Here is a 72089-nt window from a genome sequence, read left to right as displayed (position 1 = left end):
CACATAGCGATCATATGCCATTGTTGCCAGCAGAAAACATTCTGTGGTTGCACCAGTTGTAAAGAAAAAAAACTGTATCATGCATTCAGAGAGAGAAATCGTCCAGCTCTTGGCAAAGAAGTTGACCAGCATCTTGGGGGTCACTGTGGATGATATCCAGGCATCCACAAATGCCAGACTGCCAAGGAATAAGTACATGGGGATGTAAAGCTGAGGGTCATTGCAGATGAGAGCAATCAGACCAAGGTTCCCCACAATGGTGATGAGATAGATAACCAAGAACACCAAGAACAGAGGAATTTGCCACTTGGGTTGATATGTGAGTCCTGTGAGAACAAACGCTTCCAGTTCTGTTGCATTTTTAATTTCCATATTTTAATAGATGGCCCCTGAAATTAAAGAACATAAATAAATAAAAGAAATAAAAGAAAATTCAGTGAGGGGAACTGAAATAAAATCACTCACTAGCTTGAAGAACCTTTAATTTTATTTACTCCAACATGGAAACTATTGGGGAAAATCGGTATATTGGGAAAATGCAATTATTTCAATTCAAAATATGTACAACATAAACCGATTTAGAAGACAAGAAAAACATTCTGAACATAAGCAAGTTTATGGGGTAACTATTGAATGAGGTAGGGAAATTCTGTGTGCAGGACATTGATGCAGCATCAAAAGTAAATATGTTAGAAGGGCCTGGATTATATGACTTGAATGCCATGTGAAACATCTTCAGTTTTATTCTTCAAACAACAATCAAGGACTGAAAACTTTTAATAAAGAGACTGGCATCATCAGATTTTTATTAAATTAAATGTTTGGTTGTAGAGTAAAGGACACTAAACAGGAAGCTGTTGCTATTGTCTGGTGATTCCCAAACCAAATTATACATCACAATCGTGTAGGAGAGTTTTTGTACAAAATATAGATTGTGAGATATTACTATAGAAGTTGATTCAGTAGGTCATGATTTGGTTGGAATAATATTGCATTTTACAAATGCTCCCCAGTTGTTTAAACAGTGTGTGAAGTTCTTAGTCTAAGTGTGATACGACATTGGGAGTAATGAGAACAAAGAGGTAGATCAAAGTAAACCAGAATGTACAGTCACTAGGACTCAGTGGCATATTAGATGTGAAGGGAAGTGGTCAGTAAAAGAAAGAGAAGACATTTGGTGCCTGGGTAGATGGTCATCAGCAGTGAGATTGAGAGTTCAGATGTAATAGCCAGTTTTTGCAAGGAGCATTCTGGCAACACCCAGGTGAGATGTACTCAGCAGTATGGTTCTATAAGAGCTTAACAGAAATGATGACTTGGGAGTCATTGTGGTGACTAAAGGCATAGTATGTATGACCCATCCATTGAAGAATGTGCGTAAGGTAAAAGAAGGAGGACATAGAAAGAAACTCGAAGAAGTTTTATTAGAGGGTACAAAATGGATATACATCATATATTAGTTGGATAACATTTGATCCTCTATTGTAGCACATGAGTCTTGGAGGCAGACAAAAGCTGTCATCCAGTCTAGGCACCAAAATTTCTAGAAGCTGACTTTCCCATGCCCTTGCACCTAGAATAAGGGGACTTGATATAGATTTGGCCAAACTCACCTGTGCTGGATTTGGAATATGGATAAAAGGAGACAAAGAGTCAGGAATACAATTTTGGTTGCAAAGTTAGCCAAGGCAGCAATATCAAGACCTTTGAAAATGTATCCTACACCCACAATGCTATTAGCATTATCAGTGTGATCTGTCGCATTCTGTGTATAGCAGCGAGGACAACAGCCCTTACTGAGCTGCATAGACTAGGGACAGGGTTTTGGTGTTAACAGGCTATCTTTCCTGCTTTGGATTCCTGCCATTTCTCCAGTAGATTTCTCCAACTCCCCTAGCATTTCAATGTTAAAACTCATTTCCATTCCATTCATTCTTTTTCTCTTACAAACCAAGAGCCCTGGTTACAAGAAAGAAAGAAAGAAAGAAAGAAAGAAAGAAAGAAAGAAAGAAAGAAAGAAAGAAAGAAAGAAAGACCAGAAAAGAATACTGGACAGAGTGATAAGAGAAGTCTGAAGGAATTGGAAAGCTGGGTGCTATGAAATTAAAAACACTCAAGGACAAAGAACAGGACAGTGCCAAAAGTGAAATAAGTGCTCTGGTAGGATAAGGAATGATCAGCGATCATTAAGTGTGGGAATCAAGAGATTCCTAGTGGTTTTAGGGAGAGCAGTTCTCATTTTGTGATAGAGCTGAGGTCAGAGTGTAAAGAGAAGTGAATTGGAAACAAGGCATATGCACAACAGTGAGGAGAATGAAATGGTGTGCTCCAAGGAGCGTGGGGGAGCAGATGGAGATCGTCTGCTGCCCACCGACTACCCATGGGAATACTTTCTTTTTCTTTTATTCAAACTTCCAGCTTTATTTTCCTATGGAAAATGTGTGTGAAATAGAGACTATCATTTTAATTTGAGGCCAGGACCCTTGTACTCTTCACAAATAACCAGCACTGCTGAAAGTTCTTTTCATATTTAAAAGTCGCTCTTTCTTTCTCCAATAATAAGAACTGACTTTCTCTAGCTATTCCCATTTTACTTGGGAGTCCTTTCTTCTCCACCTGCTTTTTTTTAACAGAATAAAATGAGGCAAAGACTGGAACCTAATACAGGCAATATAAATAATCTATGCCAATAATTGCTATTTTGAAATGTATATTTATTTGAAATGAGTTTCCTTCCATGCAATCCCAAACTACTGAATAATTGAAAATTCTCAAATTCAATCTGTGGGCCTATGTTGAGTCAGAAAGTGGAAAGAACACTGGAGGGATATTTTGCACTTCCCCTCATATATATATGGAATAAAAATTTATTATATAAATATATATAAATTATATAAAAATATAAATAAAAATAAACTTATATATATAAAATACTCAATGAAATTATTTTCAGAGTGAGTGGAAGGATGCAGAGGTAATATTTAAGTTAATTAACATTTTAATCAGAGAATGTGGTTAATTAAATGAAATAAACATTTTGAACAGAGTCATCAGAAAGACTTGTTACATGGGGATCATTATGACCTAAGTCCTTAAACCCATTTTTAAATTATCTAACATTCTAGCTCACCAAAACTTACCCCATAGAGTTGTTATAATATTTCTAGCCAGATAATTAAATATGATTACAAAGTGCAGTTTAGTCTTAGAGCTATTTGGCTTAACCAAATTTTACTCACAAGAGTAAAATATTTTTAGAAACTTTCTATATAACAAAATACAAAAAAAAAAAAAAAACAAAATACATTTCAAAACTCGATCTCTTACCAATATGTGTTAAGACACTCTGGAGAACTTTTCAGGGTTAGGCTTTCTCAAGTGGAAAAAAAATAGTTGCACCAGTAGCATAGGCAGCAATTCTTTACATACTGATTCATTTTGGAGGCTTTGTTTACCAAACTCAGGAAAATGTTGTTTATATAAATTCACTTTGAACACAAGAGTCGTTCAGTAGTACAACTTGTGCTTTTTCCAGAAGAGGAAGGGTGAATAACTAAAACTCCCCTAATAGCACCCAAGGGTTCCCTATAGGACAAAACTAAGCTGTTCTTCTGGGCATTGCAGACTTGAATGTGTATGTGAAGTCCAGGTGTCCCATCGGGCATTACAGCCTGTGAGATCGTAAACGTCAAGTCACATTATGGTTCTAGTTTTAACAGTTGAAATTGGACTTTATGCCACTACTTTCCACCACAAGGGACACCTCTGGCATGTTTATGCAAGCATGCATTTGCATAAAAGATGCATTGCTCTGAGTGCTTTGACTAATATATTCTTATCTGAGCTGATCCTACATGATTTTAATGAGGCCAAAGTTCTAGATTCCCTTCAGGAACCCACCCCAAAGAAAACTGTCCTCCTCATGCAAACGTCAGGTCACATTCCAGACCTAGACCTGACTCCAAACTTCAAGCTGAAATCTGATGAAAAATCTTACTAGGCAAAGATAAAGGGAGGTGCAAAGGGAAACAAAGATAAAGCATCACAGCGAGAAGTGCCATAGCTCAGTGCTCTGCAAATATTAATGCCTGTGAGTCTCCTAGAGAGAGATCTTGTTAAAAATGCAGGTTCTGGGAGACCCTGGGTGGCTCAGCAGTTTAGCACCTGCCTTTGGCCCAGGGTGTGATCCTGGAGTCGCAGGATCGAGCTCCAGACCGGGCTCCCTGCATGAAGTCTGCTTCTCCCTCTGCCTGTGTCTCTGCCTCTCTCTGTGTGTCTTTCATGAATGAATGAATGAGTGAATGAATGAATGACTAAATAAATAATTTTTTTAAAAAAATGCAGGTTCTGTGTCAGTAGGTCTGGGTGTGGCTTGAGGGTCTTTGTTTCTACATGGTGATTGCTGCCCGTGGACATGTGTCATGCCCATGACCTTGGCCATTGGAGGACCTAGATTATTGGAAAGCCTGGATCATGGGAAAAGCACTACACTGTAAATGTAACTGGCATGTTAAGAGAGAAGCAGGCAGGAGTCAGGTGGGATCAAGGAGGCCAGTATATGTGGATCATAAGGGACCTTGGAGGCTGGGTCAGGGACTTTACTCTTTACCCTACCATAACTGAAAATATTGAAGGATTTAACACCTGGTTTAGATTTATTTCTTGTGCATTCAAGGAGAAAGTTTCCAAGGAACATTCTTTCAGAAAAAGACAACTTAATATACTTATTTGTGACAATTCAATTTGATATCTTACCAAAAAAATTAACCTCCAGTTGCATCATGGTTAGCAACATAGGCAGGGAAAGAGATGTATTTTTTGATAGATTTATTGATCCATTTTCCTGGATTTCCAACATTCTATAGAATGTTGATAGTGAAAGACAGTGTGAAGAAAAATAACAAACGTAAAAGAAGATTCACGTGAAAATTCTGCAAAGGGTTCAGTAAGCAGCATGATGTGTAGAGGTGATAATTTTTTTTAAGATTTTATTTATTTATTTGGGGTGGTAGGGAACATGTGTATGAGCTGGGGGAGGGGCAGAGGGAGAGGGCAGGAGAATCTCAAGCAGACCCTCGCTGGCTGAGGCTTCATCCCATGACCCTGAGATCATGACCTGAGCCAAAATCAAGATTTGGATGCTTACTTGACTGAGCCATCCAGGAGCCCCAGAGGTGGTTTTTAACATAACCAAAACTTGGCTGACATTTCTTGCTCCCTTAAATTTTGTGTCATTATCTCCTAACTCCATTTGTTGCCTGTCTATGAGTACAAAAGGTCCAGTATTGCTGCTTCTGGTATGGATTGTCTTTCAATTTCAGTTATTTTAATAGGTAGGTTGTGGTGTTCCATGGTGGTTTTAATTTTCATTTTCCTGATAATTAATGATGGTTACCATCATTTTGTGCCATTTTTTGACTTCTGTATACTATCTTCAGTGAAGAGTCTAGTCAAATATTTTGTTAGTTTTTTTTAAGGATTTTATTTATTTATTCATGAGAGACAGAGAAAGGCAGAGACACAGGCAGAGGGAGAAGCAGGCTCCATGCAGGGAGCCTGACATGGGACTGGATCCTGGGACTCTAGGATCATGCACTGAGCCCAAGGCAGACACTTAACTGCTGAGCCACTCAGGCATCCCAATTTTGCTAGTTTTTAATTGGATTGTTTGTTTTCTGTTTTTGAGTTTTGATAGTACTCCATATATCCGAATATGACTCTTTTATCAGCTATATGATTTTTATATATATTTTCTGAAATTCTATGGTTTGTCATTTTATTTTAGAAACATTTATGAAGAGCAAGTCTTTCAATGAAGTTAATTATCTGGGTTTTTTATTCTTTTATGAACAGTGTTTTTGTTATTATATTTCTTTGATTATGTCTATTATCCTTTTCATGTATTATCTAGATCAAAGTTCCTTTTCAGATGTCCAATTGTTTCTGCATAATTTGTTGAAAAAACTATCTTTTCTCTGCTGAATTACTTTTTTACATTTATAAAATCAACTGTCCGTATATTTATGGTTTTATTTCTGCATTTTATTCTGTTTCACTCTTCTATTTGTCTGTTTACAATAGTACAACACTGTCTTGATACCAAAACTCTATACGAAATCTTAGAATCCTAAATTGTTAGACCTCTAATTTTGTTCTTTTTTAAAGTTGTCTTGACTATTATTGTACATCCTTTGCATTTCCATGTGAATAGAATAGAATCAGCTTTATCAGTTTCTATAAGAAATCTTGCTGTGATTTTTACTGGGCTTTTTATTAAATCTGTAGATGCATTTAGGGAGAATTGACTTTTTTTTCCAATATTGAATCTTCCAACCCATCTTTCCATTTATTTAGATATTCTTTAATTTCTTTCAGAAAAGCTTTTCCCCTCCTTTTTCTGGGTATATATCTCATACATTATCTGTCAGATTTACCTCTGCTTTCATATGCTTTTAACTATTGTGCGTAGTGTCCACACATACATACATCTGCATGTTTGCAGATAGGGAAATTATGCAGTATACATATTTTGTAAACTGCTATTCATGCTTAATATGAGATAGTGAAAGCTCTAGAGAAAGGAGTTTAAGTCTCTACTCTACTCTGATATCTTCTGCACTTTCTTTTTTCCTTGTCTTAGGCAATTCATTTATTAAAATAAAAGAAGATATTATGATATAGCAAATGACTAGATTCTGCAGGACCACATGGGTGTGTTTAGGAGGCATCCAGGAGTCTGCCTGTGGCTTTGACTTACCATTGCTTTCTCCCCTTTTTAGCAGAAATGCCAACTAGTCTCCCCAGGCATACTCCCCTAAAACAGGCCCAGTCATCTCTCTCTCTCCATCCTGACTGGAGAAATAAACTTTTCCCACCAAACATGGCCAGCTTCATTTCACTTCTTCTTCAAACTGGCCACCAGGGTTTGGTCTGGCTAACCCATGCCAGCCTTGTGCACAGGGGGTAACATCCATTTTCTATCCATTGCTTTTACACTAGAAATCAAGATTCAAATTGGACCTACAGGAGAAAAGCCCATTGGATTTCTAGGCTAGGCCATAATTTCCTGTGGCTTCTTTTTTCCAGTACAAAAAGGAGCTTTTATTATAGCACAGGGACAGGACCTGTGGGCAGAAGGAGCTGCCCTGTGATTGTGAAAAGCAATTGATTATATACTTTTAGGTTGGGGGAGCTAGAGAAAAAGAAGTCTCCAAAGAGATTTTCATATGTTAAAGAAGATTTACATGATGTGTTATTTTGACCAAACTTCAATGTATTTTTGCTTATTTTTCTCTGCACTTATATCTTTTTCTAGAATATCTAAAAGATTTACGTAATTCTCCCCAAAACTCCTGGAAGTTAAGTTAGCTATTGCTGCTTATCTGTTTTATATAAAATACGTGGACTTGGGCTTTTCTTTGTTTGAAGATTTTTAACTAAAAATTCAAATTAAAAAAAACCCACACAACTATTCAGGTGATCCATTTATTCTTAAATAAGCTTTGATAGTTTGTATATTTTCAGGAAATTTGTTCATTTCATCTAGTTGACATAATTTTTGTACATACAGTTATTCAAGATATGTCTTTAGCATCTATAATGATGTATCTTCTTTCTCTTCAGATATTTGCATTTTTGGTCATTAGTAACTCAAGTCTTTTCTTGGCCAGTTTGGCTAAAAGTTTATCAATTTTATCAATCTTTTCAAAGAACAAGGCTCTTCTTTATTCATTTCTCAGTTGATAGACATTTGGGCTCTTTCCATAATATGGCTATTGTTGATAATGCTGCTATGAATATTAGGGTGCATGTATCCCTTTGAATCCGTATTTTTGAATCCTTTGGGTGAATACCTAGCAGTGCAATTGCCAGATCATTTCTTACACTACACACAAAAAAATAAATTAAAAATGGATGAAAGACCTAAAAGTCAGATACGAGGTCATCAAAATCCTAGAGAAGAACACAGGCAGCAACCTCTTTGACCTCAGCCATAGCAACTTCTTACTAGATATACCTCCTGAGGCAAAGGAAACAAAAGCAAAAATAATCTATTGGGACTTCATTAAGATAAAAATCTTCTAAGCAGTGAAGGAAACAATCAACAAAACTGAAAGGCAACCTTTGGAATGGGAAGAGATATTTGGAAAAGACATATCTTGTAAAAGGTTATTCTCCAAAATATATAAAGAACTTATACAATTCAACATGCAAAAACCAAATAACCCGAGTGCACCTGGGTGGCTCAGTCAGTTGGAGACTCTGACTCTCCATCTCAGCTCATGTCTTGATCTATGATCTATGATCTAAGCCCCATTTAAAAAATGGGCAGAAGACATGAATAGACATTTTTCCAAAGAAGCCATACAGATGGCCAACAGACACAAGAAAAGATGCTCAACAGCACTCATCATCAGGGAAATATAAGTCAAAACTATAATGAGAGATCATCTCACACCAGACAGAATGGCTAAAATTAACTAACACAGGGAAAAACAGGTGTTGGCGAGGATGTGGAGAAAACAGAACCCTCTTATATTGTTGATGGGAATGCAAACTGGAAAAGTAGTAAGGCTTTTGATATGCAGACTCTGGACAATTATCTTGGCTAGTCACACCAGTTTCAAATAAAGAAACATGCAAATGTCTCCCACGATAAAATTACAAACTATTATATCTAATTTAGAGGAAATTTACAAAGAGTAAAAAACATAAATTCTAAATACTTAGTTCTATTTTTCATTAAGAATTCAGTTCTGTGTGATATTAGATATCCTTCCATTGAAACAAATCTCCTTTGAAGCTGACTTTCATCACATGGCACTCAGAAACTGCCCTAGACACTGTCTTCTACTAAAACTATAAAGCCAAAGCTAATTTGCATAACTTCACATCCCTTGTATTTTGCAAAGTTTGAAAAGAGCAAGTTTAAATTTTGCCCTAAGAACTATTTATGTATATTATTCTCCTCAAGGCACCTATCACCTCTTTGTTTCTCAGACTGTAAATAAAAGGATTTAGTAGGGGAATTATTATTGTGTAAAATACAGAATACATTTTATCTTGATTTTCAGCTGGCCCAGACCCAGGACGCACATACATGAAGAATAGGGTGCCATAGAACAAGGAGACAGAGAGCAGGTGGGCGCTACATGTGGAGAAGGCTTTGCTCCTGCCCTTTTCAGACTTCTTTTTCAGGATGGCAAAGAGGACATAGGAATAAGAGATGATAATAGTCATGAAAGTGAAAAACTGTATAAAGACTGAAAATATAAAAATCAGGAGCATATTAACTCTAGGGTCAGTACAGGAAATCTTAAACAATTGTAAAATTTCACAGTAGAAATAATGTATTACATTAGACTTGCAGAAAGTTAATCTACATAACAAACTGACATGCATCATAGGGTGCAGAAACCCAATAATATATGAAACACTTAATAACTGAATGCAGAAGATATTGGACATAACCACTGGATAAAGCAAAGGGTTGCATATGGCTACATAGCGGTCATAGGCCATCACTACCAGGAGGAAACACTCTGTGTTTGCACTGGAAGCAAAAATATAAAATTGGGTGATGCACTCAACCAGTGATATCATATGATTCCTAGATAAAAAATCCATTAGCATCCTGGGAGTCACAGAAGATGAGGAACAAGCATCTGCAAAGGCCAAACTGCCAAGGAGTAAGTACATGGGGGTGTGAAGATGGGGGTCCTTCCAGATGAGAAAAATCAGTGCCAGGTTGCCCACCATGGTGGTGAGGTAGATGATCAAGAACACCAGGAACAGGGGGACCTGCAGTCCTGGATGATCTGTAAGCCCTGTGAGAACAAACTCAGTCACCTGTGTTCTGTTTCCATCAGATTCACTGAAGCTGATCACTGAAATGAAAGAATAAGTGAAGAACACAGTCATAAACTACCATGAAAATAATCACATTTTATTTGAAAATAAATGTATCTTCGTTCTTTATATATCCCTTTTAATCAGAACGTTTACCTTTATACTTGAGTATTCTTTACACACAATATGTGTTTGGGCAACTGTTCCTAAAAAATAGGGGGAATATATCTATATGGAATTCATTACTTGTTATAAGAGAAATGGGCTTACATTTTGATTTGGAAAATAATTGATTATAATTTAATAATCATCCTCTAATTTTAAAATCTTTAATAAAAATTAAAAAATAGAATTAAGCTTTTTAAATATGTTAGGAGTACCAGGGTGGCCCAGGCAGTTAAGTGTCTGACTCTTGATTTCAGCTCAGGTCATGCTCTCAGGGTTGTGAGATTGAGCCCTGCATGGGGCTCTGCGCTGGTTGTGCGGTCTGCTTGGGATCCTCTCTCTCCCTCCTCTGCCTCTACCCTGCCCCACTGCTCATGTGCATGTGCATGTGCATGAGCTCTTTATCTCTCTAAAATACATAAATATATATATATATATAAATAAATAAATAAATAAATAAATAAATAAATAAACTAAAGATTAGTTATTAAAACCAATAGCATACATTCTATGTAATACAGTATGTCTTTTAAATTAAGAGTAGATTGAAATGCTTACTCTGACCATTATTGTACAGTATTTTTTAGAAACTGCAATATATCAGGTCACCTGGGTGACTCAGTGTCTGAGCGTCTGCCTTTGGCTCAGGGCATGATCCCAGGGTCCTGGAATCAAGTCCTACATCAGGCTCCTCACAAGGAGCCTGCTTCTCCTTCTGCCTGTGTCTCTGCCTCTCTGTCTGTGTCTCTCATGAATAAATAAATAAAATCTGAAAAAAAGAAACCTTCAATACACCTAAGATATAAAAAAGATACAATGAAATGTCATAAAATTGTGGGAGATAAATTCATATTTTTGCTAATGTTATATCATTATAACCAAATAACATTATGACTTTACTAGATAAAAAATGAATATATAAGTGATAACTTTTTTCTATACAAACAAGGAAGAGGAAAAAAGGGAAATATATAATAACCATACACTTTAAAATACATTGAAATAGTTTTAAAGTATGTAATACCTATGTTAATAAAATTGTACAAAATTAGCAAAGGCAATTTCTAAAGAAACAGACAAAATATATTCTCAGATAAGAAGACTTAGTATTATAAAAATGTCAGTAGAATTCAATTTAATTTCAGTTAGAATCATAATTGCTTTTTAAAAAGATTTTGGTTATTTATTTGACAGAGAGATGACAGAGATTTATTTGACAGAGAGATAGCACAGCAGGGGGAGCAGAGGGAGAAGGAAAAGCAGGCCCCTCTGAGCAGGGAGCCTGATGTGGGGCTTGGTATTATGACCTGAGCCAAAGACAGACACTTAACCCACTGAGCCACCCAGGTGCCCCCGGATTGCTTTTTAATGTGATAGCATAAGCATCAAGTTCTTATAAAATAAGAGTATTTTGAAGAGACAAGGAAAATATCTACAGTATGCAAGTCAAGTGTGCAGTGGCAAATGTTAAAACAAAGTCATTTTATAGAATATAATAGGACATGGATAGGAAATAAAAATTCCAAAGATTGATTCAAGAATATGTATTAGAATTTAATATAGTATGTGATGATTTTTCAATTGAGACTGATGCTTTATTCAATAAATATTGTGGTTATATTCGCCTATCTGAAAAAAAAAGTAAGAATAGCTTCCTTTTCTATGTTTGTTTTAAAATTGCTGCTGGAATGGGGGTGCCTGAAGGATCATTCAGTTAGGCGTCTAAATCTTGATTTCAGCTCAGGTTACCATCTCAGGGTCATGAGATCGGGCTCCACATCAGGCTCCACACTCAGCGTGGAGTCTACTTGAGATTCTCTCTCTGCCTCTTCCCCTTCCTCTGATCTCTCTCTCTCTCTCTTAAAACAAACAAAATCTAAAATCACTCCTGGATCAAGGACTAAAAAGTACAAACTAAAAAAACAAATATTTTAAACATTCTAAGAACATTCATAAAATAAATATAATTTAAATATATTACAAAAATCTTTGACTAATATAAGAAACCCATAATAAATATATAATGTGTCTAATCTAATGTTTAAATTCATAAAAATAGAGTATGTATCAAATCTTTCACAAAGTAAAAGATGAATAAAACTGGAAATCATGTGCAATTAATAGCTAAAATATTTGTACCTATCACATGCAAAGAAATATTACTAATTGGTAAGAAAAGTCAAATAACTCAATGGAAAAATAAAAATGGAATTGAAAGGAAAAGTCACAGAAGACTATGTCAATACATTCAATAAATGTGGGAAAAGATTCTCACCTTCACCAATATGCAAGATGTGCAAATAAAACAAGACATTATTTTTCATTCCTCAGATTAGCAAAATCTACTAGTTGTCAAAACCTGGAAAAGGACACTTTCCCACTTCTGGTAAAAATGTAAATTATTAAGACTTTGAAGAAACAATTTGGCAATATTTTTTAAAAATAAAAATACACATACTTTTCAACCCAGTGATCCATGCCTTCAATCCATTCTATAGCAATAACATATCATTTCATAGGGAGAGAAGTCTACTGCATCCTTGTTCATCATGGTGGCAAAAGACTGGAAATAATAAGTAAACCAAAAGGATGAAGCAATAGTTGAACAAATCCTAATACTAATCAATATTGTAGCAGTCATTTAAAATGAGTTATTGCTCTACCACTTGTTTCAAAGAAATTTCCACAATTGTTAGGAATGTGAAAAAAAATAAAATGCAGAGAAATGTTTTTAATATTATCCCACTAAACAAACAGGCAATATCTTAAAATTCCCACTCTGTACATCTATGAACACATGCACTCATATACATTTGCAAATAACCATAAGAACATAAAGACTGTGTGAAATGATAGACACTAGCTTGTTAATATTTATTGTCTGGTGTAGGTGAGAGGAGAGTAATAAAGCAAAGGGAAACAGAAATAAACGATACCTCCAAACAGTTTTTTTTTTTTTTAAGATTGTATTTATTTATTCATGAGAAACAGAGAGACAGAGAGGTAGAGACACAGGCAGAAGGAGAAGCAGGCTCCATTCAGGGAGCCAGACGTGGGACTCGATCCCAGGTCTCTAGGATCATGCCCTGGGCCGAAGGCGGCGCTAAACCGCTGAGCCACCCAGGCTGCCCCCCGAACAGTTTTTGTGATAAAGATACAACATATATTGTCATCCTATTTATACAATTATAGATATTTATATGTGGTCAAAGACATGTATTTAAGAATAGTCATAAGAGTTTTGATAGTGAAGAAGAGAAAAGGAGAGAAATAGGAATACTTTTATTGCATTAGTAGGTGGCAATAAATATTTTAATGAAAAATGGGAATTAATCATAAGTAAATTTTATTTACATATTTTCTGTATTGTAAAAAATAGAAAAATGTTGGATTCTGTAGCAAATGCTTGTGAATATTTTCGATCATATTTGAAATCATCCATTGAGAGTGATTTCTCTTTCTCACTCAGTCAGATTTTTTGTAAATGAATAAAGTTAGGTATACAAGCACAGATTTTTTTTAATTAAATTAAACTATTTAAATTAAAATTAAACTTTTAAATAGTTTTCTTCATGTTCAGGTACATTTCTTTCTTGATATGTTGGTTAATATCTTATAATTTTTACCCACATTATAGATGGAATATTTGATGTGGCCTTTAAATACTTTGATTTTGTTCTATGACCTAAAAATTTTGTCTAAAAGTAAGTCCAAAAGAAGAGATCCCAAGAGATTTAGAAGTGAACACACAGACTCAGATCACCTAGAAGGAGAAAATCTGCCTGTAATTTGATGAATATACTCATTGTCTCTCAAAGTAAAATGAATAACATAATTTTATACACATACTTCTTACTGATTAAAATGCATAAAAATTTCACCTATTTACCAAAATTGTATTGTTTAACTTTAAAACAGGTCCAGAGGCAATATTTGTCTTAATGGTTCTACATTAGGGAGAATTGTGGGTTATTTTCCATCTTCTCTGAGACTAGAACAAGAAAAAATCAGCGTTAAAAATTTATCTTTTAAAATATATGCCATTGAGAAGCCCTGAAACAAATGAGAAGCAAGGAGACTGACTGAAATGTCTCCTCTAAAAATTGGCCTAATGGGGCACCTGGGTGGCTCAGTGGTTGAGCATCTGCCTTCTGCTCAGGTCATGATCCCAGGGGTCCTGGGATCGAGTCCCACATTGGGCTCTCCACAGGGAGCCTGCTTCCCCCTCTGCCTGTGTCTCTGCTTCTCTCTCCGTGTCTCTCATAAATAAAATTTTTAAAAATCTTTTTTAAAAATTGGCCTAATGGACACTGATGGCAAGTCATTTAATTTCCAAGGTAGAGGTTTTGACCAAGTGAGACTACTTAGCTTCCTTGACAATGTTAAACCCATAATTGACACACCCTATTTTCATAATTAGGCTAAGAACTATTAAGTGCTTAGATCTTTTCCATATCTATCTATCTATCTATCTATCTATCTATCTATCATGTATCTATCTCATCTATTCTATATCTATCCATCTATCTATATCTATATTATGTATAGATATGTGTTTATATATAAGAATATATATAGATATAGGTATACACTGTATGTGTGTATGTGTGTAGGGATAAATATATACTATTTATAAGGGCTAAAGTGGTGAATTTAGTCTTTTCATGATTCCATGAACAAATTATGGAAGTTTTAGCAGCATAATTTAGTTGTCATTACCCTGACAAAGAAAATTTTCTAATAGTATGAAATAATACCTGAAACGCTTGAGTCATTATCATTATTTTTTCCATTTGTCTCATTTTTCTATTATCTCATGTTTACTATTAAAAAGAAATATTATTATATGTCTCTTCAACAGTCAAACACTTAGTATTTGTGACAAGCATCCAGAATTGTCTAACCTGAAGAGAAACAGAAAATCTCATAGGGTTATCAGGATTTTCATTTCTTACCTGGATATCTCATTTTCAAATAAGCCAATTGAAAAACTACAAATAGTGAAAATTAGACAGATCCTAGTGTCCTTACCTAGTTTATTTAAGTCTTTTGGAGACAGAAATGATAAGGTTTGTTGAAGGAAAGATGTGGGTTCTCAAAGGAAAAAAAAGAAAAAATGTAAATTTCCCTCTACCACACTTTACATCAGGGCCAAGTCATCTTTATGAGTTGCCAAATTGACGAAGCTGCTGGCTGTTTCCACATCCCGGTATTTCCTCTTAAAACCTTTAAGTGAAGAAAAGTGGCAGGTGCAGAATGAAGCAGTGATTCCTTGTGCAAAGATTTTCCTTGGAAATCTCAACTGCAGGGAGATATTTATTTGTTCTCTTTCAAATCTATTCATAAAAAAGAAGAAGAAAATCTTTGGAATTCCCTCAGTGGAAGTTACCAATGGATTCCCTGTGTGATGGAGGCAAAGCTGTTCTACTGGGCATTGTGAGCTAATCAGGGAATAGCCCAGACATATCAGGTGTAACAATTAGAAGCACACTTTGTGTCATTGAGTTCCTTGTGAGGGCGACATGACAAACTGCCCCTGAGGAGTTTTTAGATCATATTCATTTCCTTTCTTTTATTGCTCTTGGTGTTGCCTCATCCCAACCATCTGATAGTTTCTTCAAACATCTCATGAAACTCAGAATGTCCAGATCCAAATTCAATCTTTTCCAACACTATCACCAAATGTGGCCCTCAGCCTGTTTTCCCATTCTCAGTTAATGGCATCATTGTTACCCTATTTTTAAAGAAACCAACCTGAAACCCATTCTTTGACACTGAATTTCCCCTTGAATTCTGTCAAAGTCATTATCCAACCCATAGCTTTTATCTCTTTAATATCTGGTGAAACCATTCACTTCTCTCAAAATCCAAGAAAACCCTATTGCCCACCTTGAGTACGGACATAACCTTTTAATAATCTATGTGTGTTTTCTAATATTTGCTCCTACCATTCTCTGCATTTGAGCCAATGTCATCTTTATAAAATGCCAAACCATTAAAATCAGCACCATTCCTACACCCATGGATGCAACTCCATTTAAACCCTTAAATACAACTTATGATGACTCTTAGAAGAAAGATCAAAGTCTTTTTTTTTATGGATTTTTTTTCTTCTATCATGTGTAGTTTTTTTTTAATTTATTTTTTATTGGTGTTCAATTTACTAACATACAGAATAACCCCCAGTGCCCGTCACCCATTCACTCCCACCCCCCGCCCTCCTCCCCTTCTACCACCCCTAGTTCGTTTCCCAGAGTTAGCAGTCTTTACGTTCTGTCTCCCTTTCTGAAGATCAAAGTCTTTAAGCCTGTATTTCCCTTCCTTCATCCTAAAACGTATCCAATCATCCTTTATACAAAGTTTTTGTCTAATGTAGTTAATGGACTCCTTAGGTGAATGAGTCTGAAATTTCTTTGACAACGCAATTGATTCAAGAGCTAAAGTTAAAAATCAAAATTACAGTAAATTAAAAAGTTAAAAACCATGGCTTCTGTATATGCAGCATTGATGAGAAAAAAAAATTTAGTTTGTCCTTTTGTTTTTCTAATCTTATTGTAAGAATGTAAGGAGTTGGGGCACTATGTGGCTCAGTCCATTAAGTGTCTGACTCTTGATTTTGGCTCAGGTCATGATTTCAGGGCCCTGAGATGGAGCCCTGTGTTGGGCTTGTGCTGGGCATGGAGGCTGCTTAAGATTTTCTCTCTCCCCTGCCCCCCCACCAGCTCTTTCTCTTTCTCTCTCCCTCTTAAAAAAAAATGTAAGGAGTTCTCTTTAAACAGTGGCTAAGCTGCCAGCCTCTCTCCAAACCCATTAGAATTCTGCCTTTGTGTGAGGAATACGCTCTTTTGTGATGAGGCGGACAGAGGCTGACAGAGCCCAAGAAGCCAGGTAGAAGTCCTAACAGTGCCCACTGACTGGCACTACATTTTCTGCAGTGATATGAAAGGTCATAAGATATTCCAACAGGTCATAAGAAAATGGCAAACAATAATTATGAATTTTTCCTTTCACTGTCTTGGACATAGTGAACCATACAACAAAAATCTGATCTAGGTAGGAGATAGTAGAACCCTGAATTTCTGACAGATAATAGGATTGATGGCTCAGTATTCTTGAGCTGCAAAGGCTTCCTCTGAGAAGTAATTACTTGTGGTGTCGTAACTGTGAGATTCACTCAGTGAAACGGGAAATTATCCTGTCTGTGGGTAGCTTTGTGGATTGTGCAAATTTCATACCAGACGACTAATAATTCCTCATCAGAGCAGTAACTTTTAAACATGGCAGGATATTTGACTCTCAGCCACAAAGGCTTTCGTATCCAGTTCAGTTGGAAGCTTCTTTCTTTTTTTGTGTGTATTTTTTATTGGAGTTCAACTTGCCAACATATAGTATAACACCCAGTGCTCATCCCGTCAAGTGCCCCCCTCAGTACCCATCACCCAGTCACCCCATCCCCCCGCCCACCTCCCTTTCCACTACCCCTTGTTCATTTCCCAGAGTTAGGAGTCTCTCATGTTCTGTCTCCCTCTCTGATATTTCCCGCTCATTTTCTCTCCTTTCCCTTATAACCCCTTTCACTATTTCTTATATTCCCCATATGAATGAAACCACATAATGTTTGTCCTTCTCCGACTAACTTACTTCACTCAGCATAATACCCTCATTCCATCCCTGTTGAAGCAAATGGTGGGTGTTTGCTTCAACGTCATGTCGTTTCTAATGGCTGAGTAATATTACTTTGTATATGTAGACCACATCTTTATCCATCATCTGTCGATGGACAACGAGGCTCCTTCCACAGTTCGGCCATTGTGGACATACCTAGGAATAAACCTAACCAAAGAGATAAATGATCCTTTATCTCTTTGGCCCATTTCTAAATGGGCCATTTCTGCTCCATATTAAGATTGTATTATACCCTAATAACTACAGAACACTTCTGAAAGAAATTGAGGAAGACACAAAGAGATGGAAAAATATTCCATGCTCATGGATTGGAAGAATATTGTGAAAATGTCTACACTACCCAGGGCAATGCACACGTTCAGCTGGAAGCTTCATTCCCCCCACCCTCCTGAAGAACAGGTCTAGCTCTCTCTCACTCAATCAGTGCCAGGGCCTTCATTCCGACTTCTGACTTTGGCTGTGGTTGACTTGCTTCACCATTTCACACAACGTGAATCCTGGGCCTGATGACTGCAACAGACTCCTGACCTCAGTGAATTGATGATGTCTCTTCTTCCCAGGTAGTAGCTTGTTGAATATACAGAGAGGATGCCTGGTGTGTTGAGGTGAGAATTTAAGTGAGAAGGAGCGGCCTCTGTTAATTCTGTGTGTTATACCACTAACACTCCTGACTTGTAAAAAATGAGGATTTTTGACTAGAGGATCCTAACTGCTTTACAAGACTACTCTCCATTGTGTCTGGAATCCCAAGGATTTTTTGCTTATTGAGCACTTAGGAAGTAGAAAAGCAGGGAGAGGAAGAAAATAATCATTCTTTCTTGTTTTGGCTGTAGTTTAGCCCCCCTGCCCACCCCCTTTTTTTTTTTTAGTGTATCACTGAGAGTAGAAAGGTGGAAATTTATGGGATGGATTTCCCTGTGTAAAAAGCAACCTTATTCCCAAGTATTAGAAGAAAGAAATTATCTTTTTGAATGGCCCATTTCTGCTCCATATTAAGAGTTTTTAATGCTTTTCCTCAGACCTTGGATCAGTGAGAAAGTGACAGAACAGCAACTTAGAGAGTTTTATTCTTCTCCCTATAGCCTAGAATGCTAATTAATATTTAATATATTGGCATAAATTTGCCCCACAATGTTTCCATTGAACTGCTATGATTTTAACTCAGTACAATGAAATGTTCCAGTGAATCAGACAAGCAGTGTGCTATTTATAGAACAGTTTCTTAACAGTGGCATTCATAGAAACAAGGCTCCATTAGTTTGGGTGATAGGATGGGATGTTAGATTTACATTTAATTTATCAGCCAATTTGCCTTTTTGTCAGATTTTATAGGGCACCACCTTTTTGAGTTCATTGATAATGTTGTCCAGCAGTCTATGGGCATGCCCACATATTAGATCATGTATTCAAATATAGTTCGGCTCTTATCAGGTTACTTCACTCAAAAACCATCTGAGTCATTGCAATTTGAATAAAACTACAAATCATCAGCCATTCAAAACTTCTCCAAGCTGTTTCCAACCTACCTTTTCAAGTCCATCTCCAAAACTTACACGTGCCAAAGGTACAAAAAACACTCAGATATCTTAGGATATTGTTCAATGTTCCTATTGTATTCATGTCAAGTGTCCATTATCTATTTTTCTCTCAGTTTTATTACAAATGGGTAACATTTCCTCTGCTATCTCTTCCCCTGATTTATATCATAAGATGACTACTCATCTGGCCCATACAGAAATTTCAGTACAGTTTTGAGTACCTAGCCTAATTAATATTATAGTCTCATATATTCTCAACTGAAAATGACATGCATAGTGATGACATAAACCATATTCACATGGCCTGACCCCATGTATCTTTAGGCATAGAATGGATATACAGAGAGATGAAAAAAAAAACAGAAACAATAGAAAAATGATGAGGTGCCTGTAGATTGAAAGGTCTTGAATTATGTGACTTTTCTAATCTGCTGTTGCCAAGGTGGTACCCACACATAACACCAACTGTAAACTCTGGGCATGGAAGCTACTTAAAAAAATAATTGTGTATAAATAGTACTTCTAATAATGATTTTTCCATTGATGTTATCTGTCAGAATAAAAATAGCAATTAATACTTATCAGAAATTTTAACTCTACTTATTGCTAGGTATTTGTGTATATGCTTAGACAAATATTTTAATGTCGGCAGGAAGGGTACTTAATTAAAAGTACTTAAGTGACTGCAATTACCTTAAAATGCTGTAAAAACTTTTGTATTTAAAACTCATGAACTTGATACTATTTAATCACAAATAATATTTTGTATGTAAAAGTCTTACAAAGCAAGAATAATGCAGCTGGAAATGCTTGGGTTATATGGAAGGCTTTTAAAAGACTTTACATGCACTTCAAACAGTTTCCAAAAAGGGCTATCCTTGGAGGTAGAGCTCTCATGCATTTACTCATCTGATAATTATCTACTGAGATATGATATAACAGTAAATGCAACTGGAATATTGCTTCATTCTTGACTATAGATGAAAAGCATATCATACATTCTGACTACTAACTGGGTGTTTAAAAGACTATAAATTGCTTAAAGTCATCAATCATATTTTTATAGCATAGTCATGTAAAGTTTACACATTTTCCATTTTTTCTTTTTTTTAAAGATTTTATTTATTTATTCACAAGAGGTAGAGTCATAGACAGGGAGAACTAGGCTCCCTGCGAGGAACCTGATGCAAGACTCAATCCCAGGACCTGGGGATCACGACCTGAGCCAAAGGCAGACGCTCAACCACTGAGCCACCCGGGTGCCCCTATTATTTCTTATGCTTGTTTTGGATTTACCTTGTCTTTCTTGTTCTGGTTTCTTAAGGCGGAAGGTTAGGCTGTTTATTTCAAAACTTTTTCTGCTTTTACAGCTATAAATTTCCCTTTAAGTACTAGTTTAGCTACATCCTGTAGTTTTGATGTGTTTTTATTTCCATTCATCACAAAATAGTTTCTAATTTACATTTTGTCTTGGAGTCTCTTTTTGTCTAATATTAGTGTAGCCAACTCTAGCTTTCTTATGGCTGTTTGCATGTTATAACTTTCTTTGCTTAGAAAAATGAAAGCCATTTGGGTCTTTGAATCTAAAGTACATCTGTGGATAGAATGTGGTTGTATCTTGTATTTATGATGATGACAATGTGATGATGTCCAATAATCTTTGCCTTTTGGTGGACTGTTTATCACATTTAAAGTTATACTGATATAGTTGGATTTACTTATGCCATTTACTTTTTGTTTTTGATATATCTTATGTTATTTTTCTCTCTTTTCTCCTTTGTTGCCTTTTTTGACACCAAACAGATATTTTCTAGTGTATCATTATAATACCTTTAATGAGTTTTAAATATAATTTGAATTACTTTCTTAGTAGGTGGTTTAGGGCTTATAATAGTGTATCTTCTCTTATAATCTTCTTCAAACTCACATTAACTTAAAACCAGTAAGATAAGTAAGTCTTATACTGTTATATCCATATGTTACAGACCCCTTGTTCAATGATTGCTGAATATAATGTTTTGACTCTTAAATTAGCTGGCACACAAAAGGAAAGAAAATATATAGAGAAAATTTGTTATATTAATCTTCTTAACTATCATTTCTGGTTATCTTTAGTTACTGTATGGTGTAATTTCCTTATTCTAGAATATCTTTGTTCCCACATGCTTCCTTTGTCTTCTGATTTACTATTACTTTTTTATTTTCTGTGTGGATTTAAGTTACTGTCTAATGTTACTTATTTTCAGCCTAAAAGATATCCTAAATTAGGGTAGGTTTACTAGCCATGCATTCTCTCATTTTTTGTTTATTCTAGAATATTTTTATCTTGCCTTAATTTTTACAAGATAGTGTTGCTGGGTAGAAGATACTTAGTTGAGAGTTATTTTTTTCTCTTAGTGCTTTGAATATATCATCCTACTGCATTCTAGTCTTTATTGTTTCTGATGAGAGTCAGCTGTTAATCTTTGTGATTCTCTCAAATGTGTTGAGGTATTTTTCTCTTTCTACTTTCAATGTTTTCTCTTAATCTATGGCTTTCGACATTCTAACTATGCCATGTCCAGTTTTTGAATCTCTGCATTTATCCTACTTGAAGTTTGTTGAGCTTCCTTGTTGTGCATGTTTATAATAACACACTTTGATCATGTTTTTCATTATAATTGAAAAATTGTTCCAGTCTTTCAGACTTTCTCCCATCTTCTGTAGGCAGAATCTCTTTCCCATGGAACTAGAGTAGGGTAGGATAGAAAAGTCACTCTTCACCAGCTTTCACTCATATCCTTCCTACAGAGAAGAAACTGTAAAGGTTAGAGGTGTAGTAGCAAAAACTGGTCCTGCCACTTGGCGAACACCACTGTCTCATATATTTTTCTGAAGCATGGAGCTGAAGGAAATGGAGTCTTTCAATATTCTTTGGCAGTCAGATACACTCAGAATAGCTCTTCTACTCTAGCAATTTAGAGGAAATACCACTTAGCTGCTAAGCTTGCTAGAATAGCTCTTTGACAACACAGACTTGAGTAGAAGGATGAGTGCAGTACTTAGCTCAAATGTCATGGCCTTTCACAGTTCTTACTGAGTTTCAACATACTTTGTTAAATAAATTCTTAATTTATTATAAATGCTTTGCTTATCTCCAGAGACTTTAAACTGCTAATTGGGCCAAGTTCCTCACATCATTCTAGCAGTCTCACTCTAAGAAAGATGTTTTTCTCTTTATCATTCACAATTATCATATTTGTCATTCACATCCTATCATACTGATAGATAAATTAAGCATTTGGCCAATTAGAGTGACATCAAATACTGCCTTTATTACTTATATCTATGTGTGTAAAGATATAGCTAAAACCAATGTGATCTACAAAAAGTCTGTGGAATTTTATCCCTATAATCATCTAAGAGTTAGGAAAAAGAACAGATTTTATAATTTAAATCTGTTGTTCTTTCTACTACAACATGCTGCTTATCTAAAAATAAGACTTTCTGAAATAAACAGAAGTAAAACTTTCACTATGTGCAGATGACATAACACTATATATAGAAAACCTTAAATGCTCTATCAAAAAACTACTAGACTGATAAATGAATTCAGTAAGGTTGCAGGATAAAAAATCAGTATACAGAAATTGTTGCATTTCTATGCACAAATAATGAAGTAGCAGAAAGAGAAATTAAGAAAACATGTCACTTAAAATTATACCAAAAATAATAAAACACCTAGAAATAAACTTAACCAAGGACGTGAAAAATCTGTACCCTGAAAAATATAAAACATTGATGAAAGAGTTGAGGATGACAAATAGAAAGGTATTCCATGCTCATGAACTGGAAGAACAAATATTGTTAAAATGTCCATACTACTCAAGCAATCTTTAGATTTAATGCAATCCCTTCAAAATACCAACAGAACTAGAATACATAAATTTTTTTCACAGAACTAGAACAAATAATCCTAAAATTTGTATGGAACCACAAAAGACACGAAATAGTCAAGCAGTCTTAAAAAGAAAAAAACTGGAAGTTTCACAATCCCATATTTCAAGATATATGACAAAGCTGTAGTGTGGTACTGGCACAAAAATAGACACATAGATCAACAGAACAGAACAGAAAGCCCGGAGATAAACCTGATTATATGGTCAATTAATCTCCAACAAAAGGGACAAGAATTATGGAAAAAGATAGTCTCTTTAACAAATGATTTTGAAAAAAGCTGGACAGTTACATGCAAAAGAATTAAATTGGACCATTTTCTTACACCATACACAAAAATAAACTCAAAATGGATTAAGCACTTAAATGTGGGCCCTGAAACCATAAAAATCCTAGAAGAGAACACAGGCAATAATTTTTCTGGCATCAGCCATGGCAATATTTTTCTAGATATGCCTCCTAAGGCAAGAGAAGTAAAAGCAAAATAAAATATTGGGTCTTCATCAAAATAAAAAGCTTCAAAGGAACAGTCAACAAAACTAAAAGACAGCCTGCCTAATGGGAGAAGATATTTGAAAATAACACATCTAATAAAGGGCTATTATCCAAAATATATAAAGGACTTATACAACTCAACATCCAAAAACCAAATAATCCAATTAAAAAATAGGCAGAAAACACGCACAGACATTTTTCCAAGGAACACATACAGATGGCCAATGGATACATGAAAAGATGTTCAACATCACTCATCATCAGGGAAGTATAAATCAAAATGACAATGAGATATCACCTCATACCCATAGAATGGCTCAAATCAAAAGCCCAAGAAACAATTATTGGTGGGCACCTGGGTGGCTCAGTGGTTGAGCATCTGCCTTTGGCTCGGGGCATGATCCTGGGGTCCTGGGGATCGAGTCCTGCATCAGGGTCCCTGCAGGGAGCCTGCTCCTCCTCTTTAAAAAAAAGAAAGAAACAACTATTGACAGATATGGAGAAAAAGGAACTCTCTTGCACTGTTGGTGGGAACGCAAACTGGTGTGGAAAACAGTGTAGAGGTTCCCTAAAAAATTAAAGGTAGAACTACCCTCTGCTTTTTTTCTTTGCCCATTTTCTTCTTTCCCATACCATAAGCTTCTCGGACACTTCTTATCATATAGTATAATGGTTAAGGGCAGGGGCCCTGGAACCAAATTGCCTGTGTTTAGTCATTTTCAGGCACTTCATGAGATTACTTACTTAATCTCTTTGTACTCCAGTTTCCTCATATGTAAAACAAGGACAAGATAGTTCTACTTTATAAGGTTCTATGAAGATTAAATAAGATAATACTTATACTAGGAACACTGCCTTACACGGGTGTCATATAAATGTTTGCTAACTGGATGGATCTTTATTATATCCCATATGAATGTAAATTTTATGTTTATATTTTAAAATCACATAAGAACATATGTATATTCTTTAAAAAATATGTATTCTTCCACAAATATATATGTATGAGTCTTCTCTATTCTGAGACTTATGTTAAGCTCTGTCACTTGAGAATATTCAATTCAATCCCATTGGTGATTACTGAAAGAAGAAAAAGCTCAGGAAATTCTTATAAGGTAATTCCCTAGAAACCCACTTTAGCACCATGTTCCTTTCAATCAAACGTTTTATTTAGCCAATGGAAGGAGAGAAAGGAATATAAAAAGAGCTTATAAATAGTTTTCCAGATTTCACTGCATACTTTTATGTCCTTTTATTCACAGTACTGATAATCTGGCCAGTACAATTCTAATAAGTAAATTAGAGTAATGAAGTGCATAGGTGGTTGGGAAAATGTACCTTATGCCATAAGTAATTTAGAATTAATCTTTAAGTCTCCTTTTCACTGTCCTGGTATATACACCCTCAGGGAGGGAGAGAGAGCTTAAAATGCTGGAGTATTAGTAGAACCTAAAAAAATATTTACTGAGGATTTCTGTACTTACGAATGGTTCAGGAAGCCATTGCCATTAGGGAATGTTATTTGGAGAAATTTTTTTTTTTGGAGAAATTTAATATTAATGTGAAGGACAAAGAAAAGTAACTTGAATAGAATGATGCTCATTTGAATTGAAAAAAAATGTAAATTGCTCAAAATTAAAATTTTCCACAACAAAAAAAGAACATTATGGAAAGCAAGAAATATAGATTGGAGAATTAAAGAATGAAGACAGTAAAATTTATATGAAATGGTAGAAAGCTACTAGGAAGACAATAAGGGGAATTTCATGACATAATAAATTAGCCAAACATCTTTAGAGGTAGGAGGGTAGATACAGAATACTTTGTAAGGGAAGCTAAATAACTTACCTAAGCAGGAGTTGAGAAAGTTTTGGGCAAGATTTTGCTTTTTTCTTAAGTATATCTGGGAGAAGATAAGTAAACTAAAAATGTTACAGAGCAAACAATATAGAGAGAGCAAGCAAGATCAAATAAAGCAACATCACAGGGATTTTTGTTAATGTACACTAGTCTAGAATGACTATGATATAATATATATTTCATTAATTTTTCTTCTCTTTGTTCTCTGTTGAAAGTTGCAGAAATAAAGAAAAACAGTTACAATAGTTCCTCCCTGAACTTGACAAACCAAATTACAGCTATATCCATTTTAAACATTGTTCTGCTTTATTTTCTTCCCAGAAGTATCTTCTGAAGAATTTCATTTTTGAAACTTTAGAGGATATCATACTGGTGAGTCAAAGGATTGAGAAAGTTTCTATCAGTAATAAGAATCTGATGACATGGACATGTTAAAGATTGAGAACTGGTCATTTCCAAATATACTGTAGAAGCCAGTTGACTATAGCTATCAATTTATTCCATAGTTGAGTTGTAAAGAGCCAGGGATGCTGATATTGATGGAGCTCAAGAAAGAATAAGCAAGTAAGAATCTGTAAATGACAAGGACCTGATTCAAATCAGGATTAATAAGAGTTGAAATTAATAAGGATTGAATTAATCAGTACCCGATGTAATTTGAATCTCAATTTAAAGTATCTCATTATCAGCCCAGCACTCATTTAGAGGAGATGTTTGGGGACTGATGGAAATGTCTGCTAATAATGCCCATTGCTCCTCACATAAGAACTGGAAAGTTATTTAGTGAAACTGTTACCTAATTTCCTGTCAGCAAACTTTTGCAAATTTCCCTTGGGTATTTTCTCATTATTTCAAATAATTACCATCCTCATGGCACACTGTTAAGGGTTTTTTCCCCATAGAAGCAAAGATGATCACTCTCAAGGCGGTACAACAGATGGTTTGAACATAAGATGTATTTCAATCATTATAGTTGGCTTCCTCCTTACTCTCCAAAAGTCCTAAATAAATTTACATGGAAAGAAGAGCTCCCTTGTGCCAGTATCTCCTCAGGTCAAGATCAAGTGACTTTTCCCTTGGCTAGTCTCTTCTCACTTAATTACTCACCTTGGACATTGACCTAAGGTTACCTCATTAGAGGATGGTTAACCATGCCAAAAAGACTTGCTCCAACATTTTCTGAGCCATTTAAAAATAGGCTTAAAAATTTAGCTTTATAGCCCACTAAAGTAGGAGATATGCATTTTTTTAATCTTCATCCCCAATTTACCTTCATTCCCCTTACATGATAATTTATAATCTTCAGTGCTCCAAGAATTCATTAATAAAACTTACATATATATTGACAACTAAATAAGTAACTGTGAAATATGATCATAGTAAATTTGTCCTGAAGTATATACATTCGCAAATTTTCAAGTATTCCGTGTGCCCTCCCTATCTTTGTTTAACACCCTAAATAGCAGCAATGGTTCCCTGTTCTTTTATGGTAACTAATCCTCTGTGGTTGCAAAGTGATATTCGACAGAAACATATTGTCTGGCTAGTGATAGCCTTTGTGTTGTTTAGTGGGAATAAATAGCAATGGAACTTATAGATGACATGGATCAGTCTTGCTGCAGAATCCAGGTATTACATTTTTTGAAGGTTCAATTTTTATGGTCATATAAAAGATCTCTATCATCAATAGAGAAGATTAGTATGTTTGACTTCTTTGTCCTTCGCTTGAACTTTAATATCATATTGGTTCCAATATCTATTAATTACCATTATCCATTCCAATAATAGCAGGATCACCACATTGATTTAGTTTTCTGTGTTTTTGTTAACAGTGCCTCATGTACTTGATATTACACTAAGTTTAATATCTGTGCAATTTAAAACTAGATTGACAAATACTAGTCAAGTAATCTCTCAAGCCAGCAACAGAATTTCAACATCTTTATAATCCAGTTTCCATGGATAAAGAGAAAAGTCCCATAAAGGATAAAGCATTCGTACTATAGCCTGGAACATCGTGGTTGACACAGATGGGAGAAATTATAAATCCAGGATTTGACACAATTTCTGTTCAAATAGTAAAGAATGCATGGAGATCCTTATTTTGCTATAAAGGATATAGTAGAATATAGAGATTTGTGAAGATCAAAATGTCCCAAACATCATTATCTTTCAGAAAAATAGTGGTTTCTATCCCAAGCCCTTAAAATGGATTTGACTTGCCTACATACCAAAGAATTTTTTTAAAGATATACAAGAGATTTAGTTGATTTATTTATACCCTGTGTCATCTAAAAGTAATGTTGGCTACTAAGAATTAATTTAATCCTTCTTATCCATATGGTTTCCATAAGATAATGGAAACTAGAAGAATCTAAGTCTCACCCACACACCTTCAAATTAAAAAAAATACTGATGAACAACAATAACAAATCTATAAAGAAGCACCTAGGTGGCTTAGGCAGTTAAGCGAATGACTCTTGGTTTTCACCCAGGTCATGATTTCATGTGTTGGGAGTTGGAGCCCCTTGTGGAGCCCTGCCTGGGGCTTCATGCTCAGCAGAAAGTCTGTTTGACAGTTCTATCTGTCTGCCCCTCCCCCAACTCAGGTGCACATACCTGTGTGCGCTCTCATTAAATAAATAAATCTTTTAAAAATATATACAGAAAAAACATATCAGTATACCCAGGAAACAGAAAATACTATGAACTTTAATTTACAGGTAAGCAATAAATTATACCTAAAACCCACTCTGGGACCTGAACCTGACTACAGAAAAGATGGAGACTCTACAGGGGGGAAAAAAAAAAAAAAAAGCAGAACTGAGGCCTCAAAGTAGCAGAACATGGATAAAATCAATCCCAGAAATATGAAGTTCCATCTTGAGTGAAGAAAATACCAAGAACCAGCCAGAAACTTGATAGCTAAGAGTAAAGACTATGAGTTATCAATAGGAAAGTACCTAGAAGTGGACAAGAGTACAATAAGCAGTCTCAGTAAGAGCATCACCTCTAGGAGGTAGGATATGGAAGATGGAGGAAACCCTCTCAATGGTAGTAAAGAGACAGAAGGGAATTAGGCTCCTAAAGAGACAAAAGGGAATCACAAAATCCGAAGATACTTCAAATTCTCCTCCAAGGAAGGTCCTAGAAATTTGAAACTTACATTTTACTATAGGCCAACAGAAGAAGGGCATGGTGAACTACAAAAATCTGGTAAATAATCCAAACCCCTTCTACATGTCTATCAATACCTATAAGTGATGGTCCTGGAAAATAACATTTCAAAAGACCAGAAAGCAATTGAGAATATCCATAGTAAGCTATGATAAGATGAAAACTAATGCATTCCTGTATTTTCCCCCCTAAAAACACCCATACAGGAGAATATGATTGTAACATAGAATCACAGGATAACAACTCAAATTAAGTATCCTTAAACATGCAGATACATAAGAAAACTAATTCAAATTAAAAATTCTGAAACTAAGAACAGATATTAAGATGTGAAATAAGTTGACCAGATTCAGGAAAGAATTAAAGAAGAAAAAAAATATCCTTAGATACAGACTTACCTAAAAGGTGTTGAGAAAAGTATATATTTTTGAAAACATACTGTAAAATATTGAATGTGACAGCTGGTTTTTAACGATGGCCTCTGATGATCTAAATGTCATAGTATTCATGCTCTTGTGTAGTCCCACCTACACTGAATCTGGGCTGGCCCAATGTCAATGTCTCTCTAAACAATAGACGCAGCAAAAGTGATGCTGTGCTTATTGAAGCCTAAGAAGTTGCTTTCCCTTTGGATCCTGAGAAATAATATGGAGAGAGAGAGGCCCAAAGACTCCAATATGTCAGTTGAGCCCAGTGTTCCAGTCATTTTCATCAATGGACCAGATTTATGAATGAGCCATGGTGGAAAATCCAGAACAATTATGCTTACAGATTACTACAGATCAGCTGACATTATGTGGAGCAAAATACCTGCCCATTTGAGCCTGGCCAATCCACAGAATTGTGAGAGATAGTAATTAGATTGCTGGTAGGTCACGAAATTTTGGTCATTTTTTTTACACATAAATAAGAGAAACATTCAAAACCCTTATGAAAAAAGCCAAGATGAAAAAAAAAAAAAAGAATAAAAAGAAAAAAGCCAAGGGATAAAAACAAAAGTAAAAAGAGGTAAAAATGATCAGAGAAAAAATTATTCATATAGCTGATATACAAATAAAATCCAACTTATGTAATGAGTCACTGAAGAAGAAAAATAAATCAATTAAATAGTTATGACAATTATAATATAAGAAAACTTTACAGAAATAAATATTTATATATTATTAATAAGTTCATTACATGCCTTGGAAAATTAGGTAATCCATTTGAGACAAAGCATATTAAAACTACTAAATTTTAAAGTAAAAGGAATAAATACTCTCTGGGCTTCCAGACAAAAGAAAGAAAATCAGGTTGGCATCAGACCTTCTTAATGGCAACATATAAATCCAGACATATGCAGTGGAGCAATATTTCTAGATATCTGGGAAAAGAAATTTTTAATGATTTGTTATTATAGCCTTATTTTTCTCCTTGTATTTAATCTTGCCCTGTTTTCGATCTGTTTTTTATGGACTCACCAGAAATGAACTTTCAAAATGTAACTTTTTATCTTGCTCATCACCTATCATTTGTACCTCCTTCACCTATTATAAATCCAGCTCATTAGCATAACAAGTGGTTTTCCATTGTCTAATCCCTGGTTAAATCTCCAGTATTATCTATGATACCACCATCCCCCATCACCTATGTTCCAGCTAAATTTAAACACGTTTCATACTTGGAGCATTATTTTTATATATTATGCTCCCTTGTTTTGACACAAGTGCCTTGTAGACTCTTGCTAACTCTTGTGCTTCTACTCCTACATCAATGCCATCTCTTCTAGGAATTTATTTCTAATTCTTCCTCATTATTACCATAAAATAGACTTGAGATGAATCTCCTTTACTCCAGCTCTATTCCTTGTGCTTCTTTTTTTTACAATTTTATTTTTAAGTAATCTCTATGCCCAACATGGGGATTGAATTCACAACCCTGAGATCAAGAGTCACATGCTCCACCGACTGAGCCAGCCAGGCACCCCTCCTCATCCTTCTTTTATGCCACTTTCATTCTCTTTTACAGTCACCATCTTGACAGTGCATTTCTTTCTCTAGACTGTCAGTTCTTTGAAAATAATAGCAAGTGGTTAAACTTATCAATTAGATGTTTCATAAGTTTTCTTGAACAAATACATGAATGATTGAACTAATTTATTGAACTATATTATTTCATATTAATATGAAATAGAATTATTATTATTATTATTATTCACATATGTGCAGAAGCAACTGCACACTTTTGGGATGATCAAGCTTTTTAGAATTATAAAGGAAATACTTTAGAAATGAAAGATGAAGAAAGACCTTCCATTTGAGGAAGAAGGGAGCAATAGTCACAGGAAAAAGTAAACTATTTAATGCAAGAATGCAGAATATTGCTTAGTTCCTTTATGGATCTTCACACTATGCTAAGAAATGTAGCCAAACTGTGGAAGGAGCCTCGGTGTCCATCGAAAGATGAATGGATAAAGAAGATGTGGTTTATGTATACAATGGAATATTCCTCAGCCATTAGAAACGACAAATACCCACCATTTGCTTCGACGTGGATGGAACTGGAGGGTATTATGCTGAGTGAAATAAGTCAATTGGAGAAGGGCAAACATTATATGGTCTCATTCATTTGGGGGATATAAATAATAGTGAAAGAGAATAGAGGGGAAGGGAGAAGAAATGGGTAGGAAATATCAGAAAGGGAGACAGAACATGAGAGACTCCTAACTCTGGGAAACGAACTAGGGGTGGTGGAAGGGGAGGAGGGCGGGGGGTGGGGGTGAATGGGTGACGGGCACTGAGGGGGGCACTTGACGGGATGAGCACTGGGTGTTATTCTGTATGTTGGCAAATTGAACACCATAAAAAATAAATCTATTATTAAAAAAAAAAAGAAATGTAGATTCCATCTTGTATCCAGAAAAGAAAGTACTAGGAGATTTTATCCAGAGATAAGAAATGATAGAAAACAGTGTCTTCTATTTCAGTGTTTCCTCAGTGAAAAACTGGTTGCTGTGGGCCTTGAGCTTCCACTACACATAGATAGAAAGCTGAACAAATATACAAAAAATTGTGTCAGACAGACAAAAGGGAGCAGAGAACTGCTGTGATACCTAAGAACATATGAGGTGAGCCCTGTGATGTTTAGGTAAATGCTAGTCTAGATGTTTCTGTGAAAGTATTTTGTAGATGTAATAACATTTATAGTCAAAGGAGATTATTGTCAATAATGTTAGTGTGCCTCATTCAGTCCCTAGAAGGCCTTGATGTTTCCTGGAGATGAAGAAAGTCTTCCTCAAGACGGCACTATAGAAATACTCCCTGGTTTCCAACCTGCCCTGTGAGTTTCAGACATGCCAGTCCCCACAATCCTTAAAATAAATATCTTTATTGGTTCTGCTTCTCTGGAGAATTCTGACTGATATATATGGTCAGTTGATTTTTTTCAAGAGTACCAGTGTAATTCAATGAGAGAAGAGAGAAGTTTTTCAAAAACTAGGATTTTTAAAAACTGATTATCTGTGTAAAAAATGAACCTCAACACTTAACTCATCCCATAAACAAAAAGTAAATTGGAATAATTCTTAAAGCTAAATGTTCAAACTAAAACTCTAAAAATTGTAGAAAAAATACACAGGAGAAAATCTTCTTGACCTCACTGTAAGGTTTAGGTTTCTCAGATGATACAATATGAAGTGACCAATTAAAAAATTGATATATTGGACTCTAATAAAATGGAAACTTTTGTAGCATTAATATGAAATAGAATTATTAATTATGGCATCATAATATTAACTGATATAATACTATTTATTAAATACTATTTTACTTGCTAAATATTTATTTATTTTAGAAAGAGTACAGCGGGGAAAGGGGCAAACAGAGAGGGAGAGAAGCAGACGCCATGCCTGAGTCCCCAAGTGCCCCTAAACATGATTTCAATCTCATTTCCACACTGATACTGAAATATAGGATTTGTTGGTTCACATATAAACCTAAATTAAAATGTAAATTATCGGGACATTAATCCTCTGCATGAAAATATACTTTGGGAAATTGTCTTTAAACTCTCTAGTTTGTGGGAAGCCTGGGTGGTTCGGTGGTTGCGCATCTACCTTCAGCTCAGGGCATGATCACAGGGTCCAGGGATCCAGTCCTGCATCCGACTCTCTGCAAGGAGACTGCTTCTCTCTCTGCCTGTGTCTCTGCCTTTCTCGTGAATAAATAAATAAAAATCTTTTAAAAAATTAAATAAACTCTCTAGTTTGTATAATACAACTAGAAATGGACTGAATGGACAAAAAGGTCAATTTAACTTAGTGAAAATTACATATATAGTTGAAAGCTTCTATTCAACATCTACAAGAATTTTAAGCAATAATGAATAATGAGGGGAAAGAATGATATAATTCCTGGTGTTTGTTGCAGTTTTAGTTTGTCTATTTTTGTCCATCAAATATTGTAGAAATTGATGTGTTAAAAAAATATAAAAACCATGACACCTCGGTGGCTCAGTCAGTTAAGTCTGACTCTTGATTTCAGCTCAGGTCTTGATCTCAGGGTTTTGAGTTCAAGCCCCATGTGGGGCCTCTATGCTGGGCATGAAGCCTACTTTAAAAAAAAGTAAAAAAGTATAAAAACTATGCATATATGGTCAATTAATTTACTACAAAGGAGCAAGAATATGCAATAGGGAAAAGAAATCTCTTTAATAAATAGTGTTGAGAAAACTGGATAGCCATGTGCAAAAGAATGAAAGAGGACCACTATATTTATGTATTTATGCCATACACAAAATTAGCTCAAAGCAAGAATAAGGACTTGGATGTAAGACCTGAATCCATAAAAATCCTAGAAGAAAACATAGAGGGTGAGCTCCTTGACATTAGTCTTGGCAATAATTTTTTGGAGTTGACTACAGTAGCAAAGGCAACAAACAAAAGCAAAGGTATTGGAAAACCATATATTTGAGAAGGAGTTAGTATCCAAAATATATAAAAAGCTCATATAACTTAGCAAAAATACTCAAGCAATCCAATTTAGAAATAGACAGAGAACCTTAAAGAAATTTTTTCCAAAGAATACTCCAAATGACCAATATCTACATGAAAAGATGCTCAATATCACTAATCATCAGAAAAATGCAAATCAAAGCCACAATGTAATATCACCTCAGATCTGTTGGAATGGCTGTTATCCAATAAGCAAGTGTTGATCAGCATGTGAAGAAAAAAGAACCCTTTGTGCATGGTTGATGTGAATGTGAATTGGCACTACAGCTGCTATAGAAAACAGTTTGGAGGTTCTTTAAAAAAATAATCACAAATTTGTAATTTAATAAAACTCTGGTACCTACTACTATAGCATCACATTATCCTCAAAGTTTTATCTGTGGCCCCCCAATGTTGTCCTCCTGTCTCTTGCTGATGTCATCACATACCATGATTCAGTTTCTGGTAATCCCAGAAAATTCTGTTCACTACCGCAAAGCCATTCAACTTTGACCAGTTATTCATCTTTGGATTTCCCTGCTGATATTTTGCTCATTCTACTGCCTTAACAAATGGAGTATCCTGGCACCTTGCTCATTCACTTTATTTTACCAGTACCCCTTGACGTATCCCACACAAGAAGAAATACAACAAATCTATCTGGTTCTTTTCAGCAAGGCAAGTGCAGTTGCCCAAACTACCAGGTGTTTTCCACCTCCCAGCTAGTAATCACCATCAAATTTTATATAGCACCTTTGCCAATTTATTTCTTTTTCATCCAATTTTCATGAGGTACCAAAATAGTTCCATGCAACTGTGCCATCATTGGTTATTTCTTTCTTTTCAAAAAAAGATAATTTTTTTTTCTCACTGAGACCCAACAGAAGGAGCTTGCTAACAAATTTGGTTAGCTGTCTGCAAACCATTTTATTCTCTTACAAGATTGTTTAATGGTACCAGGCGTAATGAATTGTCCTTTTTAAAAATATTTTATCTATTTATTCATGAAAGACACACAGAGAGAAGCAGAGACATAGGCAGAAGGAGAAGCAGGCTCCCTACAGGGAGCCTGATGCGGGACTCGATTCCAGGACCCCAGGATCATGACCTGAGCCAAAGGCAGACGCTTAGTCACTGAGCCACCCAGGTGCCCCAGGTGCCCAGGTCCTTACCATTGAATTTATCAGAGTTTGCATACAGACATTTTTCATTAGGACTGATATTACTGTTTTCTATATATAATCTAAGGTACCTGCATTTAGAACTTTTCTACTACCATTTATTTCTACAGGGATCTTTTATATAGGTGTATGTATCTTATATTAGGTGAAAAAAATTGGGCAGGCACCCTTTTTAGTGTAAGCTTGTTAAATTTCTACCTTAACAATGGTAGTATCATTATTTGGAATGAAAATATGTACTACAGTCCATACTCGTAAGGCCATTTAATTCTCTCCATTCAGACTCAGTGGATTCTCTATCATTGAAATACCAAAAAGAAAGAAAGAAAGAAGAAAGAAAGAAAGAAAGAAAGAAAGAAAGAAAGAAAGAAAGAAAGAAAGAAGAAAGAAAAGAAAGAAAGAGAAAAAAGAAAAAAGAAAAAAATAAAAAGAAATACCACTCCCTTGATCATGTGATCTGAGTATCTGGACTAACAAAAACTCATCAAGTTTCTAGTGTTTATTTGTTGGAAAGATGTCCAAATTATTTAACAGTACCCTCCCATTTCCATGGTTACCTGGTCTTGCCCTCCATTCTCATGGATAGTGAATATGTTGGCTTCTAGATAAAAATAATATCTGCTAAGCAAAAAACCCTCATGACTCATCTTCTATTTTATATATTTGTCTCATGTCTCCTGAGTCATTCTACTCCTTTGTGTCCTTCTGATAGAATTTCCATTTTGTTAATGCTACTAATAACCAGTAAGCAATGTTTCTAGCCATTTTCCCTGTTTGCCTTTGCTTACTAACCAATCCATTTTGCTAAATCCTAGATGTTTGACACTATATAACCACAAGTCCATCGATAAGATTTATACCAAAATTTGCCTTCCACTATAAATGTCAAATTCTTAGAGGGCCCTCAAACCGGAATAAAACATTACAGTTCAACTCTTAATCCTTTATTTCCAAAGTAATATAATACCTCGGAAATTATTGAAAATAATTCTGATAAAATTATATATTACCTGTGCAATTATAAAGACAATAAAGGAGTGTAAATACCATAGCATATAGTTCTTTTTGAATATATTTCAGGGACATCTGGGTGGCTCAGTGGTTAAGCATCGGCCTTCGGCTTAGGGCATGATCCTGGAGTTCCTGAATGGAGTCTGCTTCTCCCTTTGCCTGTATCTCTGCCTCTCTCTTTCTGTGTCTCTTATGAATAAATAAATAAAATCTTTTAAAAAAAGATACCTCAAATAAAACATGTTTCATGTACCTCAAAAAATGAGTATATTTACACTTACATAAATAATAAAAAAAAGTATTTAGGGTTTGCTTTTGAAAGACCAGTAGTAAATTATACAAGAAAAGTTTTACTCAAAGAGAAAATTAATATGACCCACCATTTGCTTCAACGTGGATGGAACTGGAGGGTATTATGCTGAGTGAAGTAAGTCAATCATAGAAGGACAAACATTATATGTTCTCATTCATTTGGGGAATATAAATAATAGTGAAAGGGAATATAAGGGAAGGGAGAAGAAATGTGTGGGAAATATCAGAAAGGGAGACAGAACATAAAGACTCCTAACTCTGGGAAATGAACTAGGGGTGGTGGAAAGGGAGGAGGGCGGGGGGTGGGGGTGAATGGGTGACGGGCACTGAGGGGGGCACTTGACGGGAGGAGCACTGGGTGTTATTCTGTATGTTGGTAAATTGAACACCAATAAAAAATAAATTTATTTTAAAAAAAAAAGAAACAGACTTAGTTTACGGTGATTGTAAAATGAGTCAGAAATACTGTGAAATTTCTGAAAATCCCTACAAGTACAGAGGGTTTTTAAGGAGAATAATCTTAATCATGTGGGATATTTTAAAGTAATTTTGTTATTGAGGACCAATTGAAGTTATGACCGTACAAACAAGTTAACTTTTTCCAATAATGTTTATGTGAGAGATAAATAAATTTAAATGATAAGAGATATTTATTACATGCCTACATTTTTAGATAATATGTTTAGTATATTTGTTGGAACTATTGACAAGATCTAAAGCATTTTAGGGTGGCTCCGTTGGTTAAAGTGTCTGCCTTCAGCTCAGGTCATGATCTCAGGGTCCTGGGATCCAGCCCCAGGTCTGGCTCCCTGCTCACCGGGAGCCTGCTTATCTCTCTCCCTCTGCCCCTCCCCCAGCTTGTTCTCTCTCTCTCTCTCTCTCTCTCAAGTAAATAAAATAACAAAGTGTTTTAAAAATATTAGAACAACAGGCATATTTTCATTCTTCTACAACTTAAACTTAATTCTCATTTTGTTTTTCCTAAGTGAATATGCTCAAAAAAAAGAAAAGAAAACAAAACCAAATTGTTCAAGGAATATAATTGTTTTGCGAAAAGAGGAATTGAATCACCTATGTCTATATAATTCTTTTTTTATAAATTTATTTTTTATTGGTGTTCAATTTGCCAACATATAGAATAACATCCAGTGCTCATCTCATTAAGTGCCCCCCTCAGTGCCCATCACCCAGTCACCCCCACCCCCCACCCACCTCCCCTTCCACTACCCCTTGTTCTTTTCCCAGAGTTAGGAGTCTCTATATGATCTCATTCATTTGGGGAATATAAAAAATAGTGAAAGGGAATAAATGGGAAGGGAGAAAAAATGAGTGGGAAATACCAGAAATGTCTATATAATTCTAAAATAAATTAGAATATATCTATCTTTCGACTGGTTGATAATTAGTTAATTAGTGGGAGAGAAGTCACTGACAGTTTTCACCCATACTCTAAATGCAAAGTCAGGTTCTTGTCTCTGATCCAGGCTCCTGCCTTTCCCTAGTCGGCTCCTCCTAAAACTTATGGGAATAGTAATGCAACCACAAGGCTGATCACCAAAATTGCTTTTTATTGTACTCAAATATTACTTAACTTATAAATTATTGAATATCATGCTGCATGCAGTATCCCTGATAACAACAGAGTGTGGAGTTACAGTTATGAGCTGTAGTTAATTTTGATGCTTCATTCTTTAATTCATGCCAGCTTTCATTTTCTTAACATCCATGAATTTCTTTAGAATTTTTCATTTTTTCCCTAAATTTATCATGAAACAGTATGTTTCTTCTCAGAAAATATTCTGCCAAGAAGCAGGATTTTATTTTATCAGTCACTTAGGGTTACTGTGTATGGAAGGAAACAGTAGAGCCTTATTAGCTTGCAGGTCCAGAGCAATGGGCTGGGCTCATCCATGAACTAAATGACTCCCCATATAGGCCACCTCTTTTACAGCTATTTCTCACCCTGATGTCTGTTTCTATCTGGAATTTTGGAAGGCCCTAGAAAAAAACTAATGTGCAAAAGCTAAATGCTAAATGCTCAGATAAAAATAAGGCACAGTGTTTCTAAATAAGCTAGTTGTATAGGTAATCTTCCCAAGCTTTCACTGGATTCATATCCAAGAAGGCATAATGGGAAGCTGGGATGCTTCACACAGAGCTTATGGACTCCCCTGACCATTAGCTTTCTGGTGGAATGGCACTTGTGGCTTACCTATAGGACTCAGGGCTTTTTTTAGCAGAAGACAAAAGAAACACATCTTGAAAATTGGCATCAATTTATTTCTTAATTATTCTTCTCAAAGCATCTATAACCTCTTTGTTCCTCAGGCTGTAAATAAAAGGATTTAGCAGAGGAATTATTATTGTGTAAAATAAAGAATACATTTTGTCATCATCTTCAGTGTGGCCAGACCCAGGACGCACATACATGAAGAAGAGGGTGCCATAGAACAAGGAGACAGAGAGCAAGTGGGCGCTGCACGTGGAGAAGGCTTTACTCCTGCCCTTTTCAGACTTCTTTTTCAGGATGGCAAAGAGGACACAGGTATAAGAAACCATGATGGTCATAAACGTAAAGATTTGTATGAAGGCCGAAAAAATTAAAACCAGAAGTGTGTTAACTGTAGGATCGGTACAAGAAATTTTGAAGAGTTGTAAAATTTCACAGTAGAAAGAATGTATTTCATTGGACCTGCAGAAAGTTAACCTAAATAACAAACCCACGTGAATTGCTGAGTGTAGAAAACCAACAAAATATGAGACTCCGATCAACTGAGTACAAAGGTTATTGGACATCATGACTGGATAAAGCAAAGGGTTGCATATGGCTACATAGCGGTCATAGGCCATCACTACCAGGAGGAAACACTCTGTGGTGGCACTGGAACCAAAAATGTAAAATTGAGCCATACAGTCAAAAAGTGATATCACATGATTCTTCGATAAAAAATTTATAAGCATCCTGGGAGTCACAGAGGATGAAGTACAAGCATCTGCAAAGGCCAAACTGCCAAGGAATAAGTACATGGGGGTGTGCAGGTGGGGGTCTTTCCTGATGAGAGCAACCAGACCAAGGTTGCCCACCATAGTGATGAGGTAGATGACCAAGAACACCAGGAAGAGGGGGATCTGCGGCCCTGGATGACCTGTAAGTCCTGTGAGAACGAACTCAATCATCTGTGTCTTGTTTTCTTCTGCCATAATTGATCTGGCCAGACGGTAAATAAGAGAAAAAAGTGTGGAAACAGTTACCAAAAATCATAAAAACAGTGTATTTTTGTGTAACCGATGTATTTCTAAAAGATGCTTTTCTTTTTTTTAAGATATTTTTTAAAAATATTTTATTTATTTATTCATGAGAGACACAGAGAGAGAGAGAGGCAGAGACACAGGCGGGGGGAGAAGCAGGCTCCATGCAGGGAGCCCGACGTGGGACTCGATCCTGGGTCTCCAGGATCACACTCCATGCTGAAGGTGGAGCTAAACCACTGAGCCACCGGGGCTGCCCTAAAAGGTGCTTTTCATGTAATCAGCAATCTTCAGATTTTTACCTTTATATGTCTACTTTAATATCCATTCAAAATTTTCCCAGGATAAAAAGTTTTAGAATGAAGTTTACCTAAAGTAACAAGAAAATTTAGTACAAACCCTTTTCAATCCAGCAGAGGTTTTAGAAAGTATATATGGTCTTCTTAAAATTTGTATGAAAGAGGGGTGCCTGGGTGGCTCAGTCGGTTAAGTGCCTGCCTTCACCTCGGCTCCTGACCCCAGGGTCCCGTAATGGAGCCCCATGTGGGCTCCCTGCTCAGTGGGGAGTCTGCTTCTCCCTCTCCCCATACCACCATCCTGTTCATGCACTCTCTCTCTCTCTCTCTCTCTCAAATAAAATCTTTAAAAATTTTATATGAAAGAAGAAATTTCCCATTTTACTCAAGAAACATATAAATAGTAAGAACAGTCAAGAGCACAATAATTTCTTTTGAACTATAACATAAAGACATAACAATCAAAATATTCAAATAGTGGCAGAAGAATAGAAAAGAAGAACAGTGCAATAACGGGCAGCCAGCTCAGAAATAGATTCCACTGTATACAGGAATGTGGCATAAGACAAATATGATGTTTCAGTTTGGTAGGAAGAAGGCGATGGATTTAATGGATTGTGCTGCCACTGCTGGCTATCTGTCTGGATATAAATAAGTTTAGGCTCCTACCTTACAGCATAGCTATTTTCTAAGAAATTTAGGAGACAACAATATAACATAGAAATTAGAGAAATTCTTATCCAAGAGAAGAAGGCCAGTACTAAGCAGAGCTACTCTATAATTTTAATGAATAGTAAGAGTACTGAACGGAGCCAGGGGGCATATCACAGGTTGGGAAATATATTTTACCATGTAAATGAAAGATATAGACATATATCATATAATATAATATGTAATATAAAAATAGCAAAAATAGATAAGAAAAAGACAAACTAAGAGAAGAATGCATAAAGGATATGAACAAGCAATTTTACAAATGAATGAATCAAAATGACCAATAAATAAAATGAAAAGATGCCTAGTTTTCTATGTGTTGCAAATATACACACATGTGCAAGTGCTGGTGTACTCACACACACACACACACACACACATATACACAGATACTTCCTTTCTCACATATCAGATTAGCAGAAATTAAAATGAATAAAGAAATTGCTGGCTGACATGAAAAGTGCTCCTTCCTTGTTACTTGTGGAAATAGGAATTGGAACAGCCCTTTTGACAAAGCAATTTTATATGATCCCATTTAAATCTTTAAAAAATGCACATACCCTTTGATTTACCATTTTGCCTTACATATATCCCAGAAATAAAAGCACAAGTACATGAAGATAAATATACAAAGAAATCCAATGCATTATTTTTCAAGGTGGCAAAGACCAGATGCATCTACAGTAAGATGGTTAAATAAATCATGGTTATGTACATTCATATTTTGTAATATAATTCAGCTATGAAAAAAAGAGTTATTTCACTTGATTTGGGAATTTTCACATTTATTTACCTGAGAATAATATGATGCAGAGAAGTGTAAATAAGATTTCATTACTATAAAATAAGCAAGTATTTCTAAATCTTTTACATGGGGAGAAGTGTGGATAATAGAAATTAAATTCATAGCCCTGGCTTTTCTGGAATAGGAGGTAGAGGTAAAAATGAGTGAAACAGAGAAGAGGAAAAGAGAAAAGTCAAAATGAAAGTTCTATGAGAACAGCACCATATGTACTATGATCTCTTTCACATAAAATTATGTAATTAATTTGTATGTATATTTCTATAGACCATGTCCATAAAGAAATGTGCAGAAGAATAGTCTCCAACATGTTAATACTGGAGAAAAGAATAAGAATGATGAAATCCTATTGTTTTCTTTTACAAGATGTTTCATCACTGAAAAACCCACTGTAAAATTAGGATGCAATCATCTCTTAATTTTGCACAAAATATCAGTTAAAGGCAGAAATAGGCTTCAGGAAATTAGAATTTTCTTTCGGAAATTGTCAGTGGGAACCAACTTTTAACCATTGAGAGTAGATACAATTTTTTTTAATATCCCAAAGTTATCTGTAACTGTATAAGATAGGGATTCAAATAGAACAAGAGTTTTTTAGAAGGTTGTGGGGTGCTTATTTTTTTGCAATTTTAGTAATTTTTTATTAAATTTATTTCTGCATACTTATTCTTTAGTCACAAATTTACCCTTTGGTGTTTGCATGAAGAAATGACATTGATTTTTTTTTCATGATTTATGGGTAGTCTCTGAAAGAACTCTAAAAAGGAATTTTCCAGGGGATATAGATCGTTTCGGATTATCATCAAAAGAAAAAATATATATTCAGGTATATAAATTGTTATGGTATTTTCTTGCATGAAAAAAATTTTCATAATTTTACAGTCACATTTTTCAATATTGATGGAACACAAATTTTTCTTGCCATGAGAGTATATTAGAAAAGCTGAGTTTTGTCTAATGTGTCTAATGTAGAATAGAAACAAAGGCTTTTTTTCAAAGAATCAGTGATCAGCATAAGAGAAGATCATGAGATATTTTTCTATCTTCACTGAAAATAAAGGAAGAATCTATGAGCTTTGTAATTTTTACTTTTGAATGTATACCCACAGGGAGTCCTAAAATGTACAGCACTGATGAAAATATTAATGGAAAATTAAGAATTTAAGACATTTTTCCTCTGCATAAACTGGCCCAACTTTCTTTATAACCTTAAATAATCAAATATTTGTTTTTCCTAGTTTTAGTTCCTACAGTTTTTGACTTGACCAAAAATTAGTAATCTCTATGAATTTTGTCTCAAGAGTTATATGATAAATGAGACAAGGAGCATTTTGAAGTTAGCATCAGTGACTTCAGCCCATATTCTCATGATTTCATAAAATTAAGGAATTTTTATTGTTTTATGCAGACACAAGCTTAAGCCAGAATTTCCCAGTCTGAAAAAAATTGCAAATAAGCTAAATTTGAGCTGCATAGCTTATGTTTCATTTAAACAAACTTCACATTATGAAATGAACTATGAATTTTTCTTCTCATCATTATTGAATTTTTCTATTTTTCATTCTTCTGTTAATCAAAGTTTATTATTTAAAAACTTTCCCCCAAATCTGTCATCTACAGAGTAAAAATTCTAACTGAAATATACATGTCCAGACAGACATTTACTTCTGTCTGTCTAGAGTTAAAAAGAAAAAAAGTCTGTCTAGGATGTTCATTTCTTACTTAGCTGTTTGTTATCAGACAGACAAATTACAACACTATATTAACAAAAATTACAAAAGTCTCTGCACTCTCACTTACTTCTTGTAAATCATTAGAAATGTTTTCTCGAAGTAACACGAAAGGTACAGAAATGAAGCAGAATCATTTTTGCATTGATTTTCCTTGGAAACTCCAAACTGGAGGGAGATAGCATTTCTTCCCTCTATCTGCAAATCTATTATTTAAAAAATTCTGAAATTCCCTTAATACGTCCAAAGGATTCCCAGTGGGATGAAGTCAAAGTTGTTCTACCGGGCTTTGTGAGCTAATCATCAAATCATCTACACGCAGCTAGTTATAACAATTAAAACTACACGTTGTGTCAACAGGGTTCATGATAGGGGCATGTGTCTAAAGTGTCACTGAATGGCGTTTAGAATAAGCTTGTTTTCCTTCCTCTTTTAATGGTCCCACTATGCAAATATTTACTTGCCCACTTGGTAATCCCAAAGGTACATTAGAATTAACATGTCCAAATCTGAAATTAAAATCTTTCTCTATTCCATCCCCAAACCTGCTATTCTTCCAATATTCCCTGTCTCAGGGAACAGGGTCACCAAACAAATATTTGTACACACCATAAATCAGGGACGTATTTGTAAAACTGACTTCTCCCTCAATTCCATTTTCTTGGCCATTGCCTCTAGATTTAATGTACTGAAGATGCCCTAAATCCAACTATCTCTTTCTATTTGTGCAGTTAATCCTAAAACCCATAATGCCTTCATCATAATACCTGGACTTATTAAATAACTTCCTAACTACCCTATCTGCATCTGCTAACACAGTCATCCAGTCCATTTTCCACACTAACATCAGACTGATTTTTTTATAAAATGTACACCATTTCACCATCATCCCATACACACACACTCTTCCCACCTGATGTGTATAAATAACTTCTCATTCCACATAGAGTAATAACCAAAATTGGTAAGCCTAAACATCTATGTCCCAACACTGAGAAAAAAGACCCAGTAAATAACTGTATATAATTGAAGAGGTTTATTGCATTACATGTATATATTATTTACAGTAACCCCAATTGAACTTACAAATAACAGCCAGTATTTCAGTGGATCAACACAACAGAAGTTTAGTTCTCTATAAATATAGGCACATGTGCTTAACTGAACAAATATTTATTCCTTTTGATGATTCAGAGTCCAAGCTCTTTCCAACTTGTCACTCAAGCATTTTCCACACATGACTTCCTTCCAGGTTTATGTTTTCTTTTGGATCAAGCGAGAAGGAGAAAGTTCACAGGGGATTCCAAATGTGAGGTGCTTATGAGCCAGAAATGTAAATGATATACATCACTTTCAATGCTAAACTCAATCATATCACTATAGTCAATTGAAAAGGGAGGCTGTGTATGCAGAATGAAAAGGAAACAGATTTAGTTCATTTCTTCTACTGATTTTACTACAGTGTCTGATTCTTATTTACCTGTTTTACCCTCCTTCCCATGTAGACAGTGTTTTCAGCATCTTCCCAAGGGAAGCAAACCCAATTCCCATCTAGCCCGTATTCCAAGAAAAAGCCAGAATCTCAGTTGATACTCTATAGTCTCCAGCTGTAGCTGTTCTTTGTCTGGAAACCAAGAATTTTGTTTAGTATTTTGCCACATGTTACAATTACGCATGCCAATATACAATTTTTGTAGAATTTGTCTGTCATCCTGTGGAGAACATGAACTTTGCAAAGGTATCCAGAGTCTTTATCAACATAATATTGTCAATATAAACAAACACGCCTGCTATTCTACAAAAGTGTCACCCAAATAAATATTCCTTACATCCTTTTAATCCATTACATTCTCTTCTTAGTAAATTTTAGTCCAGTCAAAAGACTTACTCTTTTTGAGGGACCTAACCACTTATAAGAAGACCTCTATCCTTAATCTGATTTTCTGACTATGTCCAGATTGTCAAAGTTTGGCTAAGAAAAACTGGATATTGGATGAAAGTCTTTTCTCTTGTTTGGAAGCTGCCCCCATCCCCAGTATTTAGCCTGTCTCTATTCCAGGAAATCTCAGCTATGTGGCCAGCAAGCCTATCATTGTGTAGGCGTAAATATAGAGTGGGTCAGAAATATCTGGAGGTTTGGCAGTTGTCTCTGATAAGATGTCAGAAAGTATAGAATTTTATCCCAACCCCAATTTCTCTGTACGTTCTCCTCTCCTACATGCTCATTCCCACACGCATCTATGCCTCATCTGTCTGCTTTGAGTGAAAACAGGTGCTGGATGAGCTGATTATTGGAAGATCAGTATGACTTCACTTGCTAACTTCACAGGATTTCCCACACTGTCATGGGCTTCTGCCTGACAAGCTTCAGGTTCCCTTTGGCTAGAGACTCTGGCCATGTTCTCTCACATCTGGTCTTCACAAATATGCCCCAGGCTTCACAAATATGAACTGAGGTATCACTGTTGGAATTGGGCTATTCTCATGAAAAAGTGACTCTAAAACATTCAGAGTCCAAGAATGGAATTTAATTGCTTGTCCCATGTCTTGCTACCTTCCATTTTCTGTCAGGAAGTCATGTACTTAGTCTGGAGGTGACCTGGGTCTATAATCCTAGTCAATGATTTGTTCAGCAATCCATGGAATAGGTATGGCACTATCCACTAAACCCTACATGTCAGAAAAGAAATTAATTTAAATATTTTTCATCTTTGTTTCTGACATGTTATATGAAAATATGGGAGTGAGGAGGTAGCGTGTGAGCTGTTGGAAGCAGAAAGAAGGTCCCTAAGACCTTCTGTCCTACTAATATCCTCACATTCTTAAGGATTGTTCATTTTTTCAGCTTTTGCAGCCAAAGTTGAGGCCTGTTGGAACTTATGATCTGGTCTCTCTTGAATGGAACAGGGCTTGGCCATCCTGAAAGGCTTTCTGCCTCTCTCAGCTCTCTTTGGTGTGGTAACCCCTTCAGGTCTCTATTATGCCATCTGTCTACATGCCCCAGCCCATACTCTCCAGTCTTTTCAGGAGTGAGTCTCCTGGCCACTCTCAGACACTGCAGGAACTTCCAGGTGCTGGCCATGCAATGCAGTGATGGGGAGCAGACTCCAAAGCTAAACATGAAGGCTCTCCTGCCTGAACACTCTGCAGGGCCAAGTTCATTTCGATGTAGCCAGATGTGGAAGGAGCAGAGTGAGAAATAAACTTTTATTTCCAGTGTCCTAAATGGGAATTTAGGCAAAAAATTCATCTCTTCTAAGGCCACCTATGATAGGTAAAATAATTGCCAACAAATATAATAAACCTGTGAATATGGTAGGTTGCATGGAAAAGGGGAATTAATAACGTAGATAGAATTACAGTTGTTCATCAGCTGAGCTTAAAATAGGGAGATTATCCTGGATTACCTGGAAAGATCTGAGGCAATCACAACGGTCCTTAAAGTGGAAGAGGAGGCACAAGAGTCAGGGGCTAGGGAAACTGACTATAAAGGACAAGCACAAGAGATGCAACCCTGATGGCTTTAAAGGTCCAAGAAGGGCCCATGAGCCCAATGATAAAGGCAGCTTCTAGAAACAGGAAAAGGGAAGAAACAAAGTCTCACCCAAAGCTTCCAGAAAAGAATTCACCCGGATAACACCTTGATTTTGATCCAATGAGATTTATGTCGGACTTTTGCACTACAGAAGTAGTGTGTACATAAATATGTATTGTGTTAAGCCACTGTTCATGGTTATTTGTTAAAACAGAGGCAGAAAACGCACTATGGGAGGTAGGGCAAGATGGAAGAGCAGCGGGGCCCTAACCCCACCCCCCCAACCACTTACCCACATGACTCTCAAACCATCCTGAACACCTAGGAATTGGACCTGAGATGTAAACAGGGAATAGCTGGACGTTACAGAGAGAAAAGTTTTCATTTCTAACAAGGTAGGAAGGCAGAAATAAAGAAATAAAAGAAATGAAAGAAAGGAAAGAAAGAAGGAAGGAAGGAAGAGAAGAAAGGAAGGAAGAGAAGAAAGAAAGGAAGGAAGAACGGAAGGAAGGAAGGAAGGAAGGAAGCAACTTCGCCGGAAGGAAGACTTATTCCCCGCCTTCCTTCCTTCAGGAAGACCTCTCTCTACTCTCTTCGCTCCCCTCCCCCTCCCTCCCGCCTACCTCCCCCCGCCCTCACAAAGCAAGCAAGAACGAAATACTTGACAAGAAAGAACGAATCGAAATAAAGAAAGAAAAAGTAAAAGACTAAAGTGGGGGAGGCTCGCAAGGCGCAGGGTAAAGGGAGCAGCGAGAGCCCCAGGCTGGAAGCGCAGCCCCCACCCGCCGGGACCTTCACAGTCTGCCGGAGCTTCCCGGAGTGAAGAGGGCTCCGCGGGGAAGTCGGCAGAGCCGGGATCGCAGGGAAGCCTCCAGGCCCCGGCGTCGCTACAAGAGGAGCGGCCCCCGCACGGCCAACCGCAGACCTTGGGGGAGGGTTGGAGCACCGCGGCCCGGGCCTCGGGAGACGCCAGTGGCTCAGGCAGCATCTGAGGGGCCAGGCGCGTGGGAACAGGGGTCTCACGGGGTCAACAGCTCCCACTGTGCCTGGCACCGGTGGGGGCGGGGCAGCTCCCCTAGGTGCACACACCTGAGAGTCAGCACGGCATCCCCTCCCCCAGAGACCAGCTGGAAGGTCAGGGGAAGAGCGAGTCCTTGACCCAGAAGCACTGGAAAGCTACAGGACCAAGGGAAAGTCAAGGGAATATAGTATATAGAACTAGAGGGTCTCCCCCCTTTTCTAAATTTTTTTCGTTTTTTCCATTACAACACGTTTTTATATCAGACTAAAAATTTCCAATATTTTATCTCTTTTCCCATCTTAACTACAATATTTTACCAGCACTTCATTTTTAAGTTTCTTCCTTTTTGACTTTCATATTTCTACAATTACGTCTTAGATATATTTTTCACTTCTAGATTCCCTTCAACATATTCAATTTAATTTTGGAAGATATAAGAGATATAGCTTTTTTGTGTGTGTTTTTTGTTTTCTCTGCCTCGTTTTGTTCTACAACGGCGGAAGTTAATACCTTCTAAAACGTGACCAGCATGCACCCAGAACCAGTGGTATACTGTGCTGGTTCATTCTGTGAGACTATATTCTCTCTTCATTCTCATTCTGCCCCCCTCTTTTACCTTGTTTATGTTTTGGTCAATGCTGGGGCCCTCTACAAGTATTGCTGGTTTATATAAATTTGGGACTGAGCATCTTCTAACATACAGAACAAAATACACTCAACCAAGAGGATCATCCTCTTGGACTCCTCAGATAGATTACATTCTCTCTCTACTACTACTTCTTCACCACCATCCCCCAGTTCCCCTCCTTTTTTTTTTCTTTTTTCTCTTTCCCCTCTTTACTTTTTTTCTTTTTCTTTTTTCCTTCTTCCTTGGGGTTTTTAGCCTTCTATTTTTACTACTTTATTTTAAAATTTGTTTTTCACTCTGGTGGTCCTTTGTTTTATTTTGTTTTGATCTTCTTTTTCTTTTTCTGGTCTCTGACCTCATCAGAATCACCAAGGGTGGAATTTACTTAGGTTGTGGTTGATATTTTTTACTCAGCCCACTCATAAACCCACTCTGCACTGAACAAAATGACTAAAAGGAAGAATTCACCACAGAAGAATCAGAAACAGTACTCACTGCCACAGTTACAGAATATGGAATTTCAAATGTCAGAAAGCCAATTCAGAAGCACAATTATAAAGCTACTGGTGGCTTTGGAAAAAAACATAAAGGACTCTAGAGCTTTTGTTACTGCAGAATTTAGATCTAATCACACCGAAATTGAAAATAAATTAAATGAGATACAATCCAAACTGGATGTCCTAACTGCTAGGGTTAATGAGGTGGAGGAAAGAGTGAGTGATATAGAAGACAACTTGATGGGAAGGAAGGAAGCTGAGGAAAAAAGAGATAAACAATTAAGATACCATGAGGAAAGGCTAAGGGAAATAAATGATAGCATTAGAAAGAAGAATCTACGTATAACTGGGATTCCAGAAGAGATTGAGAGGGAGAGAGGGCCAGAAAGTACATTTGAACAAATCGTGGTTTGTGATGAGAACTTTCCTAGTTTGGTGAGGGAAACAGGCATTCAGATCCAAGAGATAGAGAGGTTCCCCCCACCAAAAAAAATCAATAAAAACCATTCAACACTTTGACATTTAATAGTGAAACTTGCAAATTTCAAAGATAAAGAGAAAATCCTTAAAGCAGCGAGAGACAAGAGATTCCTCACTTATATGGGGAGAAATATTAGATTAACAGCAGACCTCTCCGTAGACCTGGAAGGCCAGAAAGTACTGGCAGGATATATTCAGGGTCCTAAATGAGAAGTACATGCAGCCAAGAATACTTTATCCAGCAAGGCTCTCATTCAGAATAGAAGGAGAGATAAAGAGCTTCCAGAATAGGAAGAAACTGAAAGAATATATGACCACCAAACCAGCTCTGCAAGAAATATTAAGGGGGATCCTGTAAAAGAAAGAGGAAGTCCAAAGAAATAAACAACAGAGGGATCCCTGGGTGGCACAGCGGTTTGGTGCCTGCCTTTGACCCAGGGCGCGATCCTGGAGACCTGGGATCGAATCCCACATTGGGCTCCCGGTTCATGGAGCCTGCTTCTCCCTCTGCCTGTGTCTCTGCCTCTCTCTCTCTCTCTGTGTGACTATCATAAATAAATAAAAATTAAAAAAAAAGAAATAAACAACAGAAACAGGGACTGAATAGTCAATACAATGACACTAAATTCATATCTTTCAATAGTTACTCTGAATGTGAACTGGCTAAATGATCCCATCAAAAGATTCAGGGTTTTTGACTGGATAAAAAGCAAGAGATGCCTGGGTGGCTCAGCGGTTGAGCATCTGCCTGAGGCTCAGGGCATGATCCTGGAATCCCAAGATCGAGTCCCGCATTGGAGTCCCTGCAGTGGAGCCTGTTTCTCCCTCTGCCTGTGTCTCTACCTCTCTCTGTGTGTGTCTCTCATAAATAAATGAATAAAATCTTAAAAAAAAAAAAGCAAGACCCAACTATTTGCTGTCTACAAGAGACTCATTTTAGACCTAAGGACACCTACAGCCTGAAAATGAAAGGTTGGAGAACCATTTACCATTCAAATGGTCCTCAAAAGAAAGCTGGAGTAACAATCCTCATATCAGATAAATTAAAGCCTATCCCAAAGACTGTACGTAGTAAGAGATGAAGAGGAACACTATATCATACTTAAAGGGTCTATCCAATAAGAAGACCTAACAATCATGAAGATTTATGCCCCTAATGTGAGAGCTGCCAAGTATATTAATCAGTTAATAACCAAAGCAAAGACAGATAATAGATAGATAATAGATTAGATAATAATACACTAATACTGGGAGACTTCAACACGGCGCTTTCTGCAAATGACAGATTTTCTAAGCACAACACCTCCAAAGAAACAAGAGCTTTAAATGATACACTGGACCAGATGGATTTCACAGATATTTACAGATCTTTACATCCAAACGTAATCGAATACATTCTTCTCAAGTGCACACGGAACTTTCTACAGAAGAGACCACATACTGGGTCACAAATCAGGTCTCAACTGATACCAAAAGATCAGAATTGTCCCCTGCATATTTTCAGACCACAATGCTTTGAAACCAGTACTCAAACACAAGAAGAAACTTGGAAGACTCAAACACATGGAGGTTAAAGAACATCCTACTAAAAGATGCATGGGTCAACCAGGAAATTAGAAAAGAATTAAAAACATTCATGGAAACTAATGAGAATGAAGATACAACCATTCAAAATCTTTGGGGTACAGCAAAAGGAGTTCTAAGAGGGAAATACATCACAATAAAAGCCTCCCTCAAAAATTGGGGGGAAAAAAAGCAAGTAAAACCTACACCAAGCAGAAGAAGAGAGATAATAAAGATTTAAGCAGAACTCCATGAAATAGAGACCAGAAGAACTGTAGAACAGATCAACAAAACCAGGAGTTGGTTCTTTGAAATAATTAACAGGATAGATAAACCATTAGCCAGGCTTATTAAAAAGAAAAAAAGAAAAGACTCAAATTAATAAAATCATGAATAAAAGAGGAGAGATAACAACCAATACCAAGGAAATACAAATGATTTTTAAAATGTATTATGAGCAGCTATATGCTATCAAATTAGGTAATCTAGAAGAAACAGATGCATTTCGGGAAACCATAAATTACCAAAACTGGAATAGGAAGAATAGAAAACCTGAACAGGCCGATAACCAGGGACAAAATTGAAGCAGTCATCAAAAACCTCCCAAGACACAACAGTCCAGGGCCAGATGGCTTCCCAGAGGAATTCTATCAAACGTTTAAAGAAGAAATAATATGTATTCTACTAAAGCTGTTCGGAAAGATAGAAAGAGATGGAGTACTTCCAAACTCATGTTATGAGGCCAGCATCATCTTGATTCCAAAACCAGACAAAGACTCCACCAAAAAGGAGAATTATAGACCAATATCCCTGATGAACATGGATGCAAAAATTCTCAACAAGATACTAGCCAATCAGAGAAGGACAATCATTATATAACTTCACTCATACGGGATATAAGAAATAGTGAAAGGCATTATAAGGTAAAGGAGGGAAATTGAGTGGGAAAAATTAGAGAGGGAGACAAACCATGAGCAACCACTATCTCTGGGAAATGAACAAAGGGTAGTGGAAAGGGAGGTGGGCAGGAGGATTGGGTAACTGGGTGCTGAACACTGAGGAGGGCACTTGATGGGATGAGCACTCTGTGTTATACTATATGTTGGCAAATCGAACTTCAATTTAAAAATATATAAATATATAAATAGATATAGATATAGATATATAGATATAGCACACACTACCTCATACTAGCAATTTGCCTCCCTCCTCGCAAACCCCAGTCCTCTCTGGAAGGGGAAATTAAAACCTACATGTCTGATTCTTCCCCTGCTGTTGGCATCCTCTGTCTCCCTCATAATCTCCCAGGGCCAGAAGAAGTGAATTTGTCCCCTTTTATCACATGTCCTCCTTGAAACAGAATAGCAAGTGTAGGACCCTCTAATAATAGGAAAAAAAACTCAAAAAGAGATGAGTACCAAACCTGGTATATCTCTGATGAAAAGAAGGAAATAAATAAATTTAGAAAGTCTCCTCTTAAAGAATCTCTTAAAAATCAAGTACTAGCTTTGTCCAACTTTAAATACCATGAAAACAAACATATTAAAATTGGATGTTTAAATTTCATGGTTTAATATTTGCAAAAAAAAAATATCCTCATGGATTACAGAACTTCCTGTAGCTGTTTCTCTAGGGGGTCTGGGAAGATGGCAGTCCTGCTATACATCAACCCATGCTGACAAAAACATAGAGAATGTAACAATCTACTAGTGAATTACACCCGGAAACTGAGCCCCAAACACACAGCACTGAAGCCAGTCAGCCCCTCCTCTGGCTTTGGCAACAAATTACTTCTATCTTGAAATCAAAATACTAGGCCAGGGGTTAGAGGGATGTGTCATGTATGTGGGGATATCTTTTCTTATTTTTCACTAAAATATTCACAAATCCATAGGTAATAAAGTCAGGAAGCCAGATGGAAAATATGGATAACTTTTGTAAGGACAAAAAAAGTCTATTTAAGTTACATAATTATGAGGTGATGGAGCACACCTACTATTTCAGCTCATTGTCAATTCCAGCGTGGGGGTGAGGAGTGTATTCAACTGGTGTATTTTTGCTGTAAACAGGTGCTAGTGAAATTACTCAATAAATTAAAAAGTAGAAATTTTTAAAGAACTCAGAAATGTTCATTATATTGCAGGAAAAGTAATTAATTTAAGTATTTAATTGCTAAATATTTGTATATTTCAATGAACACAATGTAAATAATAAATTAATTTCCAAAATTACTTGTAAACTTAAGATATATTCATATTGAATGCCTCATGAGGACTCTATGTTGTCATATTTAGTCTAACAGTATTACTTTGGTGTATATAGCATTTGAATCATTATAAACATCTATCAAAGATATTTGTATCTACAAAATTTTGAAATTTACTTGCTCAAAAACTAGGAGGGCATGAGTAGTTTTTAAGCAGAGGATTTACACAGGCTAATTCTTCCCATAAAAGAATATAAGTTCAGGGGTGTGTGAATGACTCAGTTGTTTGAGCATCTGACTCTTGATCTTGCCTTAGGTCATAATCTCAGGGTCATGGGATCCAGCCCTGAGCTGGGCTCCATGCTCAGCAGGGAGTCTACTTGAAAATCTCTCTCTCCCTATCCCTCAGACCGTCCCCCACTCATATTCTCTCTCTCTCTCTCTCTCTCTCTCTCTCTCATAAAAAAAGAGAATACAAGTTCAAAAAGTTTTAAAATATGTGTATCTGGAATCATAAAAGGTTATTCAAGTTACAAGTTGGAGATTTTTGTTTCACTTTTATCCTTGAGGATGGAATAAAAACCACAATAGCACAATGTAAGTGAAATCCATCCTTACCATGCTCATTATTTTGATGATCACCAGACCTTAAGATGAAGACAAGTCTATCTACTCTAAATTCTTTATTCATTCGTTTAACAAGTACATATTAAAGCCCTACTATGTGCAAGACCCAGGGACACATTATGCTTTATTTAAACAGGGTAAACTCGGGATCCCTGGGTGGCGCAGCGGTTTGGCGCCTGCCTTTGGCCCAGGGCATGATCCTGGAGACCCGGGATCGAATCCCACGTCGGGCTCCCGGTGCATGGAGCCTGCTTCTCCCTCTGCCTGTGTCTCTGCCTCTCTCTCTCTCTGTGTGTGACTATCATAAATAAATAAAAATTAAAAAAATAAAAAAAAAATAAACAGGGTAAACTCTAAAGAATAACAAAAGCTTTTGGAGAAATATTTATTTCTTTGTAATTTTTCTCAGTGCACCTAAAACTTCCTTGTTTCTTAGGCTATAAATAAAGGGGTTTAGCAGGGGGATGATGATCATATAGAACAGTGAATACATTTTATCCTGATATTGATCTGGGCCAGACCCAGGACGCACATACATGAAGAAGAGGGTGCCATAGAACAAGGAGACAGAGAGCAGGTGGGCGCTGCACGTGGAGAAGGCTTTGCTCCTGCCCTTTTCAGACTTCTTTTTCAGGATGGCAAAGAGGACCCGGGTATATGACACTATGATGGTCATAAAAGTAAAAGCCTGTATAAAAGCAGCAAAAATAAAAAGCACCAATGCATTAATAGATGGGTCAGTGCAAGAAATTGTATATAGTGGCAAGATTTCACAGTAGAAGTGATGTATTATATTGGACCTGCAGAAAGTTAATCTAAATAATAATCCTACATGAATTGTGGGATGCAGAAAACCAATTACATAAGACAAACTTATCAACCAAGCACAGAGCCTGTTGGACATCACCACTGGATAATGCAAAGGGTTGCATATGGCTACGTAACGGTCGTAGGCCATCACTACCAGGAGGAAACACTCTGTGGTGGCACTGGAAGCAAAAATATAAAATTGGGTGATGCACTCAAAGTGGGATATCATATGATTCTTAGATAAAAATTTCATTAGCATCTTGGGAGTCACAGAAGATGAGGAACAAGCATCTGCGAGGGCCAAACTGCCAAGGAATAAGTACATGGGTGTGTGAAGATGGGGGTCCTTCCAGATGAGAAAAATCAGTGCCAGGTTGCCCACCATGGTGGTGAGGTAGATGACCAAGAACACCAGGAACAGGGGGACCTGCAGTCCTGGACGATCTGTAAGTCCTATGAGAACAAACTCAGTCACCTGCGTCTTGTTTGCCTCCATCACATGCACTCGGGCTGATCACTGCTGTGAGAGGATAGGTAAAGGAAAAAAATCAACCAAGGATCATGAAAACTGGTATTATGTGGCATATTCCTCTATTTCAGATGGCCCTTACTCAAGAAATACTGAAGTTTAGAGCTTCTCTTTTTTAAAACACACTTGTAATATTAAATTTATTATAGATAATTTCAAGAAGTACATCTTGGTTAAAAGGAATTTTTAAATATATATTATTACTTTAAGAGTGACAGAGACACTGGTTCAGGTTCAAATATATTTTCACCTTTTCTCATGAACTCTTTCATATCTTTTCAGTTGAGCAAAAAACTGGACTATGTCTTTGGTATTGATGATATATATCATTCTCCCTAAGACATTAATGTGTAGAATATTGAGACAGTAAGTTAAAATCCTATTTTCGCTATTTTCTGTTCATTACTGTTATGTTATTTGATTTATGCATCAATATCTCAAATTCCTAACAGGTGCTTCTGATTATACATTCTTCAAAGCCACTCCGAATTTCTAACAGAATCTTTAATTTTCCCAATAAATTAACATATGTGAACACAATCATTCATTCAGTTAACAAGTATTTATCTAGTGGCTCCTGCCTGACAGCACTATCATTCTTAGCTCCATCACACATAGATCTTCTAATTCTGTGGTACACTTGAGACACTAAAATAACCACTGTTTCAAGACTGGAGAAGAAACAAAAACAGTAACCAGCTTTTTTGCACATTTGGAATAGATACGAGAGCTCCCATTAAACATGCCAATGTAGACAATTATCATCCAGTTAACCAAGAATGTCTTTAATATTTCACAGGCACAAATTTTAAAATGATTGTAAGGATTTTTCTTTTCCTGCTCTTTTCAAGATTGCAAGTGGGACTAGCAAAGTCAGGGTGGAATGAAACATTACAAATGGCACCACAGTTGAAAAAATAACCAGTGTTTGGAAAGATGTATTCAATTTAAATAGTAAAAATTATAAATTCTGTTTAAAAGGCAAATCGAATGAGAAAAGATGAACCACAGTAATAGGCAATGAATAACATAAAGACAGTTGAGCCGGGTAAAAGCCCCAAACTAAAAATGTATCCATGAGTTTTACAAGCCTGGGAAGCAAGTGAGAAGGCCAGGTCCTGTGGAGACCCAAAAGAAAAAACCCCAGTCTCATCATCACAGTGCATTTCATCAATGACAAATTATGCACAAGTCTGAACATAAAATGTGTTTTACGTATTCAAATCCCTCTCTTAGAATCTAAAGCAGAATCTACCCATTTATAAGCAGCTGATTAATATATAACCAAGGGAATATTTACCAGTCTTGGATTCACAGCTCCCAGGCTTTTACAACAAGATCACCCAAGTGGGTGTCATTCCAACACCTATTTTTACTTCTACATCAATCCCATATAGATGTAGCTGAAGATTCCCTCCCCAAGTCTGTGCTGGCCTGAAATATCTCAAAGCTCTAACTTGGTAATTCAAAAGAAAGGATAACAATATTGGTGACAAATTCAGTTCTGATGAAAATAATCTTTGAACAGTAAAAATATATGGAAGAATTTGGATACTTTCTATAAAAAGGCACCTGGGGTTTTTCCCCTTTAAAAGAGAGGCTATTTTGAAGAACATAGTTCTTTTTTCACCTCCAATGGAAAAAGGGAAAATTTGGGATTGATTTTAGACATAAAGAAACACCAGCAGAGGCAGGTCACAGTGACAGTAATCATCAAGTGAGCATGCCGCTGTCAAGTCACCGCAAGTACCAGATTATCCTTCTTATCCCGAGAACCTGACAGTGAGGTGTGGCTCTTGGCAGATGTGGTGAAGTCTTTTCTACATATTTCCAGAAAAGTACTAAATAAAAAAGAGTCACATGGAAGGAGAGAGCACAGACTCTCTTTGAAAGTCCCATAACTCTTTAATTGTTAACTGTTGGAAAATCTTCCTGATTCTGTGAGGTTTCCACAATAAAGTGAGAGCCAGGATGAATTTTACTTTCCAAGACTCAAATTATTAAATAGATTGATTCTATAATTGATTGTCCTTCAAAGAAAATGTTAACAGAAATGTAACAAAATTTCAAAAGCTTGGTTCTCAATTCTGCCTTTAAATTACTACGTGATGCGTCTAAGCCACATTATGACCTTCGTTTTAAGGTTCTCATCTGTAAAGCACTAGATTTTATGAGGTGCATTTCTGCCCACAGTCTATGAGACTATAAGTCATCTTTGCTCTTCAGTGGATTGCATAGCACGATAGTGAAGCATAGATGGTATAATAGCAGGAGTTCAAATCTTCATTCTACAAATATATAGCCTTGTATCCACAATGGGTTCAAGAAGTTGAACATAATTTTTATTTAGCTGTTCAGTTAGCCTTCCTTTCCATTCCATTTTATAGATAAATCATCTCAAAAAAATTTTCCAATATTTTGACAACTCATGAGAAATTCTCATTACTAAAATTATATATTCTCTTTTTTGGTGGAAAGAATAATAACAATAAAATAAAGCACTCTATTCTCACCCAATTCTTGTAAGAAGATGCAGATTTGTCATAAGAAAAATTCTCATGGAGAACTCTTAAGATACAAGAACAAAAATGTCAAAGGCAACCATTCATCTCGTGTTAGTTTTCTTTGAAAAATGCATTTTTGAAGGGAAGATATTTATTTCTTCCCATCTTCAAACTGTTTGCAAAGAGAATATTGAAATTCCCTCCATGCCACCAAAAGATTCCCTATAGAATGAAGTCAGTCTACTGGGCATTATAGACTAGTCAACAAATCATTTTTTATGTACTCCTTTCTAACTATTATTTTTATAGCTTGTTTCTTCTGCAAACAAAAGCAGGTTAATTGGAGAAAAAAATGAGAATGTAGAAAAGCACAAAGAAACCAAATTGTTGTAATCTCACTAATCACTGATAAGTACAGTTAACTTTCTGGTGTATATTTCTCCTATCATTTACCCATGCATGAATCTAAGACTTATATATATCTACATGTGTATACTGCATAGGTACATAATTTTATATAAACATTTTAAAGGGATCCCTGGGTGGCGCAGCGGTTTGGCGCCTGCCTTTGGCCCAGGGCACGATCCTGGAGACCTGGGATCGAATCCCACGTCGGGCTCCCAGTGCATGGAGCCTGCTTCTCCCTCTGCCTGTGTCTCTGCCTCTCTCTCTCTCTCTCTCTCTGTGTGTGTGTGTGTGACTATCATAAATAAAAATTAAAAAAAAAAATAAACATTTTAAAATAACATAATGGCTCTGCTGTACATAATTTTTCATAAACTATTCTTAATAATATATAACTTATAATCTTCTATATCATTACAATGGACTCTTGGACAATATGAGGGTTGGGGGCACTGACCATCTGGGCATTTGAAAATCTGTGTATAACTTTTGACACCTCACAAATATAACTACCATAATAGCTTGCTGTTGACTGTAAACCTCACCAATAACATACACAGTTAGTTAACACATATTTTGTACATCATGTGTATTACATACTATATTCTTACAACAATGTAAGCTAGAGAAAAGAAAATATAATAAAATTATAGGAGAAAATATGTTTACAGTTCTAAACTATATTTGTTGCTATTGACAAATAGCACAACACAAAATTATTTTGTGTTTACAAAATGAATTGTCGGTCAGTACCTACCTCAATATTGTCTTCTGGTACAAAACCCTAGATGTGTGTGTTGTATGTGTGTCTAGATGGTATATGTGTGACTAACACTAGACATTGAAAATGAAAAGATGTGAAAAAAGAAATTCATGTTTATTTGCAAGAATACAATTCATGCACTGATACAAAGAAGTAGCAATATGATTGCTTTATGGCAGCATACGATATTAATACAACTGCCTCATGGTAGCCTAGCCTGTACACTAATGAATGAACTGTTATTAATTTTTTTAAAGATTTTATGTATTCATGAGAGACAGAGAGAGAGGCAGAGACACAGGCAGAGGGAAAAGCAGGCTCCCTGTAGGGAGCCCAATGTGGGACTCAATCCTGGGACCCCAGGATCACGACCTAAGCCAAAGGCAACACGCTCAATTACTGAGCCACCCAGGCATCCCATTTTGTTACTAAATTTTAATGGCATATCGTATAATAGCCATATTCATAATACGGTATTGGAAACATTGCTACATTTTTTAAAAAACCACTTACTTGTGATGATAGGCTGAGAAGCAGCCTTTCCAATTATGAAAGAGAGACACATACTATAGAATAATGTAATCCTTTGAAAGCAAAGTTATAAAAGTAACATGTTATTGATTTTATATTAAATACCACTCCCCTTATGCCTGCATAACGATAGGTTGTCCACTTCCATACGGGACTTGCACACGACCTTCTCCAAGATGAATACCTAGGCGAAGATAGTGATAATGACAGAAGAATGTCTCTCACAGCTCTTGCTATGCAGTTATTACACTTTTCACACAAAGACACGTTAAAAATGATGTTTTCAATGCTATACCATGATGATTATTTACCACCCATGAAGTAGAGCTCGATCATCAGACAAGTATGCATCCTTGTCTTCACGTTGAGTAGGCTGAGGAGGAGGAGGAAGAGAGGGGCTGGTCTTGCTGTCCCAGGGGCAGTAGAAGCAGAGAGGTAGAGGACAGGAGTGGAAGGAGGTGGCCAGAAAGCAGGCCCACTCAGTGTAACTTCACAATAACACTTTGTAATTTCTTTCTCACATTTTTGCTTTTTCACTGCTCTAAAAATGTTTCCAATGGATACCAATCCTTCTTCCACCAGTTGTTTTATTTTCATTGCCCTTATTACAGAAGAGTGCAAGTCATTAAAGTCAAAAGCAGTCTTGAATAACCCGAACCCTTCCACCAGATGGGCTAGTGCCAGTTTGTTTTCTCACACTGTTTCTTCTACATCTCCTTCCTCATCATCTGGCACGGGATTGGAAGCACTCACTTCCCTCAAGTTGTCTGCTATTAATTCCTCTGGTGGGTGTCTTCTAGCTCTTAAATTTCTCCAAGATCTGTATCTTGAGGCACTTCTCCGCCATATTTTTTTTTTTTGCCATATTCACAATCTTTTTAATGATTTCATAGGCTGGCTCTGTCATAAATCTTGTTGTGCACAACATCTGAACACAGTTTTCTCCAGCAGAAATGTATCGTTTTGGGCTTGATGGCTTTCATAGTTTTTTCCTATCCCAATGATGGTATTTTCAGGGGTATAATTGTCCCGCCTTTCATGATATTTTCTCTACTGGGGTTCTTTTCCAAAATGTTGACGATCCTTTTGATAGATTACTGTGTGTAATGAGCCTTAAATGCTTTTTGAACCCCGGATCTAGAGACTGAACTAGAAGCATTGTGTTTGGGGGCAAGCAGACACTTCATTGCCTTTGGTGTAGAACTCATGGGTTTCTGTGTAGCTGGGGGCCTCATCCATGGCAGAAGAACTTAAAATGCAATCCCTTACTGGCAAGGTACTTCCTGTCTTCAGGAAGCAAGGATGAAAAAAATTCAGAAAAACTCTTGTCATTGTCCAGACTTTCTTATACAACTGAAAGACTGGAAGCTGGTGTTTCTCTTTTCCCTTCAAGGGTCAGCAGTTAGCAGCTTTATCAATAAGGGCAATCCTGATCATAAACCCAACTGCGTTTCCACAAAACAGCAGATTTGGCCCATCTCTTCTTGCCTTAAATCATAGTGCTCTCTTCCCTTCCTTACTAATAGATATCCTTATGGCATTTCCTTTCCAGAATAGAGCACTTTCATCTGCATTAAAAACCTGTCAGGTAGATATCTTTTCTCCTCAATGATTTTTTTAATGGCATCTGGGAATGCATCTGCTGCCTTTTAGTTGGCAGAGCTGCTTCTCCAGTTATCTTGTCATCTTTTAAGCCAAACCTCTTTCTAAAATTATCAAACCATCTTTTGTTGGCATTAAATTCTCCAACTTTAGATCCTTCACCTTCCTTTTGCTTTAAGTTGTCATATGACTGCTTTTTTTCTTCAATCAAATTAGAGTCTATAGGTATGTCTTTCTTACAGCAATTCTGTGTCCACATAAAATCTGCATTTTTAATATGAGATAAATAGTTATTTTGCAAAAAATGCAAGGTTTTTGTGCCTACTGGCATAGCTGCAGTGATGGCTTCAAGAATTTTTTTTTTCAGGGCACCGGGGTGGTTCAGTCAACTGAGCAATGGATTTCAGCTCAGGTCATTATCTCAGGGTCATGAGATCAAGCCTCATGTCTGGCTCCGTGCTGGGCATGGAGCCTGCTTAGGATTCTCTCTCTCTCCCTCCACCCCTCACCACTTGCACTCTCTCTCTCTCTCTCTCTCTCTCTAAAAAAAACAATAGTCCTTACACTGCTCTAATTGGTGGGCAACCACAGCTGCAGACCTCGATCTGCCATACATAGTAAGCAATTCAACTTTTTCTTGTAATGTCATGACTTTTCTCTGCCTCCTGGGAGCCCTAACAGTACCACTAATGGTACTTCATATGAGTCCCAGAGTGTTATTCAAGGTTCATGGTAATTGCACAAAACATGAAAAATACATGAAAACCATGAGATCAGTTTGTACTGTGATATGCAGTTTACTAGAGAAACCAATTGCTCACATAGAGATTAGCAGTATGTCATTTTCAGAACGTAGTCAACACTTGAGCTCACTGCCATAGCAACAGAAGTTGACTATGTAATGATTACAGCAGTGCTGTGTGTACTACAGTTAAGTTCATGCAGTTCTGACCTAATGCTGCTTTCTCTCAACTGCCAGTGGTGCCAAGTACAGTCTCTAAGTGTTGGTTTGGATAAACTTCCACTTTTTAAAACAGATTTTCGTAAATGTTAAAGTAGTAAATGATAAGAGAGACTAGTTAGTTACATATGTTTTATGCATTCGTGATATACCTTTTTCTTAATTTTTTCAGTATTTACAGACTGTGAAGTTTATCTTAGAGTTTTTTTCAGATTGTCACAAATCTACAAAAAATTTCCCAATATATCTCTTGAAAAGATATAGACATATATGTGTCTATATATATACATATATATATGTATATATATATATGTATATATGATTAAAGTTGGCAAGAAATATGCTTGACCTATATGTAGTTGGTAGAAATGAAAAACTACAGAAGGGTATAAATATTTGTGACATGTGTGAAAATTCATAATTTTATCTAAGTAGAAAGATGATCTAGTAGAGGTATTAATTTTTCTAAATTAATTTATGAATTTGACAAAATATTAAACAAAATTGTAGGGACATAGTTGAACTAGAAAACTGTAATTCACTGGAAGAGCAAATAGATTTTTTTAATGCCCAAAGAATTTTTCTAAAAAAAATAGAGAGATGTCCCATGCCAGGTTTGCAATATATCATAAAGTTAGCTATAGTAATTGTAATTATGCTTGATGTTACCAAGGTTCACTATGGATACAAATTCACTAATATTTGAATATCTACTTCTAGACATGAGGAGGAAGAGTAGCAAAGTTGATTGAAAGCATAGACTTTGGAAAGAGACTTTGGTTCATCGGGCTTTGCTTCTACAACTTTGATCAATAACTTAAACTCTCTACATTTTGATGTCCTCATTTGCAGAATGAAGTTAATAATGTGCACTTATACGATTGTTGCAAGAATCAGATAGATGAGAGGGTGAATGTCCAGCCCTTCACACTGTCCTTGACAGACAGGAAAGGCTTGTTACATGGTAATTTTAACTATTTGTGATAGTTATTTGAATTATGCAGAGATAAAGCAGTTTAGGCTCTTTTGTTAGAGAATGGTTTTGGGGTGAGCAAATTGACATATGTTGTCATGGCACCAATTTGTGACAATGGCAGTTTAACTTTGTACATAAAATACTTTTACAATTAGCTCAAGCCATCTGCGGGTTGGCACACCAGCCAGTAAGTAGTGTGATTTATGTGGAGATACAACTTCTAGAAGGAAAAGACTTAAAAGCATAACATGTTTTAAAGAGAAACATTTATTTTAGTGAAAATTACAGATACTATGACATTTGGTAACTAAACATTTCATACTGCCTCATGAACAAAGGGCTGTTTTTTCCTAACCACAATACCATTTTGATTGATATCAGATGAAATGAAAACTGTTCTTCCACTACCATCAAATAACCAGTCTATACTCAAATTTCTCCAATTGTTACTAGAATTTTTTTTACAGCATTGCATTTGTTTATCTACCAAGACTCTTAATCCCAAACAGTGTCATTTTTTTCTCCTTTCCTTACTTTTTCATTGTTATTCATTGTAATGGTTTTCTTGTTTTTTTTTTTCCCCTAGTGTATGACATGGAGACAGTTGGCCATGTCCTTTGGAACTTCCACATTCTGGATTTGTCTAGTTGCCTGGTTTGACTTGTTCTCCTACTCTGTGTACTTTTGTATTTCCAGTAGAATTTATATCTAAAGGCTTGATTAAACATTTTAGCAAAAATTATTCATAAATGATGCTACGAATTTCATATTGTATAGCATCAGGAAGTACAGGGAGCCTATCTGTGTCACTGTTGGTGGGGTTCGGTGTGATCCTTGGGTTAAGGTGTCAATGATCAGACCTCTCTGTTGTAACATTATGGATTTTCCCTTACATGTGGCAAGTAACTACTGATACGATATTTTTGCACCCTTGCAACTATCCAGGTCTCCGTCCATTTTTTAGCTAAGGATTTTAGCATCCCTTGATGATTCTTGCCCAAACCAATTATATTATTAAGGATTTTTAAGTGGTAATTTCTTAAATCTGTCATTTGTTCTCCATTCTTTCTTAGCTGGAATGCTTTAATACGACTCCCCTTCCCCCCCCCCCAAAAAAAGAGGAAAACAGGACAAAATGCTTTGATATTTATCATAAAATATTTTAAACAAATATTTCAACCTTTGTTTAGTCTTATTTGACCTTGTTCAGAGCTTCACAAGCCCACCTTCTTTCTCAGAGGCAAATTGTTGGTTATTTTATTTTATTTTTTAATAATAAATTTATTTTTTATTGGTGTTCAATTTGCCAACATACAGAATAACACCCAGTGCTCATCCCGTCAAGTGCCCCCCTCAATGCCCTTCACCCATTCACCCCCACCCCCCGCCCTCCTCCCTTTCCACCACCCCTAGTTCATTTCCCAGAGTTAGGAGTCTCTCATGTTCTGTCTCCCTTTCTGATATTTCCCACACATTTCTTCTCCCTTCCCTTCTATTCCCTTTCACTATTATTTATATTCCCCAAATGAATGAGAACATATGTTTGTCCTTCTCCGATTGACTCATTTCACTCAGCATAATACCCTCCAGTTCCATCCACGTTGAAGCAAATGGTGGGTATTTGCCATTTCCAATGGCTGAGGAATATTCCATTGTATACATAAACCACATCTTCTTTATCCATTCATCTTTTGATGGACACCGAGGCTCCTTCCACAGTTTGGCTATTGTGGCCATTGCTGCTATAAACATCGGGGTGCAGGTGTCCCGGTGTTGCATTGCATCTGCATCTTTGAGGTAAATCCCCAGCAGTGCAATTGCTGGGTCGTAGGGCAGGTCTATTTTTAACTCTTTGAGGAACCTCCACACAGTTTTCCAGAGTGGCTGCACCAGTTCACATTCCCACCAACAGTGTAAGAGGGTCCCCTTTTCTCCGCATCCTCTCCAACATTTGTTGTTTCCTGCCTTGTTAATGTTCCCCATTCTCACTGGTGTGAGGTGGTATCTCATTGTGGTTTTGATTTGTATTTCCCTGATGGCAAGTGATGCAGACACAAAGATAACCTCAAAATGGATGAAAGATCTAAATGTGAGACAAGATTCCATCAAAATCCTAGAGAAGAACACAGGCAACACACTTTTTGAACTCGGCCACAATAACTTCTTGCAAGATACATCCACGAAGGCAAAAGAAACAAAAGCAAGAATGAACTATTGGGACTTCATCAAGATAAGAAGCTTTTGCACAGCAAAGGATACAGTCAACAAAACTCAAAGACAACCTACAGAATGGGAGAAGATATTTGCAAATGACGTATCAGATAAAGGGCTAGTTTCCAAGATCTATAAAGCACTTATTAAACTCAACACCAAAGAAACAAACAATCCAATCATGAAATGGGCAAAAGACATGAACAGAAATCTCACAGAAGAAGACATAGACATGGCCAACACGCACATGAGAAAATGCTCTATTGGTGATTTTAAAAGGCTCACTTTGAATAGCTTAGTAATTCAGGCCAAACAGATACTTAAGTAGACATTGGTCAGGAGTTTTCTTTGAAAAGACAAAGATGAGTCAAATAAAAACGCAAATTGCTCCAAATTCTGTCCAGTCAATGATTCCTGTTTCTCACACTTTGTAAGAAATTGACTTTTCTCTCTCGTTAGTAATCAAATTATTTTTGGCCAGAAATCATCCACTAGGGGCAATGTTGCTTTTTGAAACCTTTTTCCAAAGAGGGATTTTACAGTCACTTGCTTTTTAAGGTCTCCTGAAGACTAATTTTTTAGTGTACATATTTAATAAAAATGTAATAATCATCTTCATAAGAACGTATTTTTGTACTTTCAACAAAAATGTATTCATATAAACTATCTCAATTTCTCAACAGTATTTATTTTTTAAAGATTTTATTTATTTTTCATGAGAGACACAGAGAGAGGGGGGCAGAGACACAGGCAGAAGGAGAAGCAGGCTCCCTGCAAACAGCCCCATGTGGGATTCAATCCCAGGACCCCTGGGTCACGACCTGGGCCAAAGGCAGATGCTCAACCCCTGAGCCACCCAGGCATCCCTATTTCTCAATAGTATTGGGGCATCTGACATTTCTCACATTACTTTACATGATGAAAAGAATTCTGGTGTGGACCCATTGGCCACCAGTTACAATGCAGTTTGTGACAGTGTTTCTTGTCAAAGCTTAGCCTCTTATTAGTAATATAACTTTAGGAAAGTTAGACCTTAACTTCCTCATAAAAACAAGACCTATATTGTATAGTGATTCATGCTCTGTAATGTACCTTCGCATATACTGTCTCCCCTGATCAGCTGAACAGGGACACAAGTGTGTATCATTATCAGCTTTATCCAAATGAAAAAATTAAGGCACTGCTCATTTAAATATCATCAAACACCCATTGTTTTCTTCTCTGTATGACCTAGAAGATTTATTGAAGGTTATCATCACTTTTAGCTTCATCTAAGACTCAGGAATAAAAGAACAAATCTTCTGATTTGACACACTGTGCTTTTTCCATTAGTCATGGCTGCAACACTTATAAAGGGAAGAAATGACACCTACCTTCCATTTTTCTAAAGTGACTGAAAGAATCAACTAAAATGATTCAGATGAATCAGATGAATACACTGTAAAAGTCTTGAAGGTAATATTTAAATATGAGGTAGTGCCTCAGTCCATCCAGGCTGTTGTAATAACATATCACAGACTGGCTGGCTTCTCTACAATAGAAATTTATTTCTCAAAAAAAAAAACAAAAACAAAAAAACAAAAAAAAAAAAAGAAAAGAAAGAAAGAAAGAAAAAAGAAATTTATTTCTCACAGTTCTGGAGGCTGTAAGTCCAAGGTCAAGGTATCATCATTGTCGCATTCTGGTGGAGATCCTCATCCTGATTCGTATTCAGTGTCTTTTCCCTTGTCCTCACATGGAAGACGAGGTTGGGGATCTCTCTGGAGCCTCTTTTATAAGGGATTGTCCCATTCATGATGCCTCCACCACATGACTTAACAACTTCCCAGGCCCTTCCTTCTCATATCATCATCTTTGGGGATCGGGATTTTAAAACATGAATTTGGGGGGGACAGAAATATTCAGATGAGAGTGGGTAGGCTTTCCTATTAAGAAATCAAACTTCAGAATCTAAAGTGATCATCATGAATGTTTGAGCAATTTTAGTGCTTTGTCTTTCAATATGTAGTCCAGGCCTGCCTGCTAGAGCTGGGCTACTTGTGAATAGTACAGAATCTCACACCTACCAGTGATCTACTGAAGCCAATATCCATTGGCTCATGCACATTAAACTTTAAGAATGAAAACCTCAAGTGAAAAATGTCCACATCATTGGCCCCTCTCCTGCTTAACTACACCAGTTGTAAATATTCTATAGAGGCTATGCACTCCAACTGAATAAAGTATGTACCTAGTAGGCACTTCATAATAGCTCAGGTGACATCCAGTGAGTTGATTATACTACATGACAGTATGGACAAGAATGGAGACTGTCCAACATAAATAAAATACCTGTTTGAAATATGGGACTCTAAGAATGAAGGAAAAACATTTGTTAGGAAAAGTGGAAGTTTTTAAAGACCTCAGAACATTTCATTACATGGCAGGAAAATTACTTTCTCTTCTATACATAACTGTTAAATATTTATACCTTGCAATGATTGCAATGCAAATATAATTTTCAACATGATTTTTAAACCTTGTAAAAATGTTCCTTTTAAATGCCTCACGAGGTTATGTACTGTCGTATTCAGTCTAGCAATATTACTCTGGTGTACAGATTGTTTGGATGATTATAAATACTCAAGAGAAGGTATTTGAAAAATTACTTGCTTGAGAATTATTTAAAAGGCCATGAGAACTTTTTAAAACAAAAGGTTTACACAGATTGAGTCTCCCTTTAAAAAACAGTAAGTTCATAAGAATTTTAAAGTGTATGTATCTGGAAACACAGAGCTCATGCATGTTACAAAGTCATAGTAATTTAAAGATTTCACTTCAGTTTCATCCTTGAAGATGGATTTAAAAAAACACAAAGTGGAGTCTGTCCTTATCATGCTCATTGATTATTTTGATGATCACCAGACCTTAAGATGAAGACAAGTCTATCTACTCTAAATTCTTTATTCATTCACTTAACAAGTACATATTAAAGCCCTACTATGTGCAAGACCCAAGGACACATTATGCTTTATTTAAACAGGGTAAACTCTAAAGAATAACAAAAGCTTTCTGGAGAAATATTTATTTCTTTGTAATTTTTCTCAGTGCACCTAAAAATTCCCTGTTTCTTGGGCTATAAATAAAGGGGTTTAGCAGGGGGATGATGATCGTATAGAACAGTGAATACATTTTATCCTGATATTGATCTGGGCCAGACCCAGGACGCACATACATGAAGAAGAGGGTGCCATAGAACAAGGAGACAGAGAGCAGGTGGGCACTGCACATGGAGAAGGCTTTGCTCCTGCCCTTTTCAGACTTCTTTTTCAGGATGGCAAAGAGGACCCAGGTATATGACACTATGATGGTCATAAAAGTAAAAGCCTGTATAAAAGCAGCAAAAATAAAAAGCACCAATGCATTAATAGATGGGTCAGTGCAAGAAATTGTATATAGTGGCAAGATTTCACAGTAGAAGTGATGTATTATATTGGACCTGCAGAAAGTTAATCTAAATAATAATCCTACATGAATTGTGGGATGCAGAAAACCAATTACATAAGACAAACTTATCAACCAAGCACAGAGCCTGTTGGACATCACCACTGGATAATGCAAAGGGTTGCATATGGCTACGTAACGGTCGTAGGCCATCACTACCAGGAGGAAACACTCTGTGGTGGCACTGGAAGCAAAAATATAAAATTGGGTGATGCACTCAAAGTGGGATATCATATGATTCTTAGATAAAAAGTTCATTAGCATCTTGGGAGTCACAGAAGATGAGGAAAGCATCTGCGAGGGCCAAACTGCCAAGGAATAAGTACATGGGTGTGTGAAGATGGGGGTCCTTCCAGATGAGAAAAATCAGTGCCAGGTTGCCCACCATGGTGGTGAGGTAGATGACCAAGAACACCAGGAACAGGGGGACCTGCAGTCCTGGACGATCTGTAAGTCCTGTGAGAACAAACTCAGTCACCTGCGTCTTGTTTGCCTTCATTACATGCACTTGAGCTGATCACTGCTGTGAGAGGGTAGGTAAAAAAAAAAAAAAAAAAAGGTCATGAAAACTGGTATTGGATGGCAACGTCTATTCACTGTTTCAGATGGCACTTTCTCAACAAATATGAAGGTACCAGATTTCTCTTTTGTAGAAACACACTTAAGAGTATTAAGTATGTAATAAATAATTTTGAGAAAGATTGTTTAGAGAAGGCTTTTGAATATATATACTTAAAATTGAATATATTATCAGTGTAATGTTTTTTAGAATTAAGAATAAAAAATACATTTTATATGAAAATCTGTAATAGTAGCAGTGGTTAGCTTCAAAAGTGTTATCACCCTTTCTCAGAAAATCTAGTGTAACTTCTCTATTGAAAGAAAAATGGGCTCTGTCTCTGATATCAGCAATATACATCATTCAGTCCTTTTAAGACATGAATTGGTTGAGTAATAAGATAGTAAATTAATATCTCACCACTATTTTACTATCCATAATCATTGTTATTTGATTATATATTCATCAAAATCACCCCAAATTCCTAATCAGGTCTTTTGATTATACATCACTCAAAACCAGACCAAATTTCTAATTAACTATATTTCAGTATACCCAAAAAACTCTCATATGTGAACATAATCATTCATTCAGTCAACAAATATTTATGTAGTACCTCCTAAATTAGAGAACTGTAATTCTCAGCTCACATAACCTCTATGTGGTGTTACACTCAAGATGATAACATAACCCTTGGAATGAAGAAACAGACACTACCAGAGCTTTGTAGTACAACCTGAAATCTGGCATTGTGATGTCCCCAGCTCTGGTTTTCTTTTTTAATATTTCCCTGGCTATTCGGGGTCTTTTCTGATTCAACCCAAATCTTAAGATGATTTGTTCCAACTCTCTGAAGAAAGTCCATGGTATTTTGATAGGGATTGCATCGAACATGTAAATTGCCCTGGGTAGCATTGACATTTTCACAATATTAATTGTTCCAATCCAGGAGCATGGAATGTTTTTCCATCTCTTTGTGTCTTCCTCAATTTCTTACAGAAGTGTTCTACAGTTTTTAGGGTATAGATCCTTTACCTCTTTGGTTAGGTTTATTCCTAGGTATCTTATGCTTTTGGGTGCAATTGTAAATGGGATTGACTCCTTAATTTCTCTTTCTTCAGTCTCATTGTTAGTGTATAGAAATGCCACTGACTTCTGGGCATTGATTTTGTATCCTGCCATATTGCTGAATTGCTGTATGAGTTCTAGCAATCTTGGGGAGGGGTCTTTTGGGTTTTCTATGTATGGTAGCATGTTATCGGCGAAGAGGGAGAGTCTGACTTTTCTTTGCCAACTTGAATGCCTTTTATTTCCTTTTGTTGTCTGATTGCTGAGGCTAGGACTTCTAGTACTATGTTGAATAGCAGTGGTGAGAGTGGACATCCCTGTCGTGTCCCTGATCTTAGGGGAAAGGCTCCCAGTGTTTCCCCATTGAGAATGATATTTGCTGTGGGATTTTCGTAGATGGCTTTTAAGATGCTGAGGAATGTTCCGTCTATCCCTACACTCTGAAGAGTTTTGATCAGGAATGGATCCTGTATTTATCAAATGCTTTCTCTGCATCTATTGAGAGGATCATATGTCTTGTTTTTTCTTGTGTTGATATGATCACTCACATTGAGTGCTTTACGAGTGTTGAACCAGCCTTGCATCCTGGGGATAAATCCCACTTGGTCATGGTGAATAATCTTCTTAATGTACTGTTGGATCCTATTGGCTAGTGTCTTGTTGAGAATTTTTGCATCTGTGTTCATCAGGGATATCGGTCTATAATTCTCCTTTTTGGTGGGGTCTTTGTCTGGTTTTGGAATCAAGGTGATGCTGGCCTCATAATATGAGTTTGGAAGTACTCCATCCCTTTCTATCCTTTAGAACAGCTTTAGTAGAATAGGTATTATTTCTTCTTTAAAAGTTTGATAGAGGGATCCTTGGGTGGCGCAGCGGTTTGGCGCCTGCCTTTGGCCCAGGGCACGATCCTGGAGACCCGGGATCAAATCCCACGTCGGGCTCCCGGTGCATGGAGCCTGCTTCTCCCTTTGCCTGTGTCTCTGCCTCTCTCTCTCTCTGTGTGACTATCATAAATTAAAAAAAAAGTATTAAAAATAAAATAAAATAAAAGTTTGATAGAATTCCCCTGGGAAGCCATCTGGCCCTGGACCGTTGTGTCTTGGGAGGTTTTTTGTTTGTTTGTTTTTTGTTTTTTGTTTTTTTTTTGTTTTTTTTGGTTTTTTTTTTTTGGTTTTTTTTTTTTTTTTGGAGGTTTTTGATGACTGCTTCAACTTCCTCCCTAGTTATCAGCCTGTTCAGGTTTCCTATTTCTTCCTGTTCCAGTTTTGGTAATTTGTGGTTTTCCAGAAATGCATCCATTTCTTTTAGATTGCCTAATTTATTGGCATATAGCTGCTCATAAGAAGTTTTTAAAATCATTTGTATTTCCTTGGTATTTGTGGTAATCTCTCCTTTTTCATTTATGATTTTATTAATTTGAGTCTTTTCTCTCGTCTTTTTAATAAGGCTGGCTAATGGTTTATCTATCTTGTTAATTCTTTCAAAGAACCAACTCCTGTTTTTTTTATCTGTTTTATAGTTCTTCTGGTCTCTATTTCATTGGGTTCTGCTTGAATCTTTATTAACTCTCTGACTGTGGTACTGGCACAAAAACACACATAGATCAATGGAACAGAATAGAGAATCCAGAAGTGGACCCTCAACTTCATGGTCAACTAATATTCGACAAAACAGGAAAGACTATCCACTGGAAAAAAGACAGTCTCTTCAATAAATGGTGCTGGCAAAATTGGACAGCCACATGCAGAAGAATGAAACTGGACCATTCTCTTACACCATACACAAAGATAAACTCAAAATGGATGAAAGATCTAAATGTGAGACAAGATTCCATCAAAATCCTAGAGGACACAGGCAATAACCTTTTTGAACTTGGCCACAGCAACCTCTTGCAAGATACATCTATGAAGGCAAGGGAAACAAAAGCAAAAATGAATTATTGGGACTTCATCGAGATAAAAAGCTTCTGCACAGAAAAAGAAACAGTCAATAAAACTAAAAGACAACCTACAGAATGGGAGAAGTTATTTGCAAATGACCTATCAGATTAAGGGCTAGTATCCAAGATCAGTAAAGAAACTATTAAACTCAACAGCAAAGAAACAACAACCCAATCATGAAATGGACAAAAGACATGGACAGAAATTTCACAGAGGAAGA

The 72089-nt window shown here is 36.4% G+C and overlaps 4 protein-coding genes, 1 long non-coding RNA gene and 1 pseudogene across 7 annotated transcripts in view; all 6 read right to left on the bottom strand.

The window, feature by feature from the left end:
* The window catches only part of OR5H11 (olfactory receptor family 5 subfamily H member 11), a 930-nt gene extending 558 nt beyond the window's left edge, over positions 1-372 (bottom strand). Inside the window, 1 exon segment of the mRNA NM_001388982.1 lies at positions 1-372. This exon segment is cut by the window's left edge and continues 558 nt beyond it. Coding sequence (NP_001375911.1) covers positions 1-372 — 372 coding nt within the window.
* An 8065-nt stretch (positions 373-8437) lies between these two features.
* Positions 8438-15418, bottom strand: OR5AC26 (olfactory receptor family 5 subfamily AC member 26). Of its 3 annotated transcripts, XM_038582471.1 has the most exons (4): positions 15046-15418; positions 13904-14005; positions 12473-12577; positions 8438-9887 (listed from the first exon to the last, which is right to left on the bottom strand). In XM_038582471.1, coding segments are annotated over exons 3-4 (948 nt in total). In that variant the 5' UTR covers positions 12474-12577; positions 13904-14005; positions 15046-15418; the 3' UTR covers positions 8438-8940. The 3 variants fall into 3 exon arrangements, with proteins under 3 accessions (XP_038438399.1, XP_038438398.1, XP_038438400.1); XM_038582470.1 differs by lacking the exon at positions 13904-14005; XM_038582472.1 differs by lacking the exons at positions 12473-12577; positions 13904-14005.
* Positions 15419-38456: 23038 nt separating this feature from the next.
* On the bottom strand, positions 38457-39380 carry OR5AC1 (olfactory receptor family 5 subfamily AC member 1). Its single transcript, NM_001388769.1, has one exon. The coding sequence runs from the start codon at positions 39378-39380 to the stop codon at positions 38457-38459; it is 924 nt and encodes a 307-aa protein (NP_001375698.1).
* Positions 39381-44039: 4659 nt separating this feature from the next.
* Positions 44040-47446, bottom strand: LOC111093783. The gene is made up of 4 exons (XR_005383033.1): positions 47298-47446; positions 46798-46839; positions 44451-44594; positions 44040-44287 (listed from the first exon to the last, which is right to left on the bottom strand). It is a non-coding gene; the product is annotated as an uncharacterized LOC111093783 (long non-coding RNA).
* A 6466-nt stretch (positions 47447-53912) lies between these two features.
* On the bottom strand, positions 53913-54833 carry OR5AC27 (olfactory receptor family 5 subfamily AC member 27). Its single transcript, NM_001388974.1, has one exon. The coding sequence runs from the start codon at positions 54831-54833 to the stop codon at positions 53913-53915; it is 921 nt and encodes a 306-aa protein (NP_001375903.1).
* On the bottom strand, positions 67883-68801 carry OR5AC28P (olfactory receptor family 5 subfamily AC member 28, pseudogene; annotated as a pseudogene).

The sequence above is a fragment of the Canis lupus genome, chromosome 33 (assembly GCF_011100685.1).
Source record: "Canis lupus familiaris isolate Mischka breed German Shepherd chromosome 33, alternate assembly UU_Cfam_GSD_1.0, whole genome shotgun sequence".
In the NCBI taxonomy this organism is placed as follows: Eukaryota; Metazoa; Chordata; class Mammalia; order Carnivora; family Canidae; genus Canis; species Canis lupus.
Note: the sequence above shows the minus strand (reverse complement) of the source record. Positions and strands in the feature narration are given on the sequence as shown.

Excerpts from the sequence above, each read along its gene's own strand:
- OR5AC27 (NM_001388974.1), bottom strand. The coding sequence starts at position 54,833 with ATGGAGGCAAACAAGACGCAGGTGACTGAGTTTGTTCTCATAGGACTT.
- OR5AC1 (NM_001388769.1), bottom strand. The coding sequence starts at position 39,380 with ATGGCAGAAGAAAACAAGACACAGATGATTGAGTTCGTTCTCACAGGA.